General features: G+C 34.5%; 3 protein-coding genes, 1 long non-coding RNA gene and 6 other non-coding genes across 11 annotated transcripts; 4 read left to right on the forward strand and 6 right to left on the reverse strand.

Moving 5' to 3' along the window:
- Positions 1-675: 675 nt before the first annotated feature.
- LOC116022127 lies at positions 676-3,024 on the forward strand. Its single transcript, XM_031262702.1, has 2 exons — positions 676-804; positions 2,225-3,024. The coding sequence occupies exons 1-2, from the start codon at positions 738-740 to the stop codon at positions 2,830-2,832; spliced, it is 675 nt and encodes a 224-aa protein (XP_031118562.1). The 5' UTR covers positions 676-737; the 3' UTR covers positions 2,833-3,024.
- A 2,108-nt stretch (positions 3,025-5,132) lies between these two features.
- Positions 5,133-7,687, forward strand: LOC116021818 (pentatricopeptide repeat-containing protein At1g62350-like). 2 transcript variants are annotated; one of them, XM_031262302.1, is made up of 3 exons: positions 5,133-5,344; positions 5,850-6,211; positions 6,779-7,687. In XM_031262302.1, the coding sequence occupies exons 2-3, from the start codon at positions 5,867-5,869 to the stop codon at positions 7,193-7,195; spliced, it is 762 nt and encodes a 253-aa protein (XP_031118162.1). In that variant the 5' UTR covers positions 5,133-5,344; positions 5,850-5,866; the 3' UTR covers positions 7,196-7,687. The 2 variants fall into 2 exon arrangements, with proteins under 2 accessions (XP_031118162.1, XP_031118161.1); XM_031262301.1 differs by having other exon boundaries at positions 5,864-6,211.
- Positions 7,688-10,383: 2,696 nt separating this feature from the next.
- Positions 10,384-11,267, forward strand: LOC116021653. The gene is made up of 3 exons (XR_004099036.1): positions 10,384-10,490; positions 10,587-10,816; positions 10,903-11,267. It is a non-coding gene; the product is annotated as an uncharacterized LOC116021653 (long non-coding RNA).
- A 7,601-nt stretch (positions 11,268-18,868) lies between these two features.
- LOC116022293 (copper-transporting ATPase PAA2, chloroplastic) lies at positions 18,869-37,138 on the forward strand. Its single transcript, XM_031262930.1, has 17 exons — positions 18,869-19,610; positions 19,738-19,815; positions 20,972-21,069; positions 21,207-21,260; positions 21,580-21,666; positions 28,618-28,779; positions 29,211-29,321; positions 30,313-30,381; positions 30,919-31,028; positions 32,096-32,201; positions 32,519-32,585; positions 34,588-34,667; positions 34,812-35,266; positions 35,480-35,654; positions 35,924-36,055; positions 36,452-36,602; positions 36,874-37,138. The coding sequence occupies exons 1-17, from the start codon at positions 18,989-18,991 to the stop codon at positions 36,987-36,989; spliced, it is 2,673 nt and encodes an 890-aa protein (XP_031118790.1). The 5' UTR covers positions 18,869-18,988; the 3' UTR covers positions 36,990-37,138.
- Positions 22,135-22,206, reverse strand: TRNAP-UGG. Its single transcript has one exon. It is a non-coding gene; the product is annotated as a tRNA-Pro (tRNA).
- On the reverse strand, positions 22,713-22,784 carry TRNAP-CGG. Its single transcript has one exon. It is a non-coding gene; the product is annotated as a tRNA-Pro (tRNA).
- Positions 23,658-23,729, reverse strand: TRNAP-UGG. Its single transcript has one exon. It is a non-coding gene; the product is annotated as a tRNA-Pro (tRNA).
- Positions 24,617-24,688, reverse strand: TRNAP-UGG. The gene has a single exon. It is a non-coding gene; the product is annotated as a tRNA-Pro (tRNA).
- On the reverse strand, positions 25,022-25,093 carry TRNAP-CGG. The gene has a single exon. It is a non-coding gene; the product is annotated as a tRNA-Pro (tRNA).
- On the reverse strand, positions 25,427-25,498 carry TRNAP-UGG. The gene has a single exon. It is a non-coding gene; the product is annotated as a tRNA-Pro (tRNA).
- Positions 37,139-62,750: the final 25,612 nt, after the last annotated feature.

A 62,750-nucleotide genomic window follows, 5' to 3' on the forward strand; every position in this document is an offset into this window, starting at 1 on the left:
AAGATGACTTCCTTTTTTTTTGGAAGTCATTTTCCACTACAGCCTGCTCCATCTTCGGACGAACCCATATCAATGGTAGACTGGTTCCCAATAGAAATCAAAGGTTTTTTTTTTTTAATAAATTTTATGAAACCAGTTACCATTTTTCTTTTAAAAGAAAACTATAAATAACATTGTTTTTTTTATGAACTCAATTTTTAATTATACAATTATCCTCATTTTCTAGAAAATTGAACCAAACACACTAAGACAATTTTTTGAAATGCAAACAAACACTAGAAAGAAAAATATTTTTTTGGAAAATAAGTTATTTTTCAACAAACATTTTCCATAAGTCATTTTTTTAGTTTCCAAACATTACCCTTAATGAAAACACTTATCTTTTTAAAAAAATTTAGATATCCCCAGTTTTGTTGAATTAATCCTAAGACCACATAACCCAAACTCTAAAGTACAATAAATCCAATGAAGATCTTCTAGCATTTGACTCCTATCATGATCTTAAAGTCAGGCAACGAACTAACTGCGCTAAGCCCCAAGCGAATATACTCATCTTAAATTGACTAATGATGGCATTTTTGTAGTTATTAATGGAAGGGTGCCCATTTTAGTAATGCGTTAGATCTGAATAGACTTATGAACCGACTACTTTATATACTCTCTGCTCTGCTGTCTTCTCTGCTCTGCGATGCTCCACAGCTTCCTCACTTTTCTCCTCTCTCTCTAACCTCCCGACAATGGCGTTTCTTCAATGGTTTCTTCTTCTCTGTATTGTCTTCACCTCCGCCTCTGCTAATGCTCAAAGTAAGATCCTTTTCCTCATTTTCCTTTGAAAATGCTGTTATTTTTCTGGTATGATTGTGTTTTGTGTTTGGATGCTTTTTCTCATTGCAATGTTGTGATAGTATAGCGTACTCTATAGTTGATCTGGTTTAAATGTTGGACTATGAAGACTGGTTCTTGACCTTGTCAAAACACACTGGATTTTGCGTTGTTAGTATACTCTTTTTGGGTGCATTTGCAATGAAAGAAAAGAATGGAGAGTTTCATTGATGCAAATTGGTGATGGGATTTGTATTATTTTAGTGTTAGATCTCACCATGGATTGAGAGATATATCTTCAGGTGGCCAGATCCTAAGATGAAATCAAAGATCCTTGTGTTTACATTGGTGTTCAACAGTGTATGTTTTCTCAATTAAGCCTGCATTTACAAAGATTCATAGGGTTATTAATTTTCCAGGTCAAGCATGATTGCTTTATATGGACTTGACTTAGGCATGTTGTTCAAATCTTGATTGAAGGGTCAATCAAATTTAGATAGTTTACTAACCCTATTTGAATGTGGTGTCCACCTTATCTTTTACTTCGAAATTTTTTCCATACTTGGTTTGAATCACGGTTTTTGCTAATGTCAGCATAGCTGTTGAGTGTTGAAGGCAAGGCTGGATTCGATTGTTCTTTTAGTTTCCTATTCCTTATACGCTTCCATCAGTTCTATGTTGCCCCTTATTTGGATAAGTCATAAGTGGGCAGTGCTTCTTGATCTGAGAATTAATGTGAAGAAAGCACATCTGTTTTCCTGGTTAATATTCTTCTTTTGGGTGAGTCTCTTGTGAGGGATCTGTGAGACAGGTCGGGTTTAGATAGAAATGTACTCCATAATACTTATGATGGAAAATGTAATACGGAGTACTAATTAGAGATAAATTGATTGTTACTTATAAGGGAAAACGTGATACTTTTGTTGAAAAATGTGACACTTAAATCAAAATGTAATATTTAGGGATTTAAGAGTTACTTATGAGAAAAAGTGTAACACGGGACAATCCCAACCAAGTAATCAGACTATTTACTTGGTAAGGCCTTCTTGGTTTGAGCTAGTCAGCTATGAACAACCTAGGTTGATGCTTGTTCTAAACCACCATTGGATTGCCATCTAGGAATAAGAAAAACCAAACTAGAATAGAAACAAGGATGAAAAGGAAAAGAAAGTGTCCTAGTTGGGTATACTTGATGATCAAATCCTGTTAACTAGCTTTTCTAATATGTGAAAACCTATATGCTTTACCAGCTTCAAAGTTCAAAATAAATTGTGCACACATTAGATTGAGTTCTAAAGGCATATTTCTTGAGCAGAGAGTTGTGCTTTATTTTGACTTAATGTAGTTTGGCGTCACCCTCATCCACTGACTGAATCTTTGCTTCCTTGATGGAAAAATACAGGTAAAGTCACAGACAATCCTGCTGATGAGCTCGTAGCGGCACTCAACAACAATAGGACTGCTAAGAAATTACCTTCCTTGTACAGCAATCCGGGACTGGCGTGCTTAGCTCTGCAATACATAAAAGCCTATGAAGGTGACTGTGATGCCGTTGGAGGGTCAGATGCTAAGAAGCCTCCTGATTCTTCATTCGCTGAAACTTTTGCCCCCAACTGTGGTGTTCAGGTAAACACCCTTGCTCAAATAACCGGCCGCTTTCTTGCCTGCCAGTCCAAATACGTGAGCCCTTCTCAAGCATTCTCGGACATCTTGATAAGAGGCCAAAAAAGCTTCGATATACTCTACAGCAAGAATCACACCGAGGTTGGCGCCGGTGTGAGTGGCAGTGATGGCGGTGGCCCGTATTTCTGGTGCGTGCTGTTCAGCAATGGCAAATCGAATAGCAGCTTTGCCTTGGAGGGAGGCACGGCGAAGGACACAAAACCTGGATGCTTCAGCGGTGCTAACGATGTGTGCAGCGCAGCTAATGCTTTGTCTCGAACAGTACAGCCATGGCTAGTTGCAGGTGGAGCTTTGGTTGCCCTCTTTTATGCATTTGGATCAGTATAATCCACAATTTCATGGATTGTGGATGGCTGTTCTTGAGCAACTCTCTTTGTTATGCTGTAGGAACTGTGTTTAGTGTATCAATTCATCATGTTCTCTGTAAAGAATACCATTTCCACATTTGATTTTGTTGAAAATGTTCGTTGCAACAAGGCAAATTTTATTCCCAAATTAAAAAAAAAGAGTTAATTCCAATTTTTATACTAGATTTATAGGTGACAATCCACTTTTAGTCCTTTTTTATTGGAACATCTTCATTTGGTCATAGTATTATTGCGGCATAATCAATTTTAGTCCTTCAGCAACAAAATCGTTGAAATATCGTTAAATACAAAGACATTTCAATCTTTTTTATACAAAGTATGTTGAATCAATAATTTTTTATATTTATTTTTTTGAAAACATTCATAATTGAATACCAAAATTACCTCCCCGGGAACCGACACTAATGGAGGCGTGTGCGATCGCGGAGGGACTGGAATGGGCTTGGCGGAGAGGAATTCGCAACTTGGAAGTCCAAACTGATGCTAAACCAAACTGATGCTAAAGACGTGCTAGCTTGGCTCCAAGAGGATATGTTGGGATGTGGTCCTATTCGGCAATATTTAGACAAAGCAAGGTGGTGGATCAATAAGGAGTGGAGGATTTCCCTACAACCAATCTTCCGGGAACAGAACAAGGTGGCTGACTGCCTGGCGTCATTGGGAGCACTTCAAGAGGACACGAAGAGGGTTTTTACGAACTACCCAGTTGTGAGCGAGGATGCGTACTTCGAGGACCTGGCGTATGTCACGAGTGCTCGTAGAGTGGAGGAGGAACACAGAAGTTAACTCCCCAGGGGTCCCCCCTCCCTTTCTGATATAAAAAAAATGTCCTTGTATTTAAGTATTTAACGATATTTAAACTGATTTGTTGATAAAGGACAAAAAATGGTGGACCAAAAGTGGATGTTCTAATTAGAGTATGGAGTGTGTCTTCTATAATGAGTGCTATGAATCAAGTGAAATATATTCTATAACAATAGTTTAAAGGGAAAAAAAAATCAAATTGATCATAAATCCAACAAATAAATTTACTATATACAGACAGAGAGAAAACAATATATTAGAGATCATATGAGAACTAATTTCCCATGAGTTCATTTTTATTAGAACTCTCATCCATTAAAAAAAATAGATATATGAATGAGATTAAATTGTGAATTAAAAACACACGTTTGCATATTAGACATTATGATATGTGCATATCAAGCATGTCTCTATGTTGCACACAACACATGCTTAATATTCACACAATATAATGCCTAATATGCACACATGTTTTTAAATATGCAAAATATTAATAAAAAAATGTGCAAAATTGAAAAAGTATGAGAATTGCATATTTTAGTGTTTAGTTGCATAGTAAACTTGGTAATCATTATCAAAATGCCACCGTATTTTTTATATATAAAATTTGATTTGATCCATCCAATTTTTCTAGATGTAAGACTGAGATTGATTCTTATTTCTCTCGAGAAATAAGAATCAATCTCAGTCATGCATGATGCATCTATAAAAATTTGACGGATCTAATCAAATTTAAAAGAAATACAGTGACATTTTCGTAATTATCATCAACTTTACTATGCAAAATTGAACACTTAAATATGCAATCTTTAACATTTAAATATGCAAACTTGACAAATTTTATATCTAAATCGTAAATGCTAAACCTTAAGAAGTAAAAAAGTGAACTAATAAACCAAATAAAAACCAAAGACCTTGTGGACTGTGGTCATATACTAAATACGTAAAATGACATTGTTTTTTCAAAAAAAAAATTGATATGATCCGTCCGATTTTTCTAAATGTAATATTGGAAAATCAAAACCCTAAGTGCAATGCACTTTCGCAATTTTGCAAGTGTAATCTATTAATACTAAATATGTAAAATGACATTTTAAAAAAATTGATATGATCTGTCCAATTTTTTCAGATATAAAATTAGAATTGGTTCTTATTTGTCTCTTAAAGACTTGTTTTCATTTAATCCAATATATATAGAGTCTCGTAATTCCATAAAACCATTCATAAATGCACACAAGTTACTACACGAATGAGATTGTGTGCAATTTGCCCAGCATGAATTTACATAAGTTATTATGTGTGCATTTGTGAAGGGTCTCAAACAGGTGGATGCATGAGAGATCGCTCAAAACAACGTGGTTTCGGAATGTATATCTATATATATGTAAATTTTTTTTTTGGAAAACAGTATAATATGTAATTAATTAATTAATTTTTAAAATTTCTACCTTTTGCTCTTCTCCGTTGCACGCTGAAAAAATTCTCTCCCCTCTCTGTCTTCTTTTGCTTCACAGCTTCATCCTTCTCCAATCGCAAGTTTGTCTTCACTCATCAGAGAGTAGAGTGCGCCATAGCCTACAAGCTGCAACTCCGCAATCCGCTGACCCTTGCAGCGAGCCAGCAGCTCCACCGGACCGCCGCCTCCGCGTGACGGCAAGCCACAACTTGTGAGATTTAGTTATAAAATTTTCAAATTAATTTGTGAGATTTATTTATAAAATTTTCAAATTAATTTGTGAGATTTATTTATAATATATGAATTGTGAATTGTGAATTTACGAATTTGTAAACTTGTATATTGTGAATTTGTGAACTTGTATATTGTGAATTTGTGAAGTATGGAATTCCTTTTATGTTTATGTTTTAACTTCAATACTTCATGCTAAATGGCACTTCTCAAAAGCCAATCATAGATCAGGGCATGCAGTATTACAGTATTTAGCATAACATAATTTGTTTTAGGGAAGTGAAAATTGAAATGGTTTTATACTTATATATATATATATATATATATATATATATATATATATGCGTGTGTGTGGGGATTACATAAACATGATTTGAGAACAAAAGAAGGGTGGACAAAATACATTCTTGTCTGTTACTATGTTATACTAGAAAGACAAATTTACAGTAAACATTTCGGGCAATCGTTAACTGAAATTAACCCAGTGGTAACTGTATAGGAAATGTGGCGTTGTTGCCAGAACCTACTGCGAAGAGCCTCTTTGACACTACCCTTACGCCCTCACTCATCATCATCATCCTCCTCATCGAACTACAAGAGCACATTCAGACACATCATTATCGGCTCCAATGCAGCGGCATCAAGTCCTAGTGTGTCGATTTGGAGACGCAAGAAGGAAATGGGGAAAGAAGGTCTAATGGTGGCCAAGGAGCTCAAGAGGTTACAGTCAGACCCGATTCGGCTTGAACGGTTTATGAAGTCAAATGTCTCTCGCCTTCTCAAATCTGACCTCCTCGCTGTCCTCGCCGAATTCCAAAGACAAGACCTTATCTTTCTTTCCATGAAGGTACCAATTTAAAAAGAGAGAAAAAAAAAAAAAGAAACTCCTTTTTTTCTGGTATATTAGTTGAAAAGTAAATATTGCAATCATAACATTTTTTTTGTAGTTGTTCAACCGAATTGCTTGATACATTATTATGAATTGATCAGAGTGTGCTTGTTCTTCTAGAATTTGATGTTTTAAATTTATATTAGTTCACTCTATGCTTGCCCTTAAGTTTTAAATAAGCTTGAGAAAAGTATGAGTTTATGTTGCAGAAAATAAGAACATTTTGTTTGGTATTTTGGTAATGCTCAAAGTGATGACCCATATAAATGCCTAACCATTGATGCTTATAGTGAAATAGACCTTTTTCATGATGGTGTACTATTGGAAAGCAATTATTCTAGAAATTTTCTTGTTTGTGGGCTTGTGGCACTCTAGTAATTGAACTGTTTCTCTTATTGTTATGGTTAATTTTTAGAGTAAAATAGAAACTGCTTGCTATTACGTCAGTGAGATCATTGTTGTGATATTGAAAGAGCCTAAATGCAAAAGTATTTGACATTTTGACCATTGTGTTTCCATGTGCAGGTGTATGAGGTGGTGCGCAAAGAGATATGGTATCGACCAGATATGTTTTTCTATAGGGATATGCTTCTGATGCTTGCAAAGAACAAAAGGGTAGATGAAGCAAAGAAGGTGTGGGAAGATTTGAAGAGTGAAGGTGTCCTTTTTGATCAACATACATTTGGTGACCTTGTGAGGGCATTCTTGGATAGTGGATTGTGTGATGAGGCAATGCATATATATGATGAAATGAGAAGCTCTACTGATCCCCCTTTATCTTTGCCTTACCGAGTCATACTAAAGGGGCTTCTTCCTTATCCAGATTTGAGAGAAAAGGTTAAGGATGACTTTCTTGAACTTTTTCCAGATATGATCATTTATGACCCTCCTGAAGACTTATTTGATGATGAAGAGTGGAGGAAGGGGAGTGAGGATAATTGACGTATGCCATGAAGATGTGCTTCTTTCTGCAGAAAAATTTCCTGTGTACAAGCGGAATGAGTACTGCACTAAGATGATTGGCTAAAAGTCCCTAAAACCATGAATGCTTCTGAGCTTCAAAGTTCAAATTGGGCAGATGTTTCTGCTTCGTTTGAGTGTTCAAAAATGAACCCAAGAAAAATACGGATGATGCTCAGATCGAAGGTATGATGCTTACCAAAATGATACTACTTGAAAGCATGAGCAGTGTTTGGTAAAAGAAGGCTCTTTGTCACTGGCTTGTATAACGGTGTAACTTATATTTCGTGAACAATTTGAGTCCAAAGTCAACAATGTTTCTCAAACATTTCCTGCAATGGTAGTAAGTTCCCTGAGTTTTATGAAATGCTGCTTCATTGCAAACCTGTTCTGGTACTCCCCACATACTGCTCTAGTTAAGATGTTGCATTATGGAGTTAAAAGTTTTTAAAAATATCTTGCTTCTGAATCAAATCAGCTAGTGACTTGATTTTTAGTATTAGCCATGATAAAACACCTTGTCTGAATTGTATTCTTATCTTACATGATCCATATGCTCCTTTCAGACCCTAACTACCTGTTTTCTTCTTCTTCTTCTTCTTTTTTTTTTTTTTTTTTTTTTTGTACTGTGATTTTCATCTTTTCAGATTTATTGATGTGGTCATTAGGTTATACTTGGTCACTCGTATTTTAAGGTTGTGTTAAGTTAAATTAGGAAGTAACTCTAGAGAGAAGAGAAAAGAGTATACTTCTGTGTGTGCTTTAGATATACAGTAATTGCAAATTTGCAATAATAAGCACATAGTGCATGTGAAAAACGAGATGCCTACAGTAATAGTTTTATATGCCAATTGCCCATTTCTAATCTGTGTTTTAACAAGACCAAAACAAATCTTCTATCTCCTATAATAAAAAAAGTCAGAAGGAAGTAGTTAATGCATCTTTGGCCAAAATTCCCGCCCATGATGAAACAACGGCGTTTAGAAGGGGAATGTTAACCGTCCAACTTTTCAGCTTTAATCGTTCCTTTTTTTTTTTAAACGGCAATACAAGTGAAAAAGGAAACAAACTTAATTATTGCTAGGTATTAATGGACGAAATATCTAGCCGAAATAATTTGAATTTGTTTAGGAAATAGAATTGGCATAATCGATTCGAGAATCGACGAATCCATTTAAGACATTTATCGGGAATTGAAAAGGAATTAATTTACACTGGTCGTAGCCTTTTTAGGTACAAACAAATACCCGGAGTATTCCGGGGTTATCGATCCACAGGGAAACGGGGTATCAAGAACTAGTTACTAATTAATTTCCGAGAAGCTATTCCTACGTTAGCAATGGGTATTTATCTAAAATTATGAAAACAAAATAAATGAAGCAAGGCAAACGGACTTTTATATACAAGAGATTAAGAGCAGGATTTTTGGGTGTCAAAGTGTTTAATCACCTAGTGCCAATCTAAAGTAAAATAATCATTCGGGTTTAAACAAGTGTGGATGATTGCAATCTAAAAGGGAAAGATTACTCTCGTAATTCAATCCCAAAACAAGGTAATTGGAATACTCACTCTCGTGAGCTATTCACAACATATAATCAAGAACAAGCAATAAATGGAATACCTACTCTCGTGGGCTATTCACAATTGGAATACTCACTCTCGTGAGCTATTCACAATAAATCCCTTAATCAACATGTCCTCTCTCGAGGTACAAGAATCAAGTGCAATTGTGGGTGCTCTAATTCATAGACAAATTTAGCAATGAAACAAGTAATTAGGATCCTTAATTACAAGCATCAAGAAATTAAGCCACAATTACAACACAAGTAATAAACTCAAATAGATATTTCATTCAAGCAATTAAAGAACTAGGCACATAGGTTCATAAACACTTATCAATCCAAAAATCCCAAAGGAAAGCTTAGCCTATCATGGCTAAAATAGATTCAACAAACATACAATAAAGCTTTAAAATAGAAAAGAGATGAAGAAATTCTCCCGAATGAAGCCTCCAAGCTCTTCTCTTTGGTCTCTCCTCTCCAATTGATTTTTCCTTTTGAGCTCTTTGAGAAGATGAGAGCTTCCTTTCCTTGCTCTCCTTTGTCCAAATCCGCAGCCAAGCTTAGGGTTTGAAGAGAAAATGATGCTTTTATAGTGGGTGGAGAATGGAGGGCAAAAATGACAATTTTTAGAAGTTTAGAATCGCAGATCTGCGACATTCGACGCGTCGAATCTTTACAGCGCCGAAACGAGGCTATTCTGCCTCATTTTTGGGATTTTCGACGCGTCGAAAGTTGAGTTCGACGCGTCGAAAATTCCTGTGACGCAGTTCCGACTTGCATCCTGATTTTGACCATTTTCCCTTTTGAATTACACTTTGATGTCTTCATAAAAGTTGTAGCCTTTGAAGTCTTCTTTCCAATGGTTCAAGAATCACCTCATTCGGATATTCCTAGGCGGAGATATGGTCTGATTACCGAGGTGTCGCCATATTTAGCTAGAATTACAACCCTTTGATCTTTTGACCATTTTTCCTTTTGATCTACACTTTGATGTCTTCATAAGAGTTGTAGCCCTTGAAGTCTTCTTTCAAATGGCTCAAGAATCATCTCATTTGGGTATTCCTAGGCTGAGATATGGTTCAATTACCGAGGTGTCGCCATGGTAGCGGTAATTAAAACTCTTTGGCTCCTTTGGATTGGCTTTTGCTCCCAAATGGTTCTAATGCATTTCTAAACACATCAAAAACATCTAAACCAAGCATTATACCATTTTAAATATGAAAACAAGGAAATAAGCATTGGACACAACATTTTATCACACAATTAACTATAAAACCTACATAAAAACACAAATAAAATAGGTACAAATGAGAGTGTATCATACACCTAGGACTCTTTGTCTCAGACTATATATTACAGGCTTAACTATCGATTATAAACATTGGCAAAAATTAAAATTTCCTTTGATTCTCAGGCTTACATTGGCAAAAATTAAAATTTTCTTTGATTCTCAGGCTTGCATTCCTGTATGGGTCTGTACTGTCTTTGCATTTGCAATGGACATTTGTAAAGTGTTAAAAAATATATATAATTTACACATTAGAAAACAGTTTTGTAGATATATACCGAGTAAATGTAAATATATATTTCAATGCTAACTGTTTATATTAACAGTGCACTGTGAACATTAAGGGTAATGTTTCCTGCTTTGCGATTGAGAATGCATGGAGTTGATAGGGATTGGAGCAGCTGAGCTATACAACAAGCATAATCATGTAAGATAACTGTGTTATTATGATTGTTTATATCTTAGCATGTGTTTAAGTTTTGCAAAACATCACCTAATTAAGATGTGCAAACCAAATATACAGACAAATCAGCCTCCAAAGGAGATAAAGGACTTAGCGGGGAGAAGTATGTTATTCAAGATCTCAGCAAAGAAGGAACAGTTTGTGAACCTTCATAATGCATTTCATGTGTGCTAAGAATTAACAATGACCAATAGGTGGTGGCACAACATTGCCCTGAACTTCTAAATACTCAGGATAAGGACTTGAACTCTGACTTGCATCTAAGTGAGGGAGATGATGACTTTCTTGAGGTAAATATGAGAATGTAAATTTTAGTGCTTAACAGATTTATATTCTACAAAATTATTGACATGCTTAAATTGTGTGTACATTATAGGGGTTTTTAAGTGATGAAGCTGACAACCCAATAGCAAATCTGGCAGCAACCAATACTGAAAATGTAACTGATGGAGCTGTGAAGAGGTGATTGCTTGATGTATTCTCTTCAACCCAAGGTTCCAAAAATGTGAAAGAGACTTCAGTGAAACTAGAGAAACTAGATTACTCGTGTGGTGATGACATTTTGAAGGGACACTTAATGACCTAACTGGCCAGAACTATGGACTTTCATGGCTGGACAGTTTACAGTAAACATTGCTTTGTGGATGTGTTGGATTGCAAAAACGATGCATGTGACACAAGGATGGTTTTATGCTCAAATTATGAATTTACTTGATCATCTCTAAGACTTATATAATGCTGTGAAGGTAGTTTGTTTGTTTTTTTTTTTTTTTTGTTTTTTTTTTTGCAGGATTGAAGATATCTTCTAAGTATGATGATCTGTTACATCAGCAAGAAAGGAGATCTATGTTGATTAAAGGATATTGCATTAAGGAGTATATTAGGAAACTAATCCTAATCTTGATCTAGAAACAGAGATGGTAGAATCTAATACAATATATATTAACTATTTGTCATGGTTAAATCCTCAAATGTATGTACCATGTAGAGATATTTTGAACTTAGAATAGACTTATAATTTACTTATGTCAATTATATATCTTGATAGTTATGGTTTTTGAACACACATAATTATCAAGACACTGATTTCATTTCTTTTTAACACTTTGTCATAGAAGACATCAATAAACATACTAAGTAACCTACAATATCAATGAGTAATCAAAGAATGGTTGGGGGATATCACTTACCTTAGATGTATTTGCAATGAAATCTGAGGTAGACAGATATGTCGTGTATAAATGTCGTGATTGATTTTAAAAAACAAACTCAGTTTGGACCTCCAAGGTATGTGGTAGTCTGAAATTTAGAGATTATATGTACAAATTATGAATAATGAACCACATATAAGATTTAAGATTCAGTTGATAACAAAAAAAAAAAAAAAACATATGGGGTAACTAACAGTCCTTACTTGGCAGACTTCACACACATGTATGAGAGTCTTCCTATTACATGTTTTCTTATCCTGAGCGTACTTTTTACCGTAGTATTAGTACTTTGGAACATTAAAATCCAGATTATTGATTTTTTAAAGTAATTAGGTAAAAATTTTCAAGTATGTGATAAGAACATAACTATTATCCAAAATTGTCAATTACAATGTCAGATGATATAGTAAGGAGGAAAGTAAAATTAAAGAAATCTCATTTCAAGTGAGACTACATAAGATCCAGACTTTATAAAGAGGCCAAACGTACATACTATGCACCACGCAACTTGCGGTTCATCATCCACCACTTAACAGTACATGCTATGTAGAGCATCAGACTTCAAATTCATCAATTGCCAAAACTAAGAAATTGATGTTAGCAAACACATTAGAACATAAAAGAAAATTAGTGCCAAACACATAAGGTTTAGAAGTAAGATACTTTTTGCTAAACACTCATAGCATGGTTTAAATGCAATGGAGTAAAAAGCCAGATCAAAGGCTGGAATTGCCTATTGACGGAACAGAGATAAGGAAATGGAAATTGAGCACTGAACTTTCTGAAATCGGAAGGAGGTATTGGCATGGTCACTAACAACAGCCGTGTCCTTTTGTCTAATTTTCAATTTTAGAAACAATTTCAATGTTAATTATATTTATATTATTATAGTGTATATTATTAGGGTGGTAATACTATTATGTGGTCCACAAAACCCATTGAATATGTAAATTAAGAATCTAGGTTTATACTATTATCTTTGTTCTTAATTATAAATTAAATTATTGTGGTCCAAATATAGGTTAATAAAACTTAGGGAAAATGGCAATTTTTCCCCCTATGTTATGCGCTTATAGCATTTTTTTCCCCCTGAAATGTTAAATTGACATTGTTACCCTTAAAAATAATTATTTCATTTATTTTTCTTCTCCAACAAATTATTACTTATATGTATGGATGATCACGATTCGGTTCGAGCCTAACCAAACACTGTAGCAATCATACCGAAATAGTATGGACGGTTCTGGTTACGATTCAGAACCGAAAAAATAAAATTAAATAATTGTTGAACCGTGAACCGGAACTTAACCACAGTCATATATAGTAAAAAATGATCAAACACTTATTTTGATAAATCCGTACGGTTCGGTTCCAATTTCGATTTTGAACCGCCAATCAAAACTTATTTATTTATTTATTTATTTATTTTTATAATTTTATTTCTAATTTAAAAATAGTCTAAATTCAACAATTATTTTATTTTATTTTTTCGGTTCTGAAACGTAACCGTAACCGTCTATACTATTTAAGTTCAATTGCTACAATGTTCGATTAGATTCGTATCGAATTGTGATCTTCCATACATATTAGTAATAACACAGGAGGAAAAGTGCTATAAGCACATAACATAGGGGAAAAATTGTCATTTTCCCTAAAACTTATGTACAACTTTTTTAACCCTATAGTTGTATACTTGTATTCATTGAATTTTATTGTTTTGTTTTCATGGAATGATATCCCAACATCATTACAGAAGCGGAATATTAATAGTCCCAACAATTATAAAGGGTCTCATCAGTATGACGTTTAAGTTTTTGATGTTTTTGACAATTCAATAAGAGTGTGTTTGGTATCCCGAAAAATGATTTCTGGAAATCATTTTCCGGGCTTTTGGTGTTTGACAGTGCCTGGAAAATGCAGTCAACGGAAAATAATATCCGTTGACCAAGGAAAATGAGGCCATTTTTCCGGAAAATGACTTCCAAATTTTTTTTTTTTCTGAAAGTCATTTTCCGGACTTGGCTTCAACAATTTTTTTTAGCCAAAATGGCCGCATTTATTACTTTTAAAAAGAAATATTATTATTTTATATATTATTATTACTATTTTATATTTAAAAAAATAATTAAAATGTAAAATTATACAATTTAATTTATTTTCCAGAAAATGAACCAAACACACAAAGACAGTTTCCCAAAATGCAACTAAACACCGGAAATGAAACTGTTTTTCGGAAAATAACTCATTTTCCAGAAAACATTTTTCAGAAGTCATTTTCCTGCTTTCCAAACACACCTTAAATTCACCATTGAGCATTATAATTCATAGTAAGTATTAAACTTAATTTAGTTCATATACAAATATCTTTGCTTAACTAATTGAATTAATTCTATCTATGCATCGCGCTGTATAATACTAGTTAAATATATGTTTTCAAAGACAGTGCAATAAATTCGAGGTTATCTTTGAGCTTCTTAATTATCTCCAACCTCCTACAGTAAATTCTTCACTTCAATTTTTGTGTGACAATGGTTTGTGCCTTGGAGTTTTAGATCTTTTCGTTAACTTTCCCAGTGTCAGGAATCTTCTTATGGGGGAACTGACTCCCCGTCCAAACAAATAGGAGATCAGGGATGGGGATGGAGAGAATATATATATATATATATATATATATATATATAAATCTGCTCAAATGTGGATGCGTCTTAATGTGTGAATAGTGCAGCCTCATCTCTCAATGTTATAAAATGCACCACTCAATGTTAGAAAACGCACCACATGAAAATACAAAACACCGAAAAAAAAAACACATCACACACCCAAAATAATGCATCATGACTCCTCTGCCCCTAATTGTGCATTTCCAAACACTGTGTGGTGTATATTTTCATACTTAGTGGTGTATTTTTTGGTGATGTGTACCTAACGGTGCATATTTGTGTAGTGCATTTTATAACACTGAGTAGTGTATATTTGTATACATAGTGGTAAGGCCGCACTGTTCACACGTTAAGACGCATCCATACTTGTAAACTATTTTAATACTCTTCTACTCCCAACTATTTAATACTCCGTAATACTTTAAGTTGAAGATGAATATATTTTGGTATTTATTTAATTTTTTTTTAGTTTTTAATCTTTTAATATACGTTACAAATAGGGTAGAGGATTTCCCGTCCCTGGATAGTTCTCGTGGGGATGAGGATGGAGAGATTTTTCCTTTCCTTGGCGGGGATGGGAATGGGGACAGGGACGGGGAATAGGGAGAAAGTCGGACGGGGTTATGCCCCTGCCTGGTCCCGTTGACATCTCTATTTCTCTGTATATTGGTGGTTTTGGTTTTTCTACAGCTAGGAACACAGAAATATTTGAATGAGTTCCAATTACTGTTACTTGTCTATTTGATCATGCCTTCTTGAATGGAGTATTTACAATTTTGATGCTCATAGACCTAAATGTTGAACAGGGAGTCTCATTCTTGCAAGGTTAAAGAGAGGTTCTCATGGACATGGTGTTCTGAAATCCTTGGGATCAAGTGGGATGCGTCTCTTTATAAGTATTTTGCAGGGCTCCACTCTGGTGGATTATTTATTTATTTATTTTGCATATATCCTAAATTTTCAATGATCAATTAGGCATGCATTTTGAATTGGAATTAAAAGCCGGAGTGAGTAGGTGGAATAGTTTAATGGTATTTATCATATGGATGGAGATGGGAAATAGTCAATTAGTTGAGCTCATTTCACGTGCCCAATCTTACATTATTTATTGCCCTAAAATATTAATTTAATTATTATATCATCATTGGAATGCCAATTTATTACATATCTTAATTTTTTATTCTCAACTTTATTTATAAGTTTTTAATACCTCGGTTAATTTGATTTCATATTAATAATCTATTTTTTAAAAAAAAATTCTATGTACAAAATAATAATAATAATAATAATAAGTGGAAATTGCATTTTTCGTTTCTAAGTTATAGGGTGATTGTTGAATTTGTCTCTTAGTGTTAGTCATATTGACTTAGTCGCTTTTCGTCCTAAATTGTCATTGGCGTTGTACTTTTTGTTTTTTCGTGTTCCCTTTTCGTTCCTGAGTTATACTAAAACAGTAAATTTCATCCCTAATGTTTTATTAGCAAAGGGATGAAAAGTGCAACATATAACTTAGGGATAAAAAGTGGTATGACCAACACTTATGGATAAAAAGTTCAATTTTCCTTAATAATAATAATGGATTATCATTAGAGCATATGGGAGAAATCCGTAACTTGTGTACTACACATGAGAGATAAATTGTATTTGAAAATCACTTATCATTTCTCAACTACAAAAAAAAAAAAAAAAAAAAAAAACATGTTTTTGCAATTTTTTATATGATAATATAGAATAGTCAAATTGAAAAAAAAAAATAGATAATTGATACTTTTGAGATAGTTGAAATTAGTTTATTTTTTAAAATTAAATGTTAATCAATTTAATCTATTTACTTTAAAATTGATAATAAAATGAAGTATAAAGATTAACATAGTTAATTTAAGCAATTAATGACACTGACACAGCATAACATGCCAAGATTTTTTAATGTAGCAATGTCACCTTAATTTTATATTAACATTTAAAAAAAATTATTTTCTAATGTTCTCATACCATGTTGCAATTTGCGAACCACACAAAATTAATGATATAGTACATTAATTGGAAGACCATTAATTGATGATTATGCCAATATTTTTAATTATGTAAACTTTCATTTAGAATGTGTAACATGCTATTAAATTACAAGTTACTTGGCACCACAATATTGAGATATTAATCATATTAGGTTGAAATAAAATACAAACAAAAAAAAAAAAAGAACCGTAACAAAAATTATTGAAATGCAATACATACTACTTATGAATTATATTTTGTTGAAAGCTTATTTATGAACCATATAAGTTTATATTAATATATGTATTGAATATTGAAAATATACATTCTAATAAATAGAAATTTTAAGAGTTAATTTCATTTTTTGTTCTAGTCTAGATTTAAATGTGACAATCCATTTTTTTTTTTTTTGAAGAATGACAATCCACTTTTAATCATTCTTTTTCAAAACATCTCTGTTTGTTCTTAATATTATTGTGGCATGATCATTTTTTGTCTTTCGTCAACAAATTAAAATCGTTAAATGTTATTAAATACAAGGACATTTTGTTCTTTTTTTTTAATACAAAGTGGGTTAACCCGGTATATTTTTCTAATTTTGTTTTTGAAAAAAAAAATAATTGAAGACCTAAATGCCATTGTATTTTGCAAAATTTAAATGATTTTGTTGATGAAGGACAAAAAATGGTCATGCCACAATAATACCATGATCAAAGATGATGTTTTGAAAAAAAAAAAAGAAAAAAAAAAAAGAAGAGAGACTAAAATGGATTGTCACCTATAAATCTATAACAAAAAATTGAATTAACTCAAACTTTTAATTAGTCAACTAATTATTTGTAATTGTGTAAATGCTACATTAAATGATTTGTAAGAATGGGTATACACTATAAAATATTAATTTTTGGGTCACACTTGTGTGAAATTGTATCTGCGAGATCAGTCGGGTCAATATTGAAATGTAATACTTATACTGAAAGATATAATAATTTTAAATTGTAATGTAAAATAATAAAAGTATTAATTTTTCTTCAAAAGTGATGATTTTATCGGGACTATATCCACCATAAACCGGGTATTAAAGTACAGAATGAAGGTAAAAAAAAATAGTGGTATTATTGCTCAAAGTGCTAGGTCAAAATTAAAAGACTACTTACAAAGTCCAAGTATCAGTCCAAAATGGCACCTCAATTACTAAATAAATAACACAAGCTATTGGCCTAAATAGGGAGTAGGAACTCCGGGAAGGTATAGTAGAAATTACGAGATCAAATATGATAAAATAGTAAAACACGTTAAATCCAAAAAGATTTTTGATTAATTTTTTTTTCTTATGACACGATAATCAAATATAGATTCACAGATTTTTCGAGCAAAACAACAATCCGCATTTGAGTTCGGATTGGAATTATGATTCAAGTGAAGTAAGCCTATTTTTTTTAAATTTATTTAGAATTTTTCTAATAATAATGTTATTGCTAGGAATCGAACCCTAGTGCATGGGTTACAGGTTAGGGTTATGGACCTCTAGACCAGGGTGCCTTTAGTGCTCAAACAGTGATGCCCTATTGAGAGCAAGACACCCTATTTATAGGAGAACCCCCTACCTCTATACTGTCTGCGTGTACAGTGCCTAGTCCTCTTCCCTCACCATCCTACACGTGTACCACGCACAATACAATATCGCATCACACCACACCACACCTGCCGCACCACTTCGAACACTACACCGCATTGCACCCTGCCACCTTGGGAAAAAAGGGGAAGCGAGGCACTCCCTAACCGGCGGTGACCCGTGACACCCACCGCACCGTTGTACCGCGCTGCCTCGGAAACAGGGGCGCGGGCAAGATGCGCACGGGCACGAGACACGCACCCCTTGTGGAGGCTAACGACTTCCTCCGGTCAACCATCCCTAGCCTGTGGTATCCCTCTGGACTGGCCCACCACTCTCTCTGAGACCTCCCACTTTCTTTGACCTACACTGCCAAATCAAGACCAACAGCGAGCCTTATGAATCTAGCCCATAACCCATATCTCAGTTAAAAAATATTATATTTTCCCTTATAAATAATAAACACTTTATTTTTGATTAGTATTACATTTTCATTTGACGCGACTCGTTTTATAAACAAGAATTTGTGATACGATTCCACACAAATTTTTATCTTAAATTTGTAGACATTAACCATAGTCAAGGGATATTGTAAAAAAAAAAATAGTAAAGGGAAAAAAAATAGTAGTCAAGGGAAAAATATAATACGGACATGATATAATCACAAATCTTTATAAGTTTTGGTAAAGATAATGTTTTAAAAACGCTTGTAACTCAAACTAGCTAACACGTATTTCATGCATACATAATTTTTTCTTTTTTTCAAAAATAAGGAAAAGAAAATAGAAAATGACAGCACCCTCAATTTTGATCACATGTTTCTTCATGAGAAATTGGCAATAACAAGTAGTTGTTGCTAAAATTATCACCACCGCCCCAAAATGCCAGCGTGGCAACGTGTTTCTTACCGGTCATAAATAGACCAAAGAAACGCCTAAACTTCATTTTCCGGTGAATCAGGACCTCATTTCCGGCCCAGCCATGGCGGCGAATCTCCTCCGCTTTTCACTCTCCCCGAACCAGAAGCTCACCCCGAGCTTCCACTACTCCAATGTCAGGAATTTTCAGTTCAATCCTCTCCTCCGCAGACAACGCCGCACCGATCCCCATTTGCTCCGCAATGGCGTCTTCGCCAAGGCAGTTGAGGTCAACCCCGTGTCTACGAAGCCGCCGGTTCAGAAGCAAGCCAAGCCGGACGACTCAACTGTGCTTCTGGATGTGACGGGGATGATGTGCGGCGCGTGCGTCTCACGCGTCAAATCGATCCTTTCCGCCGACGACAGAGTCGAGTCGGCCGTGGTCAACATGTTGACGGAGACGGCCGCGGTGAAGCTGAAGCCGACCGCCGCCGCTGTGGAGGAGGGAAGCGCTGCTGAAGAGCTAGCTAAGAGGCTGACGGATTGTGGGTTTCCGACGAAGAAGAGAGCGTCGGGGCTTGGAATTGAAGATAAGGTGAAGAAATGGAAGGAAATGGTGGCGAAGAAGGAGGCTTTGCTTGTGGAGAGTCGGAACCGGGTGGCGTTTGCTTGGTCGCTGGTGGCTCTGTGTTGTGGAGCTCACGGCTCCCATATACTTCACTCTCTCGGCATTCATGTTGGTCATGGTAAAGCAAATTTTTTAGTTTTAAAGAAGGAATATACTTTTTGGTTTACTTCTGATCTATAATTTTCAATAAGTTCTTTTAATTTTCACCATCAATTTAAGTAAGCTATTTTAAAATGTTTGCTTAGGATCCATTATGGAGTTACTGCACAATTCGTATTTGAAAGGTGGATTGGCTTTGGGAGCTTTATTGGGGCCTGGAAGAGGTCAGTAATATCTTCCACAAGTTCAGGTTTATTCTCATATGCTATTGAATTTTGAATTTACCAGCTGAAATGCTGAATCTCCTTTTTATTTTTGGAGTCAATGCAGTGTCATAGTCTATAATTCGGGTTCTTAATGCTTTACATCCCACTTTTTTTTTTTATCCCAGCAGTAAAACCCCTTACCATTTTTCTTAACAACTCATGGTTTCTTAACTTTACAAAAAGAACTGATGTTCAATTGTTCATCCATTCTTTTAACTTCAGACGGAATATTAGTGAAATATATGATATGATATGATATGAATAACACCCCGGACCTGCATGGCTGCATATAAGCCCTTGTCAGTCATGCAGTGTTAATGCTCTCCAATGCAATATGAGCATGTTGAGATGATCATCCAGGAAAAGGAAAACACTGACATGCTTCTCGTGTTGCCACTATGGATGTATTTTCCATGTGTTATGCAAGTTTCTATAATAGACTAGCTCTAAACTTTATACATATCTATACAAGTTGGTAAATGGACTTTGTAGAGATTGTCAAGTAAACACATATTTCAGTAAGATATCCTTGCCGTTGAGGACTTGACATATGCTCTGGCATAGGTAATTTAGGTATAATAAAGATGTTGTGTTTTGTTGTAGGCAACTTGAGAATAGGTTTCTGTTTGTGTGTACTCGAGTTCATCTCTCTATACTGTATGTGAAAATAGCTTAATAGCCATCAAGATTCTTTCCAAGTTTAACATAAGAGATTGTGTGGTTACTTTTGTGAACTTTTGGGGTCGTGTAAGGAGGAGACTCAAAGTGGAATCACCCTTATTATTACATGGGGTACTCAAAACAGATAAGATATCGTAATTTGTGATAGGGACTTGGATATCGCAACTGTTTGTGTTTTTTGTTTTTTTGTTTTTTGTTTTTGTTTTTTTTTTTTTTTTGTTTTTTGTTTTTGTTTTTGTTTTGTTTTGTTTTTGTTTGTTTTGTTTTGTTTTGTTTTTTTGTTTTGTTTTGTTCTTTTTTTGTTTTATTTTATTTTTTTGGAGTTGTATTTTACCGTAATTCAGCAAAATCCTCTGTTTATATATGATTGGCTATCATTCTATAACTGCTCATCTTTGAAAATGACTCAAAATAAGTGTTTTGTTTTTTCCAGACCTGCTTTTTGATGGTTTACAAGCATTCATGAAGGGATCGCCAAATATGAACTCTCTAGTTGGCTTTGGTTCACTTGCTGCATTTGCTATTAGTGCTGTAAGAATTATTTGAAGCTCGGAATCATTTTGTTTGTTGTATTATTTCAAGTTTCTTTTCAGTACTTTAGCTGTTAATATTGTTTTGCTCATTTATCTCTTAGGCCTAAAGTGTTGAAACACTCTCCTCTTTCACAGGTGTCACTTCTTAACCCTGAACTTCAATGGGATGCAGCATTTTTTGATGAACCGGTTTGTTTCGTTTCTTGTTTATCCCTTTATTTTTCCTCAAGGACTTTTTGCTTTTCCTCCCATTTGCTTAAAGTGATCTTCAAGTTACAACTTATGCATAGGAAAGTACTACATATATTTCCTTTTCAATATTCTGTTCAATCAATTGATTTTAGTTGCTTTTTAGCCATTCACTTAACTAGTAACACTACTAACAGATGTCATATCTGACCAGCAAATACATGCATTTAACTGATTCAAAAGGCTTAATTACTCCACTACAAATATAATATATTTGTAAGAGATTTGCTCACTGAAAACTGTTGATTTTAGCATGCAGGTCATGCTTCTTGGCTTTGTTCTGTTGGGCCGTTCTCTGGAGGAAAGGGCCAGGCTGAAAGCTTCTAGTGACATGAACGAGCTTCTGGTAAATCCTTCACATAGTACTATTTCAATGTTCCACTTTTTAAATTGGTGGTTATATGTGTGTGTGTTTTGAGAGAAGGAGAGTAGGGGTGGGGCTTCAGACAAATGTCAAGAAACATAATTTAAAGGCTAAAGAGCAGAAGTGCAGAATTGCTTCAAACACGAGGGAGGGAGGGACGTCCTAATAAAAATTTTCTACTTGTCCTCTCAGGAGGGACAAGCAGCACTGCTCTTATTTATAAATCAGTTAGGCATTTCCTATGGAATCATTTGAAATGAATTTCTACAGAGAGCATTGGGAAAGATGGAATAGAAATCAGAATAAATTGTTGATTCCACATTTATTGGAAACTAAACACAACTTTTTTAAATATTGAGATGAACAAAAGATATAAGAATCTAAAGGTGAAATACTGCTGATTGACTATATGCATCAGTGTTACTTGCTGCAAGCCAAAAATGGGCTGTGGGGGTGTTGCGAGAATTGAACTCACGACCTCTTGCACCCAAAGCAAGAATCATACCACTAGACCAAACACCCAGACACTAATAAAAATTTTCTACTTGTCCTCTCAAGAGGGACAAGCAGCACTGCTCTTATTTATAAATCAGTTAGGCATTTCCCTTGTGTGATTTTGATAGAAACCAGAAGGAAGATTGTTGAGAATCCTATGATTTTGATAGAAACCAGAAGGAAGATTGTTGAGAATCCTATGGAATCATTTGAAATGAATTTCTACAGAGAGCATTGGGAAAGATGGAATAGAAATCAGAATAAATTGTTAGAGCATTGGGAAAGATGGAATAGAAATCAGAATAAATTGTTTCCACATTTAGAAACTGAACACAACTCTTTTAAATATTGAGATGAACAAAAGATATAAGAATCTAAAGGTGAAATACTGCTGATTGACTATATGCATTAAGAATCTAAAGGTGAAATACTGCTGATTGACTATATGCATCAGGAATCTAAAGGTGAAATACTGCTGATTGACTATATGCATCAGCCCTACTTGCTGCAACTGCAAGCCAAAAATGAGTGTGGGGGTGTTGCGAGAATCGAACTCATGACCTCTTGCAGCCGAAGCAAGAATCATACCACTAGACCAAACACCCAGACACTAATAAAACTTTTCTACTTGTCCTCTCAGGAGGGACAAGCAGCACTGCTCTTATTTATAAATCAGTTAGGCATTTCCCTTGTGTGATTTTGATAGAAACCAGAAGGAAGATTGTTGAGAATCCTATGGAATCATTTGAAATGAATTTCTACAGAGAGCATTGGGAAAGATGGAATAGAAATCAGAATAAATTGTTGATTCCACATTTAGAAACTAAACACAACTTTTTTAAATATTGAGATGAACAAAAGATATAAGAATCTAAAGGTGAAATACTGCTGATTGACTATATGCATCAGTGGCTCAGTGCTACTTGCTGCAAGATTGACTATATGCATCAGTGGCTCAGTGCTACTTGCTGCAAGTATGACTATATGCATCAGTGGCTCAGTGCTACTTGCTGCAAGTAGGGCTGTTAACGAACTGAACATAAATGAACGGAGGCTGTTTGTGTTCGTTTGTTAAGGATTTTGGAGTGTTCGTGTTCATGTTCATTTGTTAAGCGTTCGTTAGTGTTTGTTAACATTCGCGAACAAGTTCACGAACGTGTTCATTAACATTAACGAACATGTTCACAAACATGTTTGCGAATGTTAACAAACATGTTCGTTAACAATCACGTTCATGGATGCTCATGAACATGTTCATAAACAATGAATAACCAAACACCTGCATATGTTCATGATCACAATTCGTTCGTGAACAAGACATAATCTACGTTCACGAACATCAAACGAGCTTGTTCGCGAACATTATTAAACGATCTCTTAGCAAATGAGCTTACTACTGTTCAAACTTTGTTCGTTTATGAACTGAGCTATAAATTTAATTAACAAACGCTTACCTGTAAGGTCCAAAAATGGGTGTGGGGGTGTTGTGAGAATTGAACTCACGACCTCTTGCACCCAAAGCAAGAATCATACCACTAGACCAAACACCCAGACAATAACAAAAATTTTCTACTTGTCCTCTCAAGAGGGACAAGCAGCACTGCTCTTATTTATAAATCAGTTAGGCATTTCTCTTGTGTGATTTTGATAGAAACCAGAAGGAAGATTGTTGAGAATCCTATGGAATCATTTGAAATGAATTTCTATATAGAGCATTGGGAAAGATGGAATAGAAATCAGAATAAATTGTTGATCCACATTTAGAAACTGAACACAACTCTTTTAAATATTGAGATGAACAAAAGATATAAGAATCTAAAGGTGAAATACTGCTGATTGACTATATGCATTAAGAATCTAAAGGTGAAATACTGCTGATTGACTATATGCATCAGGAATCTAAAGGTGAAATACTGCTGATTGACTATATGCATCAGTGGCTCAGTGCTACTTGCTGCAAGATTGACTATATGCATCAGTGGCTCAGTGCTACTTGCTGCAAGTATGACTATATGCATCAGTGGCTCAGTGCTACTTGCTGCAAGTAAGGCTGTTAACGAACCGAACATAAACGAACGGAGGCTATTTGTGTTCGTTTGTTAAGGATTTTAGGGTGTTCGTGTTCGTTTGTTAAGCGTTCGTTAGTGTTTGTTAACATTCGTGAACAAGTTCAACATGTTCGTTAACAATCACGTTCATGAACATGTTCATGGACGCTCATGAACATGTTCATAAACAATGAATAACCAAACACCTGCATAGTTCATGTTCACAATTCGTTCGTGAACAAGACATAATCTACGTTCACGAACATTATTAAACGATCTCTTAGCAAATGAGCTTACCACTGTTCAAACTCTGTTCGTTTATGAATCGAGCTATAAATTTAATAGACAAACATAAATGAACGCTTACCTGCAAGCCAAAAATGGGCATGGGGGTGTTGTGAGAATTGAACTCACGACCTCTTGCACCCAAAGCAAGAATCATACCACTAGACCAAACACCCAGACACTAATAAAAATTTTCTACTTGTCTTCTCAGGAGGGACAAGCAGCACTGCTCTTATTTATAAATCAGTTAGGCATTTCCCTTGTGTGATTTTGATAGAAACCAGAAAGAAGATTGTTGAGAATCCTATGGAATCATTTGAAATGAATTTCTGCAGAGCATTGGGAAAGATGGAATAGAAATCAGAATAAATTGTTGATTCGACATTTAGAAACTAAACACAACTTGTTTAAATATTGAGATGAACAAAAGATATAAGAATCTAAAGGTGAAATACTGCTGATTGACTATATGCATCAGTGCTACTTGTTGCAAGCCACAAATGGGTGTGGGGGTGTTGCGAGAATTGAACTCACAACCTCTTGCACCCGAAGCAAGAATTATACCACTAGACCAAACACCCAGACACTAATAAAAATTTTCTACTTGTCCTCTCAGGAGGGACAAGCAGCACTGCTCTTATTTATAAATCAGTTAGGCATTTCCCTTGTGTGATTTTGATAGAAACCAGAAAGAAGATTGTTGAGATTCCTATGGAATCATTTGAAATGAATTTCTGCAGAGCATTGGGAAAGATGGAATAGAAATCAGAATAAATTGTTGATTCCACATTTAGAATCTAAACACAACTTTTTTAAATATTGAGATGAACAAAAGATTAAGAATCTAAAAGGTGAAATACTGCTGGTTGACTATATGCATCATTGCTATATTCTGCAATAGCCAAAAAGATGCAGGGGTGTTGTGAGAATCGAACTCACGACCTCTTGCACCCAAAGCAAGAATCATACCACTAGACCAAACACCCAGATGACTTTTAATACCATATATTTGTTTAATTTTGTGAATGGCTTGTGAAGGATTGCTATGGATAAACAGTGCATTTTTTGACATTCTGCCGTCTCCTCTCTTTCAACTCATATATTTTATTTTATTTTAATCACCAATGCAAGTATATTAAGCTGCCCAATATAAATATCAATCAATTAATAACTATCTATAATAATGAGTTCAAAACTTTTGGGAGAAGAAGAGTTTTGAACTCTTCAGACATTTCATGTGACAGATAACACTTTGGGAAAATGGCCTTTTTAATCTCTCAATTATGAATTATGCCATAATGGTAAACTCAGTCTCTTAATTATAAAGGATGACCCTATTTAGTCTATGAATTACTAGTGTAGTGGCCATTTTTGTCCCTCACCTCAAGTATTTGTTAAAACCTAATGTTGATGTAACTGCAAATCTGAAAATTCATTTACATGAAATTACATAGAAGACAGAAGAAAAATAATATATATTACATTCATATGCAAGAAATGGTTACAACTTCAACTACAACTTATACTCAAATAAAATTATTCAAATTGGTGTGGCTGGGGAGGCAGACGTTGTGGAGAAAAGGAGCCAACTTCAACCATTTTCACATTTCATCAAAGACTCTTTCGGTGCCATACGTTCAGAGGTTCATCATTATCTACCATGATCTCGACAATTGGTCTTTTTTTTATTTCAACATTTTCGGCTACTCTCTCATTATCTACCATGATCCCAGTTTCATGGCCTTTGATTCTAATTCCACCATCAACAACCTCAAAATACTTGAACTGAACATGACAATGGAGCCAATATGGATCCAATTCAAAGAATTTAAAAATGGGATCCACACAAGAACAAAATGAGCAATATTTAATAGTAGATGAGAAGTTTCCCTAAGTGGTACAGTCGTACATACATTCTTAATGTATGCTATGCGAGAAGTCCGTGACATTTCTCCATTGTTGTTCCGTACAAGAAAAGGAGGAAGATGAAAGAATGGTGTTTTTGGATGCTCGGATTCAGGTTGGGAGTTGTCTGACCGTGGCCGGACTGGTCGGAAAATTCGGCAATGGAATTTTTAAAGGTAAGAGAATATGGGAAATGGAGAAAGAAGTAGAGGAAGGTGAAACCATGGATAGCATTTGGATTGATGAGAGTAGAATGCCTGGTGCAATTACTGCCATAACTTTTCAATAATGGAGAATATAGTTTCCTAGTACTATATTATTTTCCTTCGACATTTTTGTGTAGTGCAAATACTTATAGCATATTTCATATTCAATTATATACTTATCAACTTGTGTTTTGGGAGAAGCAAATGAATTTCTAGATTTGCCTTTACATCAACATAACAGATACCTGAAGTGAAGGATTAAATGGCCACTATGCGAACAATTCAAGGACTAAATGGGGTTGCCCTTATAATTAAAGGATTGAGTTTACCATTATGACACAATTGAGGGATTAAAAAGGCCATTTCCCTAACACTTTTCTCCATATTGTTAAGTCTCAAACTTAACATCTTTGTGTGAATTATAAATAATGATTGTTTTATAATAGGAGCTATGGAGACCATTATACTTTAAAAAAAAAAAAAAAGAAGGTTCCAACACCTAAATTAAAATTTGTTTTAGTAAATATTTTTAATGCTAACTTATTCTTTTTTAATATACTAAGGGATATGTATTATAAAACAAATTTTAAAAATGTTAGTTGTTAAAAAATTACAGATCAAAGTAAATTGAAATGTTAAAATTTTACTTGTAATAATAATAATTAATTTTTATCAGCATAAACTAAAAAACTTTTAAAATTCTAATTTATTTTGATTAATACAAAAATCTCTCTTTTTTTTTTTTTTGAACACAAATAAATTCTCTATAGGTTCCATTCCTAGATGATCTTTAATTAAATTTCACACAATAATACTAAGTTGGGTATTTAGTAATGTGGAGTATAGTGGCATTATTTCCATAGTATTTAGTAATTTTGGATTGCTTAATATTATTATGTTGGTGATTAAATATTAATAAAACCTATATAATACAGGGACCTTTGACTGAACCTAAATGGCTGCATGCCTGATGCCTCCACTGTCCTCAATCTTCTTAGATTAAACATAGCATCACTTAAGAGGACCTCATGGCCTAAGTTCCTTTTATTGGGTAAAAGCTCAAATTTATAGGCATATAACAGAAGTTTCAATGTGAAAATTAGAATAAGCTGAAGTTTCAATTAACACCATAGTCTACTAATATATTAGTTTATTAAAGGAAGCATTTATTTTTAGGGAAAATTGCACTTTTTCAGTTTTCCCCCCTATGTTATGTGCATATAGCACTTTTCCCCTTTATGTTATTAAAGTGACAGTTTTTCCCCTTGAAATGTTAAATTGACATTTTTACCCTTAAAATAATTATTTCATTATTTTTCTTCTTCAACAAATTATTACTTATATGTATGGATGATCACGATTCGGTTCGAACCTAACCAAACACTGTAGCAATCATACCGAAATAGTATGGACGATTCTGAATCGAAAAATAAAGTTAAATAATTGTTGAACCGTGAACCGGAATTGAACCACAATCATATATAGTGAAAATGATCAAACACTTATTTGATAAATCAGTACGGTTCGGTTCCAATTTCGATTTTGAACCGCCAATCAAAACTTATTTATTTATTTTTATAATTTTATTTCTTATTTAAAAATAGTCTAAATTTAACAATTATTTTATTTTATTTTTTTGGTTCTGAATCGTAACCGTAACCGTCTATACTTTTTAAGTTCAATTGCTACGGTGTTCGATTAGGTTCGTATCGAACCGTAATCTTCCATACATATTAGTAATATAATTGGTTGGAGAATAAAAATAAATGAAATAGTTATTTTTAAGGGCAAAAATGTCAATTTAACATTTCAGGGGGAAAAATTACCACTTTTAAAATAACTGAGGGGGAAAAACTACCACTTTAATAATTTAGGGGGAAAAAGTGCTATATGCACATAACTTAGTGGGAATAAGTGCCATTTTCCCTTATTTTTATTAATGACTATATTTAAAATTCTTTCTCTGATAAACTATTGTGGGGATCTCTTTGCAGTCGCTCATATCCACTCAATCTAGACTTGTGATTGCTCCCTCTGGAAGTGATTCCTCAAGTGATGTTGTCAGCTCTGATGCAATGTGTATTGAAGTTCCAACTGATGATATTCGTGTTGGAGACTCACTGTTAGTTTTGCCTGGAGAAACAATACCTGTAGATGTAAGTCATTATTTCCCACTGAAGTTGTACTTCTGAAGTAATGGGTAACCAATTATATCTCAAAAATCCTTATAAGAGCATGAGATGTTTTAAAATCTAAAGTCATCTCTTCATAATTGTCAGTCAGTTCTAAATATCATCCAACTGTGGGATAACTTCCATATAACAGTAAAGAGCAGTTGCATCTTTACATATTTTACATCTTTTCAAATTCTCTAGATATTTTTCTGTTCATATGAATTGAACAAAATCATTCTCAAACCAAAAAAAGGAGTTTTTCTTCAACAAGAAAAGATGGAAATGAGAAAATCTGCTATTCTACAAGTGATCTGTTTTCTCTATGAATTCATTTTTCTGTTTTATACTTTACTGTTTCTTTTAAGTGGATGTACTGCTGGTTGCATTCTCAACAGCTAGGTCATATTATGCAGGGAAAGGTTGTTGCAGGTAGGAGTGTAGTGGATGAATCTATGCTTACTGGGGAATCCCTTCCTGTGTTTAAAGAGAGAGGCTTATTGGTATCAGCTGGAACAATAAATTGGGTATGATATTCAAACAACTTTCAACTTGGTTTCTGGAATATTTGAAATTATTGGGGAGTAGCTTTTATCACTACCCCTCATATTATTTACCAAAAAGATAAATCCTTACAGTTTACAGGGTACAGTGTGAAGTGACAATTGATTACTCCTCAGGCTCAGAGTTGATAAATCCCTCATATAAGTCTCAAATTTCAGCTAATGTGTTTTTGAGTCAAGTGCATAAGTTACCTATATTTACGGTGGGCACAACTAGAATGACAATTAAATTTTGGTCATTAGCATGGGATGTGTAGAGGGGGATAGAGTGAGAAGTGAAATTCATTAAGGATGCAAATCCATGCACATAGATTGTTCACTGACCCACCCCACCTCAAACACATACACAGAAAAATAAAGCTCAATAAAAGAAAAAGGAAAACCAACCTAGCTTTGGGTGGTAGAGACGACTGTGAGTTGAGGTTACTAGGTCCATGGTATTTGATCAACTTACTAACTTCCTACCTAATTCCTAACAAAAGAAAATGGATAGACTTTAAGAAGCTGTAAATGGAAAATTATTGAAAAGAAAAAATAGATATTTATGATGAAATGTTGATGCAAGTTTGACTGCTTAATTCTGTTGTAGATGGACAGATATACATTAGTGAAAAAGGCTAGTTAATTTTTGAAGAAAAAGAATGGAAGATATTTAAGTAGGGTTAATAAAAGGAAGCATTGGAAAATTATGTGGGATGGGAGAGTGGGGATGTTGCAGGATGTATGGAGGACAGAAGCCAAATATTTGGGACAGCATGATGTGGGATGCACAGTACAGTTTTGGCCTGCCCTATTGCCATCCCTAGTTCCCTAATCCAACTAGCACCTGGATTGAGATTGACTGCACTGAAATGTGATATTCACAAATTTCTTGCTAGTGAAACTTCGAATGATTCGTTTTCATTTTCCTTTTTGTCAGCTGTTTGATTCAAATGCTTTTTGTACTTTGTTTCAGGATAGTCCAATAAAAATTGAGGCCACTTCCACTGGGTCCAACTCGACAATATCCAAGATTGTTAACATGGTAATTAGTCAGATTCTTTAGCAACTTTTTATTTTTTAATTTGGAGCCTTATTCGATAAATGCAACTTCAGCTTGCTGCCTTGAATTCTTTATACGTTGATCTATAGCTACAAGGAAAAGAAACAATTATTGATTAATTTGGTTGGAAACTAGTTTTCTACCTACAGAGCATGAGAATAAAAGGTAGGTTGCATGCATTGGAAAGAGATCACAAATTCATTGAAATTCCCAAAAAGATATGAAGTCTAGAATAATTTTAATTTTGTTTGCACTGAACTGAAAAATCCCCTGGGAGGGTTCATAAATTGATCTCAAACCACTGATTTTGTATGCAATCTAACCGACTAACCTTTAACTTCATAATGAGCAAGCAAATTTTGCATTTTTTATACTCGAGAATGATTGCTATCATCTTTGGCTGTTATTCTATACAGAACAAATAAATAAACAAAAAATAGTTGCTTTTCCAACAGGAAGTAATGTTTAAATGGCTGCTGCTTGTAAAATACTGAAATGTGCTCCTCCCCGTTTCTCCAGGTTGAGGATGCTCAAGGCCGCGAAGCACCAATCCAGCGGCTTGCAGATTCAATCGCTGGACCATTTGTGTATAGTATAATGACTTTATCAGCTACAACATTTGCTTTTTGGTAGGTATTTTCTTTTTTTTTGCTAGTGGATTATAGAAACATGTTGTCACCTTTTCCTATTGAATGAATGGGTCCATGTGCACAGAGACTTTATGATCACTAATAAAGATAAGAGTTAATTCCATTTTTGGTCCTAGATTTATAGGTGATATTCCACTTTTAGTCCTTTTTTTTCAAAACATCCACTTTTGATCCTAGTATTATTGTGGCATGACCATTTTTGGTCCTCCATCAACAAAACAGTTTAGTGGCATGACCATTTTTGGTCCTCCATCAACAAAACAGTTTAAATTTATGACCATTTTTGGTCCTCCATCAACAAAACAGTTTAAATTTTGTCAAATACAAGAGCATTTCAGTCTTCAATTTTGATTTTGTTTCAAAAAACAAGAGCATTTCAGTCTTCAATTTTGATTTTGTTTCAAAAAATAAACATAAAAAAGTCTTCAATTTTGATTTTGTTTCAAAAAATAAACATAAAAAATATAGTGGGTCAACCTACTTTGCATAAAAAAGAGCAAAATGTCATTGTATTTAACGGCATTTCAATGCTTTTCTTGACGGAGGACCAAAAATGGTCATGCCACAATAATACTAGGACCAAAAGTGGATGTTTTGAAAAAAAAGGACTAAAAGTGGAATGTCACCTATAAATCTAGGACCAAAAATGGAATTAACTCTAAAGATAATATAATCCACAAGCTTCATATTTGAAGCCACTATTATGCTGCTAAATGGATGAACAGTTACTGCTAATGCCTTATACTGCTATCCTGTAAACAACCTTCTACAACTCATCTATCCAACTAAATCCATCTGTTATAGTATAAGAATAGTTATTCTGCCTCAACTTAAAAGTTCTGGTGTGTTTGAAACTGGCACAAGATGACAAGAGTAACATAGTTACATGATTCACAGATTCAGCTTGAATACAATACAAGTTTCACTATTCTTCTAATTGTGTGATTGTTTTGAAGTAATGGCTGTACATGCATCTGTGTTGATGTATTTTACTGGATAAAATCTATGTGATTGTGTGTTTGATATATGTTACCTCCCATCTTTAGGTACTATCTTGGTTCTAAGATCTTCCCAGATGTCTTGCTGAATGATATTTCTGGACCAGATGGAGACCCTCTGCTTCTGAGCTTAAAGCTTGCTGTTGATGTCCTGGTATTCCATAGTGAACCTATAAGTTATTATACTGGCTTATTCAGCTCCGATTGCTCCTCTTTGATGTCACATGTTTTGTGTATTTAATAAAAGTAATCTGTTAGAAACATCAAATTGAAGTAAAATGGTGCTTACAGTCATTCTTCCCCTTGTATTATGCTTCTTAATTTGGTTATATTTACCATGCGGGTTCCTTGAAATATAACTGGGATTGGAAGTTTGAACCATGCTTAAAACTCATTGTAAAATGACACCGCAATTAGAAAGTACAGATAAGCATATAGCATGAATGGGTTAACTTTGATTCTTTTTGACAGGTTGTATCTTGCCCTTGCGCTTTAGGCCTTGCAACACCAACTGCAATTCTAGTTGGCACTTCACTTGGTAAATCACCAACTTCAGTTTGCTTTACTCACTGGCCACTGCATTTGTTGCCATATTTATATGACCAACATTGAGTGCCCTATCTCAATCCTTTATCGCTGGCTTCCTTGGAGGGGCCTCAGCAACAAGGTTACAAAATAGGAAGGAGAAAGTGAATAAACATAAATGGAAGCCAAATGGTAGTAGGTAGTACCATAAATGGCAGGCCTAATGGTGGCAGCAAGTGCAGCCATTGTTTACAAAGCANCAAATACAAGAGCATTTCAGTCTTCAATTTTGATTTTGTTTCAAAAAATAAACATAAAAAATATAGTGGGTCAACCTACTTTGCATAAAAAAGAGCAAAATGTCATTGTATTTAACGGCATTTCAATGCTTTTCTTGACGGAGGACCAAAAATGGTCATGCCACAATAATACTAGGACCAAAAGTGGATGTTTTGAAAAAAAAGGACTAAAAGTGGAATGTCACCTATAAATCTAGGACCAAAAATGGAATTAACTCTAAAGATAATATAATCCACAAGCTTCATATTTGAAGCCACTATTATGCTGCTAAATGGATGAACAGTTACTGCTAATGCCTTATACTGCTATCCTGTAAACAACCTTCTACAACTCATCTATCCAACTAAATCCATCTGTTATAGTATAAGAATAGTTATTCTGCCTCAACTTAAAAGTTCTGGTGTGTTTGAAACTGGCACAAGATGACAAGAGTAACATAGTTACATGATTCACAGATTCAGCTTGAATACAATACAAGTTTCACTATTCTTCTAATTGTGTGATTGTTTTGAAGTAATGGCTGTACATGCATCTGTGTTGATGTATTTTACTGGATAAAATCTATGTGATTGTGTGTTTGATATATGTTACCTCCCATCTTTAGGTACTATCTTGGTTCTAAGATCTTCCCAGATGTCTTGCTGAATGATATTTCTGGACCAGATGGAGACCCTCTGCTTCTGAGCTTAAAGCTTGCTGTTGATGTCCTGGTATTCCATAGTGAACCTATAAGTTATTATACTGGCTTATTCAGCTCCGATTGCTCCTCTTTGATGTCACATGTTTTGTGTATTTAATAAAAGTAATCTGTTAGAAACATCAAATTGAAGTAAAATGGTGCTTACAGTCATTCTTCCCCTTGTATTATGCTTCTTAATTTGGTTATATTTACCATGCGGGTTCCTTGAAATATAACTGGGATTGGAAGTTTGAACCATGCTTAAAACTCATTGTAAAATGACACCGCAATTAGAAAGTACAGATAAGCATATAGCATGAATGGGTTAACTTTGATTCTTTTTGACAGGTTGTATCTTGCCCTTGCGCTTTAGGCCTTGCAACACCAACTGCAATTCTAGTTGGCACTTCACTTGGTAAATCACCAACTTCAGTTTGCTTTACTCACTGGCCACTGCATTTGTTGCCATATTTATATGACCAACATTGAGTGCCCTATCTCAATCCTTTATCGCTGGCTTCCTTGGAGGGGCCTCAGCAACAAGGTTACAAAATAGGAAGGAGAAAGTGAATAAACATAAATGGAAGCCAAATGGTAGTAGGTAGTACCATAAATGGCAGGCCTAATGGTGGCAGCAAGTGCAGCCATTGTTTACAAAGCAAATGGTTACCTATAAGAGCCATTGTTCTGAATACTACCTGTTATTGCCCAAATTCTTCTTTCTTATGATGAATTTGGTAAAGAGGAATGCCACATTCCCCAAAATTTTGTCCCAAATATTATTGCTCCTATTGTTAACAATCTCTCCAAAATAAGCTGCCTGGTTTGCTACTTTGCTATATATATATATATATTCATTTTGTTCTCTCCTCCCTAATTCCATTATTCCACTACTATAATGTCCTACATCTTCAGTGTTCATCGCAGATACATTCATTACATGCTTTACTTTGATGCAGAAAATTCTGAATATTCGATATAGTATATTTGGGGTATTTGTTTAATCTATATCTGTAATGGCATTGAAATTGAATAGGAGCAAAGCAGGGACTTCTTATAAGAGGAGGAGATGTGTTGGAAAGATTGGCAGGCATAGATTATGTTGCTTTGGATAAGGTAGCTAAAGCCTGTAGTCTATTCAATATTTGCAAAAGTTTCATAAGAATCTTAAGTTTCAATGAAAGAGAATAGAAGGAACAATCATGAATGTCTTAGTACTTGTATCAGATACTGTTTGACCTTTGCAAATTCATCTTGCAGACAGGAACCCTCACTGAAGGAAAACCTGCTGTCTCAGCTATTGCATCTATGGATTGTGAACAATCAGAGATTCTTCGAATTGCTGCTGCTGTGGAGAAAACAGCATCACATCCTCTTGCCAATGCTATTTTAAGCAAGGCAGAATCACTGAACTTGGATATCCCTGTTACTCGTGGACAATTAGCAGAAGCAGGTTCAGGAACCATGGCAGAAGTAGATGGGCTTTTAGTTGCTGTTGGAAAATTGGAATGGGTTCATGAACGCTTCAACCAGAAAACAAGCACCAGTGATTTAAAGAACCTAGAGCAGTCTCTGATGCATCAAACCCTATTAAACAGTCCATCATCAAGCCATTCGATGACAGTTGTATATGTTGGTAGGGAGGAAGAAGGCATAATAGGTGCTATTGCAATATCTGATAATTTACGTGACGATGCTGAATCCACAATAAAAAGGTTTGCAAGCCCCTCTTTTGTTGACATAAATAGGCACAAAAGCTTGCAGATCTTAGAAATTTGAAAAAGAAAGTAAAAATTGTTTATTATTCATTTCTTAAAACAATGCATTGTCACTTGAAATAAGTGTTCTAGACTTCTAGTGTCTAACATTCCCTGACAAATTTCTTTTTGTTCCCTTAATGAAATTTATTTGATTTTTACCAATTGAAGGCTTCAACAGAAGGGAATCAAAACAGTCCTCTTATCTGGGGACAGGGAAGAGGCAGTTGCAACAGTAGCAAGGACAGTTGGGATAAAGGATGAATTTATTAATGCATCCTTGACACCACAGCAAAAATCTGCTACCATCTCAAGTCTTCAAGCTTCAGGACATCGACTAGCCATGGTATTTGGCCTTCTGATTAAATGATTCTCTCTGAAATCTTGAAATACTCTCATTGATAACAAGTACAATTGGATCCATGCCTCCTTTCCCAATCATATTGTTTTATATGAATTGACTTTAAAACATAATATCTCAGAAAATAGAGCCACCTCTAAAATGGCCAGTATACTTGCCAAAAATTTGGGACACAAGCCATACATATTAAATCAATTTGTTGAACTAAACTGATTAATATTAGTTGACTGCTAAACTTTATATTATTGATGAAGGTTGGTGATGGCATTAATGATGCACCATCTCTGGCTCTTGCTGATGTTGGGATTGCTTTGCAAGTTGAAGGACAGGAAAATGCAGCCTCTAATGCAGCGTCAATCATACTTCTAGGAAATAGACTTTCTCAGGTCTGCATTTTAAACTCATCACGGTTATACCCTTCACGCTCATTGCTTTACCTAGTGATACATTTTGCTTTTACCACTTAAATTGTGCTAGTCAGGACTACTGTGTAATTGGTAGGGGGGGCAAATCAAGTATCCATCAGATAGGAAATGCGCTAATCATAACTTGTTTAACTGAATTCCTTTACTGGTGAAAGGCTGAAAAGTTTCATTTCTGTATATATTAATTGAGCTAATGAAATAAAGCTTCTGTAATATATACCTTTCTATCTGGGCATTTTTGTGCCTGACTTCATAAAACTTAAGTATTTGCCTGCATGCAATACATTCATGTAATTATAAATGGAACCTGCATGGTACTCTCACAAATCAAGAAAATTCACCTGGAGCTTTTGGTAGGTTGTTGAAGCATTTGAGCTTGCACGGGCAACCATGGCGAAAGTTCATCAAAACTTATCTTGGGCAATAGCATATAATGCAGTCACTATCCCCATAGCAGCTGGAGCACTACTTCCCAAGTTCGATTTTGCGATGACACCATCTCTATCAGGTACATAACACCCTTCTCTTCTCGTTGAGCATATAGTATATAAACATAAATGTGCAATCTAACTATCAGCTTAGAATTTTAGTTGAGATGGAGCACATGCTTCAATTCTTCTTATTGCATTTTTCATGAAATTATCTCGTATGGTCCTGTATATAGATAGTTTGATAATTAACAATGACTCGTGATATGAATATGCTGAATTGTTGGTTCATTTCCTGAAATTCCACCCGAATAACAACTCTAATCACCTGCAATATGTTTATGTTGACAGGGGGATTGATGGCTTTGAGCTCAATATTTGTGGTCACCAACTCCTTACTTCTGCAGCTCCATGGTTCTGGAAGGAAAAGCGGTGAGACTTCCAACCATAAACAACGTGTTCAATAGTGTACAAGGGTTAGGTTTTCCGCGGCCACCTAACAATAATAATGATAATGCTTTATATTTGAGTTGTATGTAGCAGCCCCATTATGTGGTTTGCACCCAATAAATTGCATGTGTTCAATAAACTTATTATCTCCTGCACCCTGCTTCTATTTGATGGTTTTAATGGGTGGTGGAACTTTGCATTAAGAACACCACCAGTCTGGTCTTTGTTATATTATTTAGATTTTAGAATAGTTGCAGTTATACAAGGTATTAAACTTATTCTTAAGATATCTTTAAACTGGGGGCATAAGGGCAAATTTCTTCAGTAAATATTCAAATAACATGAAAAAGTAGGTTGGCTACCAAAGATACTGGTCAGTCCCCAACTTCTCTTTTTGTATTTAGGTAGAGTTTTCACTTTTCAGTGCGTTGAGTACAGTGCCTTTTTAGAAAGTAAATGCTCTCATCATGTACTGATTGATTGAATGAAAGAAATAAAGAAGGTACATGTAATAACTTAGAGGGAAAATTGGTCAAATAAACTCTTAAATTATAGTCGAAAAGTTCATTAGACCTTTAAATTTTCAAAAGATGTAACTGAACTCATAAACATGTTATTTTGGAGCATTGAAGCCTAATAACCGGTTGGAGATTTTTAATTGCATGTCACTAAGATTTTGACGATTTTTTGATAAATTTTCGGGGAGATTTTGTTGACAAGCATTGGCGACCCTCAAATAGTTGTCGGCCGTGTTTGGAGAAGGTAACCAAATTGGTGGTCTTCTTTGGTGACTGAGAAGGCTACCAACTTGATTGCCTTTTCCAAACGCGATCGCCGATAGTTGGTGTTTGTTTCGAAATTTTGTCGAAAATTTATCGATGGCTAATTGGATTTGTCAGAGTTGGTCGGAGCGTTGCTGGAACCCGAGTAACTTGCAATTACAAGTCACCAATTAGTTTTTGAGTTTCAATGTTCTAAAATAACATGTTTATGAGTTCAATTGTAACTTTTGAAAATTTAAGGGTCTAGACTTTTTGAGTAAAGTTTAGAGACTGATTTTATCCTTTTTCGTAACTTAGATAACAACTCAAACTTTAAAAATAAGTTTAGTGGAAAATCGTCACACAACACACACACACACACACACACATATATATACACTATTTTTTAATTAACACTATTTTTTAATTAAAATATAATTTTTTATGTTTTCATAGAAAAGCATTATACTATAAATCTTTAACTAAAAAAATAGTATATGTTGCCAAGGACCTTGTAGTCCAGTGGCATCAAACCCTTCTCTTTATATGGGAGGTGGTAGGTTCGAGTCTCAGTGGAGTCAATACTGACTTTTGTGCTTCAATAGGTTCTATAGGTTCTACTACGAAGTAGCACACGCTGATAAGCTGTTTTTATCACGTGAATCCTAATAAAAAATTTAAGAGTGAATGCAAAATTTAGAAGTAGAACATGCGAATTCATATAATAATTTCCTTGGTACAAAGACTAACTCAAACTTAAAATATACTCAAAACTAATAATCTATCAAATCAAATAATAAGAAATGAAATGAAAGATACACTAGAATGGTCACGTGATTTGCAACATGTACATGGTATTGGCATCATTTTCATGCATGGAAGGTTGGAAGGTACTTTGAATTGCATGTGAGGGATGCCACACTACTGCGGACTGCCACTGCGGAACCCACACCAAATACTTTTCTGATCGAGGATAGTTTACTTTAACCTTTATTTTTTTAAAAAATTATTTTATTTATTTATTGTGGTGGCTCAACTTTGAACCTCCATTATCAGTTTATCACAGGTAAGTATTACAGGTTTACCGTTTACAGCATAAAGATGAAAAGAAAGGACAGCGGACTATTTCTTTAATGGACTCCAAGGCTCCGTGAGAGCTGCGCTGTGAGTAGTCAAGATTGTAGCGATAGTGATTAAAACTATGAAAAATATATTTGTTTAAAAAACATTAGTAAATGTGAGATTGAAGTTGTTGGTTTTATGATTTATGTATAATTAACGACTGACCAACACAACAGTTAGAATCAAGAGAATATAGGAAATTGGCTTATATAGAAATAATATACAGAGAATTTAGAGAAAATGAATATTTTGTATTACTGTGAATTGTGCCTTCTTTCAATGGGGTCTATTTATACATATTCTGGACCTAAAGCTCTACAAGAATAAGAATCTTAGACCGCCCCAGTCTTGATTATATTAAGAGTGGTCAACCCAATATAAAATAGGTCCAATCCTTGATACGTGAGGAATAATAAACCTAATCCTTTCTAAACTCCTTTACTATCTCACACTAGGCCTCCTTTTTGGGCTTCTTTGATCCAGTTATTTCCTTGGGTCGACCCATTCAGTCAGCCTGACACACTATCCATCAATCATTATTGCATGGAGCATGGTCCACAGTCCACACATTTGTGTGAATCAAATAAAAAGTATATTTAATTAATATACAAAAAGTACATTATTTGTATACATAAAGTACATTATTTAAAAGTACATAATTTTTTTTATATATTATCAAATGGTGTATATTCCATTCATGGTCCACACAATAATTTGCCCTTTATCAATCTTCCAGTTTCCCACTTTCTTGGGATTTTGCGATTTTTGAGAACGTTTTGAGTTTCACATTATCTATCCAATACTCCATTAACCATCTAGTATTCTACTCCGCCAAAATTTTTGAGTACGTTTTGAGTTCACAAATTATCCATCCAATACATACTCCATTAACCATCCAGTGCTCATCTCCGCCAAAATTTTGGTGAACGTTTTGAGTTCTCAAATTATCTATCAAATACTCCATTAACCATCTTGTATTCCTCTATGTCAAAATTTTTGAGAATGTTTTGAGTTCTCAATTTATCCATCTAAAACACTCTAGTAGCTTTCTTCATAGTAAACTGTTTGTGCCGACCAGACTCTGCTCTAATAACTCATAGACTCTGGCCTAGACCCCTTACCGAACAAATTACATCCTAGACTCTGCACTAGACCCCTAACCCATAACTCCTTGTCATCCACTAGACTCCTCATCACTTGACTTTGTCAAGTTTTATTATAGCCAGTCATCTCCGTTTGTTCCACCATTACTTGATTACTACCTCGTAAATATTTGGGTGTGAATTGTCCAAGCGAGGGTCTTGAAGATCTTTAGTTGTCAGTCAACCACCGAGTAGTAAGAAGACTAGTCGACCACCAAGTGGTGGGAAAACCAGTCGACCATCAAGTGGTGAGAAGGTCAGTCGACCACCGAGAGGTGGGAAGACCATTTGATCAGTGAGTGGGTCGACCACCGAGTGGTGGGAAGTTTAGTAGACCACCGAGTAGTGGGAAGGTTATTCGACCACCGAGTGATGGGGATGTTAGTCGACCACCGAGTAGTGGTGAAGTCAGTCGACTACCGAGTGGTGGGAAGACCAGTCGACCACTGAGTGGTGGGAAGAATAGTCGACCACCGAGTGATGGGAAGAATAGTTGACCACCGAGTGGTGGGAAGGTCAGTCGACCACCGAGTGATGGGAAGACTAGTCAACTACGGAGTGGTGGGAAGCCAGTCGACCATCGAGTGGTGGGAAGGTTAGTCGACCACCGTGTAGTGGAAAGACGAGTTGACCACCGAGTGGTGGGAATGTCAGTCAAAAACTAGTGGTGGGAATACCAATCAACCACCGAGTGGTGGTAAGACCAGTTGACCATCGATTGGTGGGAAGGCTAGTCGATCACCAAGTGGTGGGAATGTCAATTGACTACCGAGTGGTGGAAATGTCAATCGACCACCAAGTGGTGGGAAAGTTAGTCGACCACTGAGTGGTGGGAAGGCTAGTCAATTACCAAGTGGTTGCCGGTGGGAAGGTTAGTCAACCACCGAGTGGTAGGAAGATCAGTCGACCACCGAGTGCTGGGAAGGCGAGTCGACCACCGAGTGGTGAGAAGACGAGTTTACCACCAAGTGGTGGGAAGACGAGTCGACCATCGAGTGATGGAAAGGTCAATCGACCACTGAGTGGTGGGATGACGAGTCGACCACCGAGTTGTGGGAAGACTAGTCAACCATCGAGTGATGGGAATACCAGTCGACCACCGAGTGGTGGGAATACAAATCGACCACCAAGTGGTGGGAAGATCAGTCTCCCACCGAGTGGTGGGAAGGGAAGATGATTTTACCACCGATTGGTGGGCTGGCGAGTCGACCACCGATTGGTGGGAAAACGATTCGACCACCTTTTGGTGGGAAGACTATTCGGCCACCGAGTGGTGGGAAGGTCAATCGACCACCGAGTGGTGGGAAGGTCAATCGACCACCGAGTGGTGGGAAGACGAGTTGACCATTGAAGGGTGGGAAGGTCAGTCGACTACCGAGTGGTGGGAAGGTCAGTCGACTACCGAGTGGTGGGAAGGTCAGTCGACTACCGAGTGGTGAGAAGACCAGTCGACTGGTGAGGCCGATCATCTTCTTTGTCACTCATAATTCCGTATTAGATGCTAGATCTCATTTAGTCTGTTAATTTCTCTCTATAACTCCAATGTATTTCTCTCCAAATATCTAGATCCCCCTTTTTACTCCTCGCTTGTTAATTTCTAGCCTCTTTTTGCTTTCTCTTGATTTTTTTCGCCTTTAGCTATCCGGTCAACCCCCCGGCCAGTCGGCCTCTCGGCTAACTGGTCGACCGGTCAGCTCCCACATGCGATGTTCTCCTTATTTTTTTGACTGGTCCATCCATCCAGTTGGTCTGAGCAGTCCATTCGTCTAGTTTGTCTGACTAACCCACCTAACTAGTCCATCCATCAACTTTATCTGACCAGTCAATCTACTCCTTATCGCTAGAATTTTGAAAACGTTCGAAGATCTTTAGTCATTGATTTTGGAGGTAGGTTGTCGCTATTAATTCTGATTGCTTTTTCTGAATAATCTCATACACAATGGAAATTACCGTAGTGTGACAATTTCTATTAGCTTTCTACGGTGCATGTTTAAGAGGTGGCCAACTACTGGGGGCTGAATGACCAATTGTCGGGGGCCGAGTGACCAACCATCTTTCCTTCTCGCTGTTTGATTATGCAATTTTTTAATGTATTTACTTTATTTGAAGGATAGGAGTGATAACTTTTCAGATCGAAATAATGGCTTCATTGCGATACTATAATAGTCTATCTTACATATTAGCTAACAATACGAGATTATTCTCCTAGCTATTGATAGAACTTCTTGAGTTGCCTTGAATTCCATATGCGTTTACTTGGTTTTTCCTCCATTGGTTTGGATTTGCATATCTCACATTCTTAGTGGATTATGGGCTTGTGTTTTCAATTTCGATATTCCTGTTCCTCATACTCGTCGTATTGCCGATTGGGACCTTATGGAAAAGGGTTTTGTCCTTTGACCGGCAGAGGTGGGATCCTTGGCCGGGTGCCAGGGTTGTCGTCGCCATTGGTTGGAGCGGGCACCTGGTCCCTTTCTCTAGATGAGGCCTTCAATCTCTTGTTGTAGAGTGGTACATTCCTCAGTGGTGTGTCCTGTACTTCTATGGTGACGACAATATTTAAGTTTCCTAGTGGCTGGTTGAACATATCGTGATCGATCACCTAGTTATGTGGGAGGTGGTGGTGATAGGCCCGCTGCTGATGCGGGGCAGGGTGATCATACCTCGTACACTGGTTGTATCCCTAGTACGAGGACCGATCCCTGATGATGGCTGGTCGGTCCCTTATGGGTACTTGGTTTGTTTTCCCATTTTGACGATCAATCCCTCAGGCGCATTCCTGTCTCTTTGCAAGGTCATTTTGCCTCCCGCCTCTTCTTTTGCGTATTTGTTAGCCAATTGAATTGCTTGGGTGAAGGTCTTGAGGGTCTCCCTTCATAGCCTAGTTAATAGGTCTCCCGATCTCAAGGCTTCCATGAACGATGTTAGGGTCGTTCAGTAGTTATCCAGATCCTTGATTTTCTATACCTCTTTCTGACACCATCTCAAGAACTCTTTTATTGTCTTTGACTATCCCTATTGTACTAAGGCTAAAGCCATGAAGTGTTCTTGACACCATCTCAAGAACAATGTTAGGCTCTCGCGAAGTGTGATAGAAACTATTTGGCCAGGGTTTCGAAGTAGTTGATAGATCAGGGTGGTAATGACAGGAATTATCGTTGCGCTGTCCCCTAGTGTCGAGAAGAAGGCACAACAGTACATGGGATCATCTGCTCCTATCACCATCATCTATGCCTGAAAATCGACATTGGGATCATCTATCCCATCATATGTAGGCATTGCTGGGCACTTAAAGTCTCTTAGGGTACGGTATTCTTAGATCTCCACGGAGAATGAGCTAATAGACAACAGAGATCGAGTGGTTGACTTGTCTTTTCCACCCTCAATCTTCCTTTGGAGTGCTTTTACTTCTTCCTGTGGGGGTGTGCTTGAATGAACCTATTCTTCCTCTCGAGGATTTCCCAGATTATCATCCCCCTTTGGAAGCGCGGATCGGCAGGGTGGCCCATGAGAAGTAAGCCGACTGAGGGTTTCTCATAAATCCTAGACCGACCGGTCAGTGCGGGTGCAACGTCGAGTGCTCACCATAATTAGGATTTCAGGTGTGTGTTTTAAGTTTGAGGAATGAACGTAAACTTTTGGTATCGATCCCCATAGACTGCGCTAATGTTGGTTTATAACTTTTGGGCAGTCAATGGCTGGCCAACACAACCGTTAGAATAACGAGTATATGGAAAAATTATATAAATAATATAGAGAGAATGAATATTTTGTATTACTGAGAATTGTTTGCCTTCTTTCTATGTATTAGGGGGGGGGGGGTATATTTATACATATTCTAAGCCTAGAGCCCTACATGAATAAGAATCCTAGACTGCCTCATATTGGGAGTCCTTTTTATATTAAGAGTGGCGGGTCCAATCCTTGATACGTTGGGAACAATAAGTCTAATCCTATCTAAACTCCTCCATTGTCTCGTACTGGCCACTCTATTGGGCTTCTTTGATCCAATTACGAAAAAAATGTAATGTTGAAATATATTGAATATAAGTCATAATCAATTGGAGTATCAATAAGAGTAGTTATTCGTGACACAATATCATGCAATAAATAAAGCACCAAATAAATACACAACTAGAATTCGATAACGCAGTGTGGAGAACACCTCCTAATCTGCGGGGCCACACCCCAAACTTTTTCACTCAAGATAAACCCATTGTTTTTACAATTACAAAGTTCAATGAATTACAAAACTAGGTCTACCACCTATTTAAACATTAACCTTATAAAGCAACTCTTTGAAAAAGCTTACAAGTTCAGTTTAAGCTAATTCTAACCAACCTGGATTTTAACACATCTTGTACTGATATCAAGTGGAACATCTTCTCCAGATAGTACTCCAGTCTGTCCCTTATGTTGAAGTTTCTTCACAGCTTCTTTCTAATAATATGTCTGAATTTTTCCCTTGAAACTTCAATTTTTATTCATTATAATGCTTACAGTTTATAGTGTTTAGACACCATGAAATTAGGCCTTTTTGTTTCACATAGATCATGTCTTTCACGCACTCTCCATGTAGTGGAGTTGAGGGAATTAATCTTAGCCACATCTTGTTGAGAGATTTTAGCAACTTCCACCAGCACATCACATATTAATTCTTTGCTCCACAAAAATAGCTTCTATGATTTTTCAGCCACTTTCTTCATCCCTTAAAATTAGGCTTCAATATTTACGCATCTGACTTGGACTAACAAGACTATAATATGTCAACAAAATCTAAGATATGCCAACTAAAACTGAATTAATATTTTCATATTAATTTCGTACTAGCAAGTTATTTTCATAGTAATTTCATACTTGTACAGTACAACCGGTTGTTCTATATTCTGCACTTGAGATGCACGGGGATATTTGGTTGGAGCTGACAGATAATCTGGTGGACATTCAAATCCAAGGACAATATGAGTGTGATATATGCAAAACGAGGTTTCTTGAACTCACGAGTATACAATGCATGATAGGTGCCAAAGATACCTATGAAATAGGGTCTAATAAGGGGTTGAATGGTGTTGTTTTGATACCCTTATGTGGTTAATGTATGGTGCTATATGCTTTAATGTGCTAACCCTTGCAAAGCTCTATCATTTGGTTCACTTTAGATGGTTTTGAAGGTTCCAAGCTCAAAAGGATGCATGTGGACGCAAACGGGAGCGGACCGGGCAAAGTGCGACAAAGATACCCGTCCACGAGTGGTCCACGCACGTGGACTAGTCGTGGATTTGATCCAGAAAGTTCCACGAGCTAGTCCACGCTCGTGGATAGGGAAATAACCCAAAGTTTCATCGCGTACGCGGTCACGTACGTTTGGGCGTATGCCGCCCAGGCAATGCGCTTATAAAAGGGGCCTTGGCGGGACTTCAAGAAAAATTAGCTTAGTTTAGTTTTATTTTAGTCTTTTCACTTCCAATTGAGAGCTAGATTAGGATTTCTCTTCCATTGTATCTTTGAAGACAAGCTTGGATTTCAATTGCTTTTAGATAGTGAATTCAATTACTTAGGTAACCTCAATTCTTTGTCTTGATTTCCATTTTCAATTACATTTCCAATTGCTTTTCAATTTGTGAATCTATGTTTGATGTTGATCTCAATTGCTATGCTTTGTAGTTAGATTTAATTTGGAGTTGGATTTTCTGATCTAGGGATTGTGCATGCCTAATTGTCCATTGCTAACCTAAGAGATCCTTGCTAGTGATGCCTTAATGCTCTTGTGTGGATAATGCTCATATTGCTCCTTACTTATTGATCGATAAATGAGTGATGAGTGTGAGAGAGTGGTTGTATCAAGAGATTGAGCTTCCACGTAGTCTTGATTGTCCACATTCCCGCCCTAAGTCCGGAAGGAATGGTAAACAAGGTGTTTGACAAAATGCCCTAGTCGAATGAGGACCTAGGAGTCTAAGTGTGACGCCACTTAGTGATTGTGCATTTGTTTCCCTTGAGTTAGGCATGGATTGCATCATCTCAACCCCTCCAAAGTCCAATGCATGTATAAGTCCTAGTGAATGAGTCCAACTCCTCTTTTCATTGCTTGTTATTTGCTTCATTTACTTCCATGCCTTTTAGCCTTCCACTTGCTTCCTTACGCTTAGCTATCTCTTGTTAAATTCTCCCTTAGAAAGACTTCGATTGACTTCAATTTGTCATCCTTAGAGAATGACACTCGGGGATTCCATCTCCGTTTAAACTATTCCACCACCACTAAACTACAATTCATCAAATGGCGCCATTGTTGGGAATGGCAAACAGTGATTGATTAAGTGCTTTCATTTTGCTTTCTTAGGTAGCATTTTGCAAGAGAAACTAGTGTGTTTTATTTTGTTGCAATTTTCTTTTGTTTTTTGTTACTTGATTTGGAAGTGAGCATACTTGTCTTTGCATATCTTGTGGCTCACTTGTAACTACTTTTAGTTACAAGAATTTTGGTTGGTGAAGCTTTGTGCAGGAAATTCTTGGTGAAATACATCTAAAGAGCTTACCAATGAGTGCTAATATGTATCCCCATGGTTACCCACCCCATGAGGGAGATCCATGGAAACATGTTCCGTCCCACTCATATGCACCACATCCCTACTACTCTCCCTCTACATATGCCTACATCCCACCTCCATACCATTATCCATCACCTCCATATCACTACTCATCGCCTCCTCCACCATCCCACGCCTATGGACCATATCCATATTCCACTTCTTACTCGAATAGCTATTATCCACCCCCGCATGCATATCCACCCCCATCTTATCACTACAAAAGATATGATGCTACATGCTCATGTGAAACACCACCCCCATTCCATATCCCACTAATTCTAATCCTTGTGAAGGACCACCTTGTGATAACCCCCCATCGGCCAAATTGCTTGAGGAGATTGAGATCCTAAAGGAAAAAGTGCAAGTATTCATAGAGATGGCCAAGGAGGACACATCCGATCTTAAGGCCGAACTTAAGAATGAGGTAAATGAATACTTTGTTATCATCTGGGAGGAATACCTAAAACCGTTGAAAGAATTTGAAACCAAAATGTTGTCTATGGCGGGGGAGATTACAAAGAAAATTTCATTCGAATCTGAGACCTGTTGGATCTTAGCGCTGCACTATACTTATTTTTTTAGTGGGTCACCATCTTGTGACGACGGTAAGTCAAGCACGCTTAACCATAGAATTCCTTGGCTATCTGGTTGTCATATCCTACTTAAAACCAATTGGTGATAAGTAGGTGGGCATTAACCATTTAACCACATCCCTCCATGGTAAGTCACAGCGTCACGTCTCGAATCGAGCAGGACCTAAATTCGGCAAGCCCGGCCGACGAACAACAATCCCCTCAGCACCTGCCGCAACCTTTGATCACCAAGCCCAGTTGACGCATAACAATCTCCCTCTCAGCACCTGCTGCGACCTTTGATCACCAAGCCCAATTACACAGCATGCCTGACTCAGTCCTTAGCCTCTGTGCCACTAATCCCCCTCCGAAAATTGGACTTGGCCCGACCTAAGCCACATCCCATCTAGGATTGGACTCAGGTTAGCCTCACCATCAATTCGAACCCATGATCTCAACTCGACTCTGATACCAATTGTTGGATCTGAGCGCTGCACTATGCTTACTTTCCTAGTGGGTTACCCATAATCTGATTGTTGTGAGTCAAACGCGCTTAACCACATAGTTCTTTAGCTATCTAGTTGCTATATCTTACTTAAAACTAATTGATGATAAGTATGTGTACACTAACAATTTAACCACATCCCTCCATGGTAAGCCGCATCACCACGCCTCGAATCGAGCATGAGCTAAACTCGGTTAACCCAACCGACGCACAATAAGACCTTTCGTTTGGAATGGTAATAGTGATGGCATAATACTACAAGGTACTTGGCTATTTCTGTCATAATATTCACTTCTTGATGCAGTATTGTTTTTTCACGAAAACTTATCTCATGCAACAAAGATCAAATATGTAATACATTTTGAAGGAAATGTAAAATATTTTTTATAGGTCAACAAATATTTACTTGTTCTTTAAAAAGTATTAATGAAAATGTAATATTTGTTAATGCTTGAGTCAGGTCTGCCAGAGCTTGGCCTTTGATTACCTACGTGATAATGGCAAGGTGGGTCATGCACCTTAGTCAATTTGACATCGAATTCAAGTCGTGACCAACAAGGCCAAGCTCTGACAGACAAACCTGACCTGGATAGCCTAGGATCGAGCATATATATATAATAGTAGCTAAGATGAGACCATGATACTTATTATTGAGCGGAGCATAAGTTATGAAGGGATTGGGCACTTAATGAGAATAACGTGTAATCACTATAGGCCCGATAGTTATTATAGGCTCCATTTTTTTTAGTACTATTGACCCTGTTACATGTAGTATCTGTTCATATATACTTTTTCTACCTACTGAAGCCCAACGAGTCAATATAGCCACCACTGAGACTCAAACTCATAACCTCTCATTTGGGAGAGTCACTTCATGTCGCTTGACCACAAGATCTTTGGCATTATAGAGTTATACAGAGCATAGGAGACGTTGTACTCATTAGTATAAATACTCGATGCATGTGACAAATAGAGGACACGGTCAATGTTGTACACGAACTCAGTAATACAACTACCCTGCTTGATTACTTCTTTCCATAATTCATTTCGGTAACTTTATTTACGTTAGTATGGAAATAAAATGAACATATTAAAATTGAACATGTAAGTCATGGTCCACCATACAATTTTTAACTATGGTCTATGTCTATGATGGGTAAGTACCATTTAGGAACCATAAAATGAAATAAACATTTTTGTAATTTTGGTTTACCAAATAGGCAAAAATATAATATTTAAAAGGAAAAAATAGTCAAAGTAGTTCCGAATTTGTAGCTTAACTACAATCCACCACTCAAATAGAAAACTTTGTAATGAGTCACACTTGTGTAAGATCATATCACGGATCTTATTCCGTGAGAAAGGTTGGATCTTATTCCGTGACACGGGTTGGATCTAAAATATTTGCTTGTTAATTACATACTTATGTTAGAAATTATAATACTTATTACATAAATTTGAATACAAATTTGAAATAAATAAATTGTTATATAATAGATATTGTAATATTTATACGTGAAATTGTAATACTATTAGGGTAAAATGATTATTACTAATGATAAATATGTAATATTTTTAACTGAATTGTGATACTTACAAAGTGTAAATGTGTAATTGTAATGTAAATATTGTAATACTTATGTGTAAAGTGTTTTTTATGAAAGAAATTGTAATACTTATTGTAAAAAATTTAATACCATTTTGAATTTAAAATAAATCATCACTTATGATAGAGATTGTAATACTTATATGTGAAATTGTGATAATATTTAGAATAAAATTAATTATTACTAATGATAAATATTATAATACTTATAACTAAAATTGTGATACTTTCACACCTAGTTGTCTACAACTTGACCTATCTCACAGTCAAAGATCTGCTTAGATGCCTCACACAAGTTTTTATCCTTTGTAATTAATCTGTTTAAGTTAATACCGGTTTCTATTCATCATCATTATTGTGTTTTGTTTTTTCTCTTCAAGTTTAAAATAGATGAAATTTAATTTTCAATTAGAGAAAATTTTAGTTTTGGTCCTATGATTAATGTGATGTTGTTAATTGCATTTCACAATTTTCAAAATTATCAATTTAGTACTAAGTATTCAATTTTTATGAAAGACGACTTGTGGTCTAGTGGCACCCGGTTTAGACTCCCACATAGAAAAGAAGTGGGTTTGAACCTCACTGGGGACGACTGCATTGTCACAGAGTCATTAGTACTCAAAAAAAGGGCCCAATCTTACCGGAAACTTTTAATTCACTTTATTTTGTTTAATCATAAGGGCAATATGGTCTTTTTGCACATTCTTCCCCTTCTTCACATACATGATACATTCCTTTCTCTCTTTCCTTTTTTTTTTTTTTTTTTCTTAGCTTTCTAATTATTCCATCTGTAAACTTCAGCAATTCGATCTTGAATTGACTTTTGTACAAGCAAGTGATGTAGTGAAGTTTGTTTTCTTTAATCTCGGGCTCCCTTAGCTTATTATATTATGAAGTTTAATTAATTATTGGTATTGCACGCAGATATTTAGCAAGGTAAAATGCAGACTGCAAGTAGTTCAATTCAGTACTGAAAGAAGAATTTATGAAGAAATGGATAAAAGGTCTCCAAAGGTACGATGCCTACAAGAGGGAAATGAGCATAAAATAACGGAGAGGAAGAACGCCATAAAGCTACCGGCAGACTTAGCCATCGCCTCCACTACCACCAGACAGTGGCCGCCGGCGATTTGGCGACGCTCAGTAATGGCGGACGGTGAAGGAGGTCTCTACAACGATGGCGGCGGCAATAGGTCGCAGATGCTGATGGAGAAAGAAGCCAAAAATAGAAGTAAAAAGACAAATTTGCCTCATTATTTTAGCCTTCAAAAATTTTTGGTTACTTCTTACAGGTAATTTGGTAGGAAAAATTGAATAGTTACCCTATTAAATTGATAGTTTTAAAACTCAGTAGACTAAAACCTCAATAGTAATAGGATCAAAAGTGAAATTAACTCTTTTTAATTGTTAAAAATATAATAATTTTAGTCCTACTAGTCATCAACAACAACAACATAACAATAATAATGAAAAATCGTAATTTTGGTCTCTCAATTGTTTTCCAACTGTCAATATAGTTCATAGTTTTCAATTTTAACTAATTTAATTCTCGAATTATTTAAAATTTCATTAATTAAACTCTTCTAAGAAACCAAAAATAACGATTTTCTTATTTTCAAAATTTCGTCAATTTAAAACATTATTTTATTTTATAGCTTATTTATATCTTAAAATAAGTTATAAATTCTACCAAAGATTGTGTTAAATGTATTATCCATTATCATGGCTTATATCACATATCTGTTTTTTACATTTTAAAGATAACAAATTCGTAACTAATTTGTTGGGATCAGGTACAAAAAAGAGAAATAACTAACAATTTTGTAACAAAATAATTAATTGAAATGAAATGAAATTAAACTAAATTATCTGGAAACTTATTAACAAAAATAGTATTTCGCCCGTGCGTTGCACGGAATGGATTTGTTATAATATTTTAAGAATATTTGGATCGATATACAATTATATAAATTATAACATCGAATATTGTATAGCGCAATTGATGAAATTGGTTGGATCAATTATGTTGTCTGGTGTTTTCCTTGCTTGAATTAGAGCAAATAATTGTTCAATTACCGGTGCGATGCACAAATAAATTTTTTATTATATATTTAGATAATAAAAATAAAGAAAATTATTTAAAAAATTCTAATATTGAACGTGTACATTTATTTGATTATAAGATTAGTGCAAAAGTATAACTCAATTAATTGAAATATATATGACTTGTTTGTCTACAATTATCTTAAAAAGATCGATATGTAATATGACTTATGTAATTATATTATTACTAAAATAAATATGAGAAAAATGAGAAATAATTTAATTATAATTATTATAAAAATAAATTCAACGACCAGTGTTATTATCATAATAATTATTAGGCAACTATTATTAGTCAATTACACTAATATATGTGCAATTATACTTTTATACCTTAAGTATATTAATTTTCACCCTATCGCATTTAGTTTTTCTTCCTCCTTCATATTTGAATGAATTAATTGTAACTATTATAAAAAATCTAACAGTCATGTTTAATTAATTTTTTTTAAGTTTTTAAATAATTTTCAGTCAATTAGTATATCCATTCCCTTTTTCAATTTGCCTAATTTTCCTTTTCCATTATGATTTTTTTTATATTTTCAATCAATTAGTAAAATCAATTTTCTTTTTCATTTTCTCTTTAATATTGTCTGGACGGAATTTCACAAAGGATGACTGACTCGGGAGAAAGCCACATACAATTGACCCTGACTAAAGACCGATTTTTTTAGCAATAACCAAATGTGAGTTAGTGTTTGGCCTTAGCTTTTGTTTATAGTCATGACATATGCAAATATCAATGAGAATTGTTTATGCTGAAATTTGAAGGACAATCAGTGGTTCTGCCAAATCAACATTATAGTAAGGCAAGACAGAATCCACGTGCTCCTCCCATAGAGTAACAGTGAGCCGACTACCCCTGAGTAGTGAAAACAACAATGAGCATGATGATGCCTAAATTTATACTTAAACAAATCAAAAAGACATCCAAACAAACACATACCGAGAGTCTTCAATGACAAAATCAATCAACCTTTGAGGATTTGAATTAACTTGGACAACTTTTTGCTCATTAATGAAAACAACACGGCCAATCAAATCTGCAAAAAACCAAACAAAAGATTTACAATAAATGACCTTTTATATCCTATATTGCGAAACTAAAATTTATATATTTTGTAGCAACTAAATATTTAAAGTATTAGTAAGGATGCATGTATATTTAATATTATTTTGGTCTGATAAAATGTTTCTTGACAAAAGATTTAAAATTGGCATTCATGAATGTATACTGGCATTCATGAATGTATACTATTAGAAATTTAGTATAACAAAAAGAAACAAAAAGAAATAAAAACACCAAAAAAAAATAAAAATAAAAACACATCTAGTATAGAATAAGATTTAAAGAAGAATTTACCAATTAGCAATTTAGCATATTGCTATCCACTCCTCCGGGAGCCTTCAATGTTTCTTGAACTTAACCATAAACTCTTTAGGGATTTGTAAATGGATACAAGTTCTCTGAAGAAAGAAAAAAAAAATATTGTAATGCTCTCCAGGTGCAAATATTAAATATGGCTACAGTGTTCACTACAAAATGCTAACCACCGCAAAATTTACACAACCTTTTTTCCTCTAATTCATAGAACAAAATTCGGCCACGATATAGTCACAATCTGCTCTCCCTAATTTATATACACTTTTAAACTTAATAGCATTTACCTGGGAGTCATGGAGTAAGCACTCCAGTGTGTGTTGGTTGATTGTGGAATGTGGATATTCCCTTGACAAATAACAACGCATTAGCCGGAGTCTAATACAACTCCTTATCATCTTGGGAGATAGGTCGGAAGCAGAGACAAAAACAGACCCCATTAGTGAAAGAACAATATTGTTGAAAGATTTGCGTGACAATATCGTTTTACTATTTCGATTTGTGTAAGTAGGTTATAAAATTTCTAATTGATGAATGTATTTATAATACGAATTGACGGAGGAATTGTAGTATACGAATTGTATTGGAATTGTAGTATAGGAATTGTAGNATATTTGAATGAATTAATTGTAACTATTATAAAAAATCTAACAGTCATGTTTAATTAATTTTTTTTAAGTTTTTAAATAATTTTCAGTCAATTAGTATATCCATTCCCTTTTTCAATTTGCCTAATTTTCCTTTTCCATTATGATTTTTTTTATATTTTCAATCAATTAGTAAAATCAATTTTCTTTTTCATTTTCTCTTTAATATTGTCTGGACGGAATTTCACAAAGGATGACTGACTCGGGAGAAAGCCACATACAATTGACCCTGACTAAAGACCGATTTTTTTAGCAATAACCAAATGTGAGTTAGTGTTTGGCCTTAGCTTTTGTTTATAGTCATGACATATGCAAATATCAATGAGAATTGTTTATGCTGAAATTTGAAGGACAATCAGTGGTTCTGCCAAATCAACATTATAGTAAGGCAAGACAGAATCCACGTGCTCCTCCCATAGAGTAACAGTGAGCCGACTACCCCTGAGTAGTGAAAACAACAATGAGCATGATGATGCCTAAATTTATACTTAAACAAATCAAAAAGACATCCAAACAAACACATACCGAGAGTCTTCAATGACAAAATCAATCAACCTTTGAGGATTTGAATTAACTTGGACAACTTTTTGCTCATTAATGAAAACAACACGGCCAATCAAATCTGCAAAAAACCAAACAAAAGATTTACAATAAATGACCTTTTATATCCTATATTGCGAAACTAAAATTTATATATTTTGTAGCAACTAAATATTTAAAGTATTAGTAAGGATGCATGTATATTTAATATTATTTTGGTCTGATAAAATGTTTCTTGACAAAAGATTTAAAATTGGCATTCATGAATGTATACTGGCATTCATGAATGTATACTATTAGAAATTTAGTATAACAAAAAGAAACAAAAAGAAATAAAAACACCAAAAAAAAATAAAAATAAAAACACATCTAGTATAGAATAAGATTTAAAGAAGAATTTACCAATTAGCAATTTAGCATATTGCTATCCACTCCTCCGGGAGCCTTCAATGTTTCTTGAACTTAACCATAAACTCTTTAGGGATTTGTAAATGGATACAAGTTCTCTGAAGAAAGAAAAAAAAAATATTGTAATGCTCTCCAGGTGCAAATATTAAATATGGCTACAGTGTTCACTACAAAATGCTAACCACCGCAAAATTTACACAACCTTTTTTCCTCTAATTCATAGAACAAAATTCGGCCACGATATAGTCACAATCTGCTCTCCCTAATTTATATACACTTTTAAACTTAATAGCATTTACCTGGGAGTCATGGAGTAAGCACTCCAGTGTGTGTTGGTTGATTGTGGAATGTGGATATTCCCTTGACAAATAACAACGCATTAGCCGGAGTCTAATACAACTCCTTATCATCTTGGGAGATAGGTCGGAAGCAGAGACAAAAACAGACCCCATTAGTGAAAGAACAATATTGTTGAAAGATTTGCGTGACAATATCGTTTTACTATTTCGATTTGTGTAAGTAGGTTATAAAATTTCTAATTGATGAATGTATTTATAATACGAATTGACGGAGGAATTGTAGTATACGAATTGTATTGGAATTGTAGTATAGGAATTGTAGNATTTTGTAGTATTGGATTTCGTGTTTTAATAGCAGATTTATTTGATACGAATTGTATTGGAATTGTAGTATAGGAATTGTATTGTTTTAATATTATTCTATTGTTTATACGAATTGTATTGGAATTGTAGTATAGGAATTGTATTGTTTTAATATTATTCTATTATTTTAATGTACAATATTTTGGGCGGGAAGGAAGATTTCGTTTTGGAGAATTTTGTTTTTATATATATAAAGATTACGCAAACCATAATGTTAGGAATTCTATTTGAATTTACAATTGTATTAGGGATAGGAATTGTATTGCCATATTTTACAATATTACGCAAACCATAATATTATAGGTATGTTGTGGGAGGGAAGTTAAAACTGAGGATATTGTTTTTATTAATAGTATAGATTAACAAGGTATGCTGCTTCTCGACTTTTCAATGAATGGTCCGAAACTGCATCCTTTAATAGTAGTGGGTTTATTGTCACAGCTCCTATTACAACTGCTGTCTCTCCAGTCGATAATAATGTCCTAAAAGTCTATATAGATGCAGCTGTTTTTCCAGATATCAGGAGGGCATTTTACTGCACTTACAGTGCTTAGCTGATCTACATTTGGCAGAGACTATTGCAATTAAAGAAGCTTTATCATGGTGCAAGGACAGAATTTTGCAAGGATTTTCATTTTCTCGAATTGTCAGATTGTTTGCAATTTATTTAATGGTTCATTGCTAGATCACTCATATGCAGGATGTGTTATTAATGAGTGTGGAACTCTAAAACGACACTTTGAGGTGGTGTCTCTGCAGTTTATTCAGCGATCAACGAATAAATTAGTTCATGCATTAGCACGGACTGCTCGTTCTCAATTTGATTCTTCTAGTTGGTTTTCTTATATTCCGTTATGTATTAAACATTTTTATTAATATAATAATAGTTTTTATCAAAAAAAAAAAACAAAACTAACAAATTATTAAATCTCAAGTTTAACATAATAATGTTTTTTTTTTTTTTTGTTTTCAAAAAAACATAATAATGGAATATGTAACAGATTAGCAGATATGGTGCAACTTGCGAGGGCGTAACTAGAAATAGAAAATTGAGAAACAGTTTGGAAAGGCAATTGTTTATTATCCCGAGAAGGGGGATAGAGACAAGAGGGTTAAAATGGTAAGATGTGACGTCGTTCTCAAGCGGAGAAGGGATTAACCCTACCCTTTCCTTCTCTGCGGAGACAGCGACTTACTATGGAATCTCTCCCTTTCTCCTTTAATGGATAGTGACGCCCCTTTTTATTTCATTCGCATCAAGTTTTTATAACTTTTTAATAAGAAAAATACTACATGAATTCTTTTTTCTTGCTAAATTTATAGGGTCCTTCTCTCCGTCCGTTTTAATGGTCGGGAAAAACACTTGTGGAATTAAACCCGAGTTCTCCCAAAATTTCTCCCCACAAAGAGAACTCACTTGCCACTTGAGCTACCCAACTAGGTTAATACTACATGAATTCTTATTTCTTATTTCTAAATTTTATTTTCTCTCACATTTTTTTTAACGTAGACACTTATCTTGGAGATCACATGATAAAATATCTAATCCTTATTGGAGTAAAAATGTGGAAGTAATATTTGAGAGTATATGTAATATAACTCTTTTAATAAATTACTCCATATATTTTAATGAATTAATGGCCGTTTTTGTCCTTCAACTATGTCCTAATTATCAATTTGATCCTCAATTATCAATTTTGACTAATTAAATCCTCAATTATTGATTTTATAATCGATTTGGTCATTCGTCAAACTGATCGAGAACTAATTTGGTAATTACAGAGGACCAAATCGGTTACGAAATCAATGGTTGAGGATTTAGTTTAGTTGATCAAAATTGATAGTCGATGACTAATTTGGTAATTATGGCATAGTCAATGAATCAAAATAGCCATTAATTCTATTTTAATAAAAATAATTCTTTTATGAGATCATAAGACGTGTAATATTTTGTATGACTGTATAAAAGAATATTATATTTTAATTAAAAAGTATTACATGTCTTACCTGAAACAATTTCACGCAATACTTATCCTTTTAATAAATATCTATAAGAAAAAAAATTACTTTTAGTTTTCAATTATTTTAACATTATCACATTTAGTTATACTTTTGTAATTGTGTCATTTTACATCACTAGAAGTTTACTCATGCGATGCACGGAAAATAACATATATTTAATAATTATATTATTTACAAAATGTGTAGAGTGCAAAATAAAAAAATATTAAAAAATCAAAATATTATATGACAATTTAACAACCTCTTATTATAATAAAGCATGTATGGTTCGTATCGAATTTTGCTTTATAATGAATTTGGTCTTGGAATTAAATTAAAGGAGACCAAAAACATATCACTTGTATAGTGATACAAAGAGTTATACCAAAAAGGTCACAAAGGTTGAACTCAATTTGTGGGTATATATATGCAATGAATGCCTAAAAACTGGAGTGCAAAGTCACTTTGATAGACACAAGTTTTGAATTTGATAATTGAGTTTTTTCCACTTTTTGTCCTATGACTTCAGTGTTTCTGTCAATTTAGGTACACGACTTTCATTTTGTCACTTTTAGTCCTTAACTTTAATTTTTTTGTCACTTTTAGTCCTTGACTTTGATTTTTTTCCACTTTTAGTCCTTTCGGCCATCCGAGCGACAACTTTTAATCGAAATCAACAAATTGTTTTGTCATTAAGGGTAAAAGTGTATTTTGATAAAATTCTAAATATATTTATAAATAAAATCAGATAAAAAATAGGAAAAAGAAACGTTATTTACTTGTTCTGCTTCACTTTTTAAGCAACAACTTTTAATCGAAATCAATAAAATATTGTGCCATTAAGTGTAAAATTGTCTATTGGTAAATCTCTAAATACATTAAACGTTATTTACCATTAATGACACAACAATTTGTTAATTTCGATTAAAAGTTGTCGCTCGGGTGACCGAAAGGACTAAAAGTGGAAAAAAAATCAAAGTGAAGGACTAAAAGTGGCAAAAAAATTAAAGTCAAGAACTAAAAGTGGCAAAATGAAAGTCGTGTACCTAAATTGACGGAAACACTAAAGTCATAGGACCAAAAGTGGAAAAAACTCTTTGATATTTTAAATTAAATGTTATCAGCACAACAAATAATATATTTGGTTGCCAAAGTTATTAGAATTTGCATACTCTAAATTAGAATTTTTAGCACTTTTAGTTCCACGACTATCGTGGTACTTGCAGGATTGATCCACGACTTTCAAACTTTGCAATTTTGGTGCACGACTATTATTTTTGTTGCAAAAATTGTCCTTTTTCCCGCCGGAAAATAAATCCGGCGGTTTTTCCGACGGTTTTTCCGGCAATTTTTCGCTGGAAAAAATATCGACATATTTTTCGTCAAAAAAAAAAATCCCTTTTCAAGTAGGATTAAAATGAGCATTTACATTGTTGAAAAAAAAAATCTCCTTTCAAGCAGGAAAACATTAGTTGTCATGTTTAACACGCCATCTATTGCAAAAAAAAATAATAATAATTCATTTCTAAAATGCATGAGATCGTGTCAGTATGGACTCCAAAATTATTTTGATTTTGGTAAACTTAAAGTTAAAACTAATTCATTTCTTAAAAAATATAATCTTAGTAAAATTAAGTACAAATTCAAAATAATTTTTACTTTTTAGTTTAAATTTAATCTTAATAATATCGTTTTTGTTGATCTTGAATTTTTACTAATAATTTTGAATTTAGTACTTTTTTTTTGAAACCTAAATTTAGTACTTAATTGGCTAAAAACTAAAAAGTAAAAAAATTTAAATTTGAACTAACAAATTCAAAATTCCCCTTTTTAGAATTAACTTTAATTAGTTCACAAAAATAAAAATAATTTTGGAGTCCAGACTGTACTGACGCGATCACATGTTTTTTAAAAATGAATTAGTTTTTTTCGGCAATAGATGACGTGTTAAATATGACAATCGATGTTTTCCTGCCTGAAAGGGAAATTGTTTTCAACAATGTAAATTCCAATTTTAATCCTACTTGAAAGGGAAATTTTTTCAGACGAAAAATTGACAAAAAAATATACCGATATTTTTTTTCCGGCGAAAAATTACCGAAAAATCGCCGGATTTATATTCCGGCGGAAAAAGGACCATTTTTGCAACAAAAACAATAGTCGTGGACCAAAATTGCAAAGTTTAAAAGTCGTGGACCAATCATGCAAGTACCACGATAGTCGTGGGACTAAAAGTGCTAAAAATTCCTCTAAATTACTACAGTAAATGTAATATTAGTAAATGCATACTATGTCTGTTGTTTTAGGTTTCCAAAGATAATATATCTCTTTGGTAAATGTAGGTCACGCATGTTGCTTCTTACAAAGATTAATAATAATTAATTTACATTCTTTTATATATGTATGTGTGTGTATTAATTTCAATAACATTGATATTTTCATCTTATTGTCAAGTTTTAATTTCAAATTATATCATGGATCATGGTCCACTTTACATGGTGGATCATGGTCCAAAATAACGTCGTTTTATATAAAGTGCCAACTAGTTCATCATATTTAGTAACATTATTATGTACTGTGTTCATAACATTTGTTCTATATGTTTATAAATCTAAACCTTAATATCTATAAACACTAAACTAAATGTATATCATATGTATTTTCATTTACTCTATAGTAGGTTCAAAATGTTCATTCTTTATGTTTATAAAAACAAAGCCTAATGTACATAAACATTACACTAAAGTAATGACTTTATGTACCTATAAATTTATTTATTTTAAATAAAAATATATCAATATGAATATCATTTAAAAGATCTCAATATATAAGAGCTTTTTAATGACATTTTTATACATTAATTTTGTTTGTTCAAAATAAAATAAAAAAGAGAAAAGTAATTCAAGTTTATATATATATATATATATATATATATATATATATATATATATATATATAAAGTAAAAAAAAAGGATAACTATTGGGTTTTAATACTTAATTTTATGTTTTTATATTTGGAATGTAGTTTTTTGTGAGAAATTGCAGCAATTTCATGGTCAAGTCTTATAGCTTAACATATAAGAGACAACCTTAATCAAGTTGGTCAAATTGTGGGCTTGATAATCGCAAGGTTCCAAATTTGATACCAGTGAGAGTGACCTATTGGACTTATTGATTTGAGCTCGTCAGCTAGGAGAAATCTATATTAATTTATCTCATTGTGGACTTTTGCCGACTAAAATCACAAGTCAAGATTTACCAGTGCACATCATCAGGTAGTGGATTTCCCTCGTCACAAAAAAAATGTTATCATGTAATTTATTCATTCAATTAAAGGCCTGTTTGGAAACCTGAAAATGTGTTTTTTTTTTTTTTTTTGAAAAATTATCATTCTAGTGTTTGGGATGAAGGTTAGAAAATTATCTTTTTTTTTTTTTTTGTGTTCAGCTGAAAGTTAAGAAATTGTATTTTTTTTGTTTGTTTTTTTTTTCCTGAAAATGAATATATTATTTGTTATAATAGTAATAGTAATAGTAATAGTAATAGTAATAGTAATAGTAATAGTAATAGTAATAATAATAATAATAATAATAATAATAATAATAATAATAATAATAATACGTGGTGTGATGTTGGTAGTGGTGGTACGTAGTAATAATCCATAAACTAACATGAAGAGAGATGAGAGAGAACAGAGAGACAAGAAAATAAACGATTCGGAAAATGTCTTATGACTAAAAATTTAGAAGACATTTTCAGCCAAATTAAACCTTTTTGCATTGACCAAAATAAATATTTTCCTTTGACTCTGTTTTCTTTGAATATCCAAACATGAAAAAAGTTCATAAAAAAAAGACTTTCGGAAATCATTTTCGGGTTTTCAAACGGATCCTAAATGAAGTTCCAAGAGAGTGATAAAATTTCATGTTTGGACAAGAGGCTTGAATAATCAAGTTGTATATCACCCATCTTTACTAAACAGTGAAACGATTAAAAAGTTAAACGAAAGATTTGTTGAAAGTCAAGATTGTAATAAGATAAAATTAAGTGAATAATACTAAATATGATATGTCATAATAGTCGAGAAGTAAAAAAATTGTAATTTGTTCATATTTATAATAATATTTTCCCATCTAATATGATCAATCCACTTGTTCAAAGATCCAAGCAAGATTGAACCAAAAACGACTAATATATTACTTTAAAACTTTAACCACTACTCTATTACAATTACTTTAACCACTCTATTACAATTTTACTGACTCTATTATATTGTATTATATATTCATCTATACTTTCTCAACCTGTTAAAGCACAAAGAGTCAATACCGTTTCTACTAAGGTCCGATCTCATGACCTCTCATTTGGGAGAGTTACATGTATTGAACCGTTATAGAGAGAGATACAGTCCTATAAGAGAATGAGCACAAATCTCTCATATTCTAATGCTACTACATTATTGACTAAGTATAACCATAATAATAAAACTATACAATATATTATTATGAATACTAATAATATGGTTAACACTCCCCCTCAAGCGCAAGGTTGAGTGGGCGCAACATTGAGCTTGTCTCGAAGTAACTGGAACCGCGGTGCCAGTAAGGGCTTGGTGAAGATGTCCGCCAGTTGATCGCGTGTTGAAATGAAATAACAATCAAGTCCCCGGAAGCAACCTTGCCACGTACAAAATGGTAGTTGATTTCACATATTTAGTGCGGGCATGGAAGACAGGATTGTTTGCTAAATAGGTAGCACCAGGATTGTCACACCAAAGAGTAGCTGGTTTCCCCGAATGAAGCCCTAATTGATACATACTATTTTGTACAATAATTCACCCCTTATTTTAGTTGTTTGTATGCTTATTTTCTTTATCCTAGTGAAATTGAGAATTATTTGTGTGTTATATTGTCACAAGGGTTGAATTATCTACAAGGAGCAGCAAAGGAAGAATTTTGGAACATTTTGGACAAGTTTTGGAAGAAAAGGAAATTACCTAAGGACGGAAGGAAACAAGAATACGAATTGGAAAAGAATTGGAAGTTGCCTCATGGGCCCAAGACCCATCTATCTCCTATATATTCTACATATTCTCTACAATTTAAGAAGTTCCCAACCCTAGTTAGTTTTAGTTTATATTTCCCCTTCTCTTTATATTTCCCTAGTATAGTTTAGATTAGTTTTATATTAGATTATTGAATCTCAAGCTTGGAATCACGGATTGAAGTTGGAATTGTTCTTCATTATCAGTAAAGTTTTCTCTTCCCTTTATATTTCTTGCAATATTTATGATGATCTATTATAGTTTTGCTTTGTTTACTTTTATGATGCATGCGTAGTTAGCTTTTGGGTTTGGATTAGGGTTCTATTGCTATTCTTGATGCTAGGTTTATAATTATTGCATAAAGGGATAATTTGTTGATCTAGGGTTTTTATATTTGAATTGGATTATAAATTCCTCTTATTGATAATTGATGCACAACTTTTATTGATTTGCTTTGAATAGGATTTCATTACAACGAAAATTGGGTGAAAGACTCAGCCTAACCAATTTCAACCCAATTTTTCCTACTATGAGAATAGGGGTAATTTGGGGGCTTATAATGCTTTTGTATTTAAGGTTATGATCGATGCATCACGAAAGTGGGGCAATCTTAGCCTAATTCTTGTTATTGATTACGAAAGTAGCTAACTTGAATTCTTGAGTGCATTGCCAATAAATCCCTTGGCTAATTGTT

The sequence above is a fragment of the Ipomoea triloba genome, chromosome 6, assembly GCF_003576645.1.
Source record: "Ipomoea triloba cultivar NCNSP0323 chromosome 6, ASM357664v1".
NCBI classification, from domain to species: domain Eukaryota; kingdom Viridiplantae; phylum Streptophyta; class Magnoliopsida; order Solanales; family Convolvulaceae; genus Ipomoea; species Ipomoea triloba.

What these genes read in the sequence shown, in the direction of transcription:
- LOC116022127 (XM_031262702.1), top strand. Translation starts at nt 738, where the DNA reads ATGGCGTTTCTTCAATGGTTTCTTCTTCTCTGTATTGTCTTCACCTCC. An exon ending in CGCCTCTGCTAATGCTCAAA is followed by an intron (nt 805 to 2,224) that starts GTAAGATCCTTT and finishes GGAAAAATACAG; the next exon opens with GTAAAGTCACAGACAATCCT.
- LOC116021818 (XM_031262302.1), top strand. Translation starts at nt 5,867, where the DNA reads ATGTGGCGTTGTTGCCAGAACCTACTGCGAAGAGCCTCTTTGACACTA. An exon ending in TTATCTTTCTTTCCATGAAG is followed by an intron (nt 6,212 to 6,778) that starts GTACCAATTTAA and finishes TTCCATGTGCAG; the next exon opens with GTGTATGAGGTGGTGCGCAA.
- LOC116022293 (XM_031262930.1), top strand. Translation starts at nt 18,989, where the DNA reads ATGGCGGCGAATCTCCTCCGCTTTTCACTCTCCCCGAACCAGAAGCTC. An exon ending in CAGCATTTTTTGATGAACCG is followed by an intron (nt 21,261 to 21,579) that starts GTTTGTTTCGTT and finishes TTTAGCATGCAG; the next exon opens with GTCATGCTTCTTGGCTTTGT. An exon ending in GCTGAATCCACAATAAAAAG is followed by an intron (nt 35,267 to 35,479) that starts GTTTGCAAGCCC and finishes TACCAATTGAAG; the next exon opens with GCTTCAACAGAAGGGAATCA.